Source organism: Lampris incognitus, chromosome 2, assembly GCF_029633865.1.
Source record: "Lampris incognitus isolate fLamInc1 chromosome 2, fLamInc1.hap2, whole genome shotgun sequence".
NCBI classification, from domain to species: Eukaryota; Metazoa; Chordata; class Actinopteri; order Lampriformes; family Lampridae; genus Lampris; species Lampris incognitus.
In genome coordinates this window covers 9,774,159-9,846,247 of record NC_079212.1, presented here as the reverse complement: position 1 = coordinate 9,846,247, position 72,089 = coordinate 9,774,159, and the positions used below count along the sequence as shown (strand labels likewise).

The 72,089-nt window shown below is 44.0% G+C and overlaps 2 protein-coding genes across 3 annotated transcripts in view; both read right to left on the bottom strand.

Annotated features, from left to right (window-relative positions):
• The window catches only part of lrrc38a (leucine rich repeat containing 38a), a 14,619-nt gene extending 646 nt beyond the window's left edge, over positions 1-13,973 (bottom strand). The window contains exon 1 of the mRNA XM_056275379.1: positions 13,346-13,973. Coding sequence (XP_056131354.1) covers positions 13,346-13,973 — 628 coding nt within the window. The remainder of the gene's footprint in view (positions 1-13,345) is intronic.
• A 19,282-nt stretch (positions 13,974-33,255) lies between these two features.
• Positions 33,256-65,101, bottom strand: ephb2a (eph receptor B2a). Of its 2 annotated transcripts, none has more exons than XM_056273927.1 (16): positions 65,029-65,101; positions 56,443-56,507; positions 54,697-55,381; positions 52,415-52,570; positions 50,313-50,648; positions 49,166-49,290; positions 48,647-48,809; positions 47,696-47,804; positions 45,489-45,553; positions 45,190-45,312; positions 44,427-44,674; positions 39,828-40,043; positions 38,996-39,145; positions 34,651-34,844; positions 33,682-33,837; positions 33,256-33,364 (listed from the first exon to the last, which is right to left on the bottom strand). In XM_056273927.1, exons 1-16 carry the CDS (start codon positions 65,069-65,071, stop codon positions 33,256-33,258), a joined length of 2,943 nt encoding a protein of 980 aa, XP_056129902.1. In that variant the 5' UTR covers positions 65,072-65,101. The 2 variants fall into 2 exon arrangements, with proteins under 2 accessions (XP_056129902.1, XP_056129901.1); XM_056273926.1 differs by lacking the exon at positions 65,029-65,101 and adding an exon at positions 48,178-48,197 and having other exon boundaries at positions 47,696-47,793; positions 56,443-56,499.
• Between the last annotated feature and the right edge of the window lie 6,988 nt (positions 65,102-72,089).

Here is a 72,089-nt window from a genome sequence, read left to right as displayed (position 1 = left end):
TATTTTCCTTTCATCCTGGACAAGTGGGGTTAAGCATCTGGACAAGTGTCACAAAATGGGGCATGATTTTTTTATTTGTAATGATGGAAATAGAGGTTATCATTAGGCTGGTCAATGTACTCACAAAACAGATGAATAAAAGATAAACGGGATTACCAAAAGACAAAAAAAGTTTGTCCTGAAACTACTCGACTGGTCCTCCAACACAAAACTCTTTCAGAACAGGTGTCCAGAAACTGAGGAGTCTCTGTTCCTCACCGCTGCCAAACACAAACTGTGTCTGCCATCCTCTTTCCTCCTCCAGGCACTGTTTTAGTCGAGTCACTAAACCTCGAGTCCGAGTCGAGTCTCGAGTCCCCGGTGTTTGAGTCCGAGTCCATATCCGAGCCCCCAAAGAAGAGTCCGAGTCAAGTCCCCGTTACCTGAGTCCGAGTCATCAAGGTTGAGTCTGAGTCGAGTTTGAGTTAGGCATCTTAGCACTAACTGTTACTGAATATGAGGGTATGCACGTGAATCCCCATGTAGGTGGAACACACGTGCCTGCCCTTGCACGAAATCGAATAATGCTACGGTATTAATATAGTTATCAATATCTTACGCCAAATTATTAGGTCCTATTACAAAAAACTAACAAAAACAAAAAAAACCCCAGTCTTTATCAATTAACAAGTCTGAGTCCTCATCTCCAACTTCTGAGTCCGAATGCAGTCAATGCTTGAGTCCAAGTCCGAGTCTGAGTCATCAGTGCTCAAGTCCAAGTCGAGTCACGAGTCCTAAAAATCAGGACTCGAGTCTGAGTCCTGGACTCGAGGACTACAACACCGCCTCCAGGTGATGGCGGTTACTCAGTGGATCAGATGGCAGATAAGAAGTCTGTCAGGTATGGACACCAGATCAGGGCGGCAAGAAGAAAAAAAAACTTTGACAAAGAAGTGTCCATACTCCCTCTATCTTACCTGACTTATTATGCAGACAGTGACACAGATCTGACCACTGATGGACAAGGTCCCATCAGGACTTTATATCAGGGATAAAATAAGGGTGTGATCATTAGAGAGAGACTGCACAGATCAGTTGAGATTAAATGATACTGGTGTCGGTTCAACCACATTATCCCCTGATATGAGGACATTCCCCAACACTTCTCATGCTCAAATCAATACAGGCCAGAAAATAAACTGTGCCCTCGATTGATTGTGCAGCACCTCGCAATGACCATTTCAAAATTTACTGAAAATAAAGATAGTCCTGCTAGGATGAGGTCTTTTTAAAACAACAGACTGGACAGACTAAAATCATTTTTGATCCAGAGAGGCAGATAAAACTGCCTTTTTATCTGCCTCTCTTGTTGCATTGCTGAAACCAACTGTCCAAGCAATGATGTCAGTAAACATTACATCATTTTCAAGTGTGTGTGTGTGTGTGTGTGTCTGTGTGTTTGTGAGAGAGCGAGAGAGAGTCACAGTACAACCAGAAGGGGTTTTCCAAATGAAAAAGGACTTGATGACATCATCACTTTGTGATAACAGTCACGTGGCCTTCCTCATAGCTGTACAGCAGACAGCCAGACACATGCTCACTCAGGCATGCTCTCTCTCTCTCTCTCTCAAACCCCCCCCCCCCCACACACACACATATGGATAATGTTTGTCTAGACAAAAACACGTATGAGAGGTGCATCTTTTAGTCTGTATCTCCATATCACAGTACCCGTAGCCAGTGAGCTGGCTCCCGTTTTCACAAACATTTTCAACCAGTCTTTGAACCTATGCAGAGTCCTCATCTGCTTCAAATCAGCTGTCATTGTCCCGGTTTCTAAAAAGTCCAAAACCTCCTGTCTGAACAACTACAGACCGGTCGCACTCACCTCTGTGGTTTTGAAAACATTCAATCGGTTGGCCCTCTCCTACCTCAAAGCCTTCACTTCACTGAACATCTTATGGAACCCTTGCAGTTTGCATACAGGTCCAATCGCTCAGTAGAGGATGCTGTCGACATGGGGCTCCACTACATCCTGCAGCATCTGGACAAACCAAACACCTATGTCAGAGTCCTGTTTGTGGAATTCAGCTCAGCCTTCAACACCATCATCCCAGCCCTCCTCCATAGCAAACCGACCCAGCTGAGCACTGACTCCTCCATCTGTCAGTGGATTACAAACTTTCTTACCAACAGGAGGCAATATGTCATAATGGGTCCTCAGCTGTCTGATCCTCTCACAGTTAGCATGGGTGCCTCGCAAAGCTGTGTGCTATCCCCCTTGCTCTACTCTCTGTACACCAATGACTGCACCTCTGGTGACCAATCTGTTAAAATCCTCAAATTCGCGGATGACACAACACTAACTTCATCGCTAACAATGACGAATCCAACTACCAGAGGGACACTGACCACTGTATCATGGTGTGCTAGCAACAATCTGGAGCTCAACACCGACAAAACAGTGGAGATGATTATGGACTACTGCAAAAATGCTCCAACCAACTCCCCCTGGGCATTAACGCCCCCATTGTCACCAAGGTGGAATCACTCAAGTTCCTGGGCACTACTATCTCCAACACACTAAAATGGGGCAACAACATCACCATCCTAGCCAAGAAAGCCCAGCAGCAGATGTTCTTCCTACACCAGCTGAAGAGACTCCATGTCAGCCTAAGCATTCTGGTTCAGTTCTACAGTGCCATCATAAAGAATATCCTGACCTCATCTACCACTGTCTGGTATGACTCTGCGTCGCTCGCTCTAAGGCCAAGCTACAGAGTCATACGCTGGGCTCAGAGGATCATTAGTTGCCACCTGCCCTCTGTCAAGGACCTTCACAGCTCCAGAGCCAGGAAACTGTACAGGGAAGATTGTGACTGATTCCTCCAAACCAGCCCACAGCCTGTTCATAAGACTGCCTTCCGGACGGTGGTACAGGTCTAGATTAAAACCACATATCACCAGAATAGCTTCTATTCCAAAGCGGTAGCCCTTCTCAATACGTCAAGTCTTGTCTTGTATGTTGTATTTATATGGTACCACTGTGCCTTCAGAATTAATTACTCATGCTACATTACCACTTACCTATTGTGAATTTTATAGATCATCCATCATTTAGCATTTATTTATGTTTATATTTAATTAATACCACTCAATTTTTTATATATATCTTTTAAATCTATATAATTTTGATATTCTGTTTCAATGTTTTATCCTCTCTCTGTTGTGTGACTAATATCTTTTCTTGTCTCTTCTCCCGTGTATGTGAATGGCGCGATGTGAGTCTTCCCTGTAGTCTGGACAGACATGTAGTCTGTCCTCCTGTCAGGTCTACATGGTGATTGTGGTCGTGTGGCTCAGGTCCTGGGCTGTTCTGGTGGCATTTGGACACTGCTTGGCATCCTCCTCATCACATTCACATCCGTTAGGGGTCACCACAGTGGATCATCCGTTTCCATCTCTTCCTGTCTTCTGCATTTTCCTCTGTCACACCAGCCACCTGCATGTCTTCCCTCACCACGTCCATAAACCTCCTCTTTGGCCTTCCTCTTTTCCTCTTCCCTGGCAGCTCCATATCCAGCATCCTTCTCCCAATATACCCACCATCTCTCCTCCACACATGTCCAAACCATCTCAATCTTGCCTCTCTTGCTTTGTCTCCAAACCATCCAACTTGAGCTGTCCCTCTAATATAATCATTCCTAATCCTGTCCTTCTTCGTCACTCCCAGGGAAAATCTTAGCATCTTCAACTCTGCCACCTCCAGCTCCACCTCCTGTCTTTTCGTCAGTGCCACTGTCTCCAAACCATACAACATAGCTGGTCTCACTACCATCTTGTAAACCTTCCCTTTAACTCTTGTTGGTACCCTTCGGTCACGAATCACTCCTGACACTCTTCCCCACCCACTCCACCTTGCCTGCACTCTCTTCTTCACCTCTTTCCTGCACTCCCCGTTACTTTGGATAGTTGACCCCAAGTATTTAAACTCATATTCCTTCATCACCTCCACTCCTTGCATCCTGACCATTCCACTGTCCTCCCTCTCATTCACGCATATGTATTCCATCTTGCTCCTACTGACTTTCATTCCTCCTCTCTCCAGTGCATACCTCCAACATCATAGTCCATGGAAACTCTTGCCTGATCTTGTTCGTCAACCTGTCCATCACCATTGCAAACAAGAAAGGGTTCAGAGCCGATCCTTGATGTAATCCCACCTCCACCTTGAACCCATCTGTCATTCCAACTGCACACCTCACCACTGTCACACTGCCCTCATACATATCCTGCACCACTCCTACATACACTTCCTCATACAATACCACACCTCCTCTCTCAGCACCCTGTCATATGCTTTCTCTAAATCTACAAAGACACAATGTAACTCCTTGTGGCCTTCTCTATACTTCTCCATCAACAACCTCTTTCAATGTTGTATTCTATAAATTGTGTTTTATTCTGTTCACACAATATCCATTGCACGTTGTCTGTCTTGGGAGAGATCCCTCCTCTGTTGTTCTCCCTGAGGTTTCTTTCTCTGTTAAAGGTTTTTTTAGGGAGTTGTACCTTATCTGATGCGAGGGTCTAAGGACAGGAAGTTGTGCTGCTGTAAAGCCGCCTGAAGTAAATTCGTAATTTGTGATAATGGGATATACAAATAAGATTGACTTGACACTATCCTGGTGCTGTATGTTGTGTTGTATACTGTATTGTACATTATACTGTATTGTATATTGCAGGTTTTGTATTGTGTATTGTATTGTGTATCGCATCTTATCTCCATTGTTGTATTGCACACTGTATTGTATTTAATGGGTACTCTGTTTAGTTATTGTGCTGTGCTGAGCTGCACGAACAACACCAAGTAAAATTCCTAGTGCATGTAATGCACCTTGGCGAATAAAGGAGATTCTGATTCTGAAATGGATGATTAAAAATAGCTTCTGAATTTGGTTTGCTGGCAACAATGGAGGTACAGCAGTAACACCCCCCCCCCACACACACACACACACACCCTCAACTACCACAAACATTTGGGCACGCCACAATAAAAGGCCTACTTGGAGTGGCTTGACCCCTGGACTTACTTTGTGAGGTAAGATTCTACAGCTGGACCTGACAGGACGACACACCTTTTCCATTCTTTTTAACTTGAAACTGAGGTAATGAGTAGTCCCATTACTTTTTTCAGGGAGTAATCCATAAACTATTTCCATTACAATTCAGAGAAACTAATGAGAAATAACCACACTTTCACTGTAACGTTTAACCTTTGTGTTCAGGTTTAGATAACTATTAACCACAAATTGTGTTAACATTATTAAGACTTCTGGTGAAAGTAAGATATATTGGTTTTTGTTTTTAACCTGTGCTGTCGGCAGGCAGGGAATTTGCATGTCAATGTGTCCTAGACGGAGTTAATCTGCAAGTGGAGTTCAGGTGGAGTTTCACTGCCAAGGCAATCTTTAGTCATTATCAAGAATCGCTTATAACAATGCCATCCACTGGATGATCTGTGGGATGACAACTTTTTGTTTTACATTTATAGCCCCCACCAGCCCCCCTCTTTGGCATGATTGATCAGCTGAACAACCAATCAGCATCGCTTCTTCAAGAGGGGGGCAATCACCACAAGTGTAACAAGGAGACTCAGAAACGAAAAAAGACAACATGTATCGGATAAGACATATACATAGAGACAGACACTGACATGTGTCTGACAAAACACCATTAAATCAGTCTTATCAATATCAGTTTAGGATGGCGGTTATAGCGATAAAGGAGAAGACAGGAAAAACGAGAAAAAAAGGAGAAAGGACTAAAGAAGGATGTAATCCATGGAGTGTGTGAGGCAGCGTTGTGTAATTTTAACCAAGTTTACAAACGCAAGTCCAAAGACGGCCTGGGTCAGCGTGACGGGCAAACACTTCATCAATTGCTACTTAGTGAACAGTAGTAGTAGTGGAGCAGTAGTAGTAGTAGGAGTAGGAGTAGGAAGTGGAGTAATTTGATGGCTGCAAGCAGCATCGAATTAACCCCAACCATTAAAACTACTGCACATCAGAACGTAAAACTCTTTCCTTCAGTTGACAGAAAGGATGAGTTTTAACGTTAGACAGGATGGAAAACCGCCCTCTGGGACAGGACTTTCCAGAGGAGGTTTCTTCAGATGGGGCACAGCGTCTGTCTGGTGCGAACGGATAGTCGAGACATTTTTATTTAATGTCGGTGGCGCGGTGCCACCAACATAAACACACTGACGAGCTGGAATAAGCTTGGTCACACATGAACCAACAATGATGCGAACAGGAACTGTGCAGGTCATCTCTGTAACGACTCATAATTATATCAAAATACTGTTGTAAATGAACCATCTCCCATTTCTGTGTTCCGATTTAACACATGCTGAGATCAAAGAAAGCTTGAAACGATGAAAATTAAATAAGACTGCGGGTCAGTGGTGACTGGTGACTCAAGAAATTGGGGAGGACAGAAAGAAAACCAACCCGCGGCGACGTGTTATTTTACACGACTCATCCCTACTTTCTAATGTTACAAGATTTCTTAAAAACAACGTAATTTCGTTTTTATTCGTCTATTTTTTTCTATTTTATTCATATTTATAATTTAAGTTAATTTAAAAAAAAACATGCAAATCTGTAATTATTAAAAACAAAGTGAAAATGAAGTGTGTTATGAGTTCTTCTGCCTGTGGGAGGCTCCCACTCACTTTACACGTTGGGAAAGTATCTTCATATCGGCTGTGAGGCCTGTTGTTGCATCCGGTCTTCCAAGAGCAAGAGAGAAGTGAATCAGAATCAGAATCAACTTTATTGGCCAAGTGTGCTTATGCATACGAGGAATGTGACTCCAGTTTACAGCAGCTTCTAGGACTTCTAGCATGTATCACTCACAAAAACAAAAACTACAACGAAAAACAAACGAAATAAATGCAATAATAAATAGATTACTGGAGGTAAGTATGTACGCACAACAGGTATGTCACTACCATATACAGTTTTGTTATGGCTGAATAATTAATAACTTATTATGCTTACATATTATATTATATCCATCCATCCATTATCCAAGCCGCTTATCCCAATCAGGGTCGCGGGGATGCTGGAGCTTATCCCATCATTGGACGGCAGGCGGGGAGACACCCTGGACAGGTCGCCAGTACATCACAGGGCCAGCCGAGACACACACACACACACACACACACACACACACACACACACACACACACCTAAGGACAATTTAGTACGGCCGATTCACCTGACCTACATGTCTTTGGACTGTGGGAGGAAACCAAAGCACCCGGAGGAAACCCACACAGACACGGGGAGAACATGCAAACTCCACAGAGGACGACCTGAGACGAACCCCAAGGTTGGACAACTCAGGGGTTTGAACCCAGAACCTTCTTGCTGTGAGGCGACCACGCTAACCACTGCGCCACCATGCTGCTATTATATTGCATGCTAATTTAACTTTATAACTTATTATGCTTCTATATTATATGCTAATATTATATTATATACTAAGAATATATACATATATTGATCTAGTATATATTACCGTGATGGCCTGGTGGCCTGTCCAGGGTGCCTCCCCGCCAGCTGCCCAATGACGGCTGGGATAGGCTCCAGCACCCCCGCAACCCCTGAGTAAGGATAAGCGGCTTGGATAATGGATGAATGAATGAATAGTATTATATATATATATTATATAATATTTAAATGATGACATACATCAATATATATTATATAATATATATTATATAATGTTATATAATTATATAATATATTAAATACTTGCGTTATAATCAAACATAAAGATCAGAACAATATTAATTTGTAACCAGTATACAGCAGTTGTATGTGTATCTACAATTGTTTTTTTTGTTTCTCCTCTGGCTTAAAAAGAGGTCGTGCACATCGTAGATATGTAGGTGAGACATCTTGACCAGAGGGGGCTTTTACAAAGGGTCATATTTACATAATAAGTGTTCATTATTGCACCATGCTGTTAAGTGTTCAAGAGAGAGATGGCCTGTGGGGAGAAAAAAAAAACTGTTCCTGCGTCTGGTGGTTTTGGTACACATCGCTCTGTAGTGCTTGCCGGAGGGTAGGAGTTCAGACTGTGTCCTGGGTGTGGGGGGGTCTGTGCTGATTCTGCCTGCCTGTTTCTGAGATCTAGAGGTGTAAAAGTCCTGCAGGGTAACGCCAACGATGTTTTCTGATATCCTTACTGTTCGCTGCAGTCTGTTCCTATCCTGTTTTGTTGCTGCTCTGAACCAGACCGTGATGGATGTGCACAGGACAGACTCAATGACTGTGGTGTAGAACTGGCACAACAGCTCCTGTGGCAGACCAAGTTTCCTCAACTGCCACAGAAAGAACATCCTCTGCTGGGCCTTTTTGAGGATGGACTTGATGTTGGTCTCCCACTTCGGGTCTTTGGAGACAGTAGTTCCCAGAAACTTGAAGGTCTCCACGGTTGAAACAGGACTGTTGGATATTGTGAGAGAGAGCAGCGCTGAGGGGTCTCTCCTAAAGCCCACTGTCATCTCCACAGTCTTGAGCATGTTCTTCTGACACCACCAGAGCACCAGTCACTCAACCTCCCGCCGATACGCAGACTCGTCACCATCCTGGATGAGTCTGATGACCACAGTGTCGTCTGCAAACTTCAGAAGAAGTCTAGTCAGTAAAATATCAACACAAATCAAGCTTTGGCAGTTTAATAGTGACTGAAAAAGCACTGGGGGAAAAACTAAATTGAGCTATGAATACTCACCTTTTCTTTGGATCTTGTAAGGTCACAAGGCAGAGTGGCTGTTGTCAGTGCTCAATAAAAAAGGGAAATGTAAATCTGAAAAAAGGAAATTTGGACTCTGTTGAAAAGGCCTAAATAAAATATAATTTTTTTAGTGATGTGTTTAAAAGTAGTTCGCAATTTGCACATTATAATTTCTTTTCTAATATGCTATTGGTAAATCTACCACTTTATTGCCAGTTCGTCACACTCAATATATCTCATCCACTTTCACCACCTCTACTCCTTGCATCATCACCATTCCACTGTCCTCCCTCTCATTCACGCATATGTATTTTGTCTTGCTCCTACTGACTTTCATTCCTCTTCTCTCCAGTGCATACCTCCACCTCTCCAGGCTCTCCTCAACCTGCTCCCTACTCTCACTACAGATCACAATGTCATCCACGAATATCACAGTCCATGGAGACTCCTGCCTGATCTCAACCGTCAACCTGTCCATCACCATTGCAAACAAGAAAGGGCTCAGAGCCGATCCTTGATGTAATCCCACCTCCACTTTGAACCCATCTGTCATTCCAACCACACACCTCACCACTGTCACACCTCCCTCATACATATCCTGCACCACTCCTACATACTTCTCTATACCTCCCGACTTCCTCATACAATACCACACCTCCTCTCTTGGCACCCTGTCATAAGCTTTCTCTAAATCCACAAAGACACAATCTAACTCCTTCTGGCCTTCTCTATACTTCTCCATCAACATTCTCAAAGCAAACATCACATCTGTGCTGCTCTTTCCTGGCATGAAACCATACTGCTGCTCACTGATCATCACCTCTCCTCCTCTTAACCGAGCTTCTATTACTCTTTCCCAAATCTTCATGCTGTGGCTGATCAACTTTATACCTCTGTAGTTGCTACAGTTCTGCACATCACCCTTGTTCATGAAAATCGGTACCACTATGCTTCTTCTCCACTCCTCAGGCATCCTCTCACTTTCCAAGATTGTGTTAAACAATCTAGTTAGAAACTCCACTGCCATCTCTCCTAAACACCTCCATGCTTCCACAGGTATGTCATCAGGACCAGCTGCCTTTCCACTCTTCATCCTCTTCATAGCTGCCCTCACTGCTTCCTTGCTAATCCACCACACTTCCTGATTCACTATCCCCACATCATCCAACCTTCTCTCTCTCTCATTTTCTTCATTCATCAGCCCCTCAAAGTATACCTTCCACCTTCTCAACACACTCTCCTCGCTTGTCAGCACATTTCCATCTATATCCTTCATCGCCCTAACCTGCTGCACATCCTTCCCAGGTCGGTCCCTCTATCTGGCAAATTGGTACAAGTCCTTTCCTCCTTCCTTAGTGTCTAACCTATCATACAACTCACCATACACAATTTCCTCAGCCTTCACCACCTCTCGCTTCCCTTTTCACTGCATCTCCTTGTACCCCTGTCTACTTCCGTCATCTCTCTTGACTATCCCACTTCTTCTTTGCCAACCTCTTCCACTGTATACTTTGCTGTACTTCCTCATTCCACCACCAAGTTCCTTTGTCTTCCTTCCTCTGTCCTGATGACACACCAAGTACCTTCCTAGCTGTCTCCCTCACTATTTCTGCAGTGGTTGCCCAGCCATTCAGCAACTCTTCACTACCACCCAGTGCCTGTCTTAACTCCTGCCTGAACTCCACACAACAGTCTTCCTTCTTCAACTTCCACCATTTGATCCTTGGCTCTGCCTTCACTCTCTTCCTCTTCTTGATCTGCAAAGTCATCCTACGGACCACCATCTGATGCTGCCTAGCTACGTTCTCACCACCTTGCAGTTGCCAATCTCTTTCAGATCGCACCTCCTGCATTAGATATAGTCCACGTGTGCACTTTCCTCCACTCTTATTTAAGGAAGGCCCTCTTATACGTCATCCTGAAATTCCCTCTCAGTATGTCTTTAATTATTTCGGCAGATAAACAGAGATGTACAACGCTTGTGATACAAGACCACAACATTTATCTGCAAACAGAGATTTGTGGAAGCTGTTTCATGTCAATGGAGAGGAAAAAGCTTTAACATTTATTTTTCAAAGCAGCAAATCCTCAGCGTTTGCATGCGACTGCTATCTGCCACAAAGGGTGCAGGTCACAGTCTTTATTGGTAAGGGATTAACTTGAATAAGAGAGGTCTCTGATCGGCGGCCGTGTTATAGATAAGACACTTTGTGTGGTTCCCACAAGCTTACAAAAAATGTAAAAAAAATTAAAATATAATCCAGATCATCTGCCAAAAGCTGATATTACAGCAATGCCCTCCTGCAGGTTTCCTACTTACAAATTTGTTGACAAACCAAATGAGGATGCTGAATGTTTACACACAAATTATGTTGAATGATTCAATATTTAACATTCAAGTGGTACTTTGAAGGTATGAAGATCTGTACATATTGCTGTAACACCAAGGAGGAGGAATGGTGTCGGTCTCTAAAAAACGGGGACGTGGATTTTGACCTTCATCTCTGACAGCTTATAATCCTTTTTTTTTTCCATTTCTGAATCAATCAGATGACCAGTCTGTAGTTTGGGAGTGTTCTTCTCTTGGTCTCTCTTGGCTTCTCAAAGATTAGCTTACATCTTTTACTTTGTTCCTCATTAGAAATACATTTTTAAAGGAAAAAGTGACTTCATTGGTTAGTACGCGATCCATTTAAAGTGTTTAATTCAATCTTAAGTAAAGTGTGATCCTTTTGGATGACACGTCACATGCAGTCAGGTTTAAAAAAAACCCAAATAAACACTAAACAGTATATAGTAAGACAGACACACACTTCCATCCACATCCCATAAAAGGACGTCACCATTTTCCACATGTATCTTCAAGATATGTGTGTTCAGAATCCAATCTCTTGTCACGACCTGGTCTCAACCTTGTGTACCCTAAAGCATTTCGATGTAGTTAATAAACGGACGCTAGCATACCGGTCGTATCGTCTCAGTGAGGTTTGTTGAAATGTATGAATTTAACGCGACGCTGAATAACAACCAAATGAAAGCAGCGTCACAGAATCCGTGCGTGACTGTTTCTGCCTGACTGCAGATTTTTCTCTTGGTGGATTCAGGAGCCGAAGCAGGATAGAAAAAAAAAAGCAAAACAGAAGAGAGGTCATGGGGTGTTTGAAGGCACCGAGGAAGTTAAAGGCAAATAAATACCAGCAGAAAACACACATTTCCTGCTGTCTGATTGGTTACGATTTAGAAATTAAAACTCAGAATCTCAGTTCACTGTTCTATGAATATGTGAAAATCTTCAGCACACAGAAGAACCTGGATGTTGTGGAATTTCTCACATCCCAAATTTTGATATTAGGGTATTCAAAAATACATATATCACATGTATTTTCATTCATCTATGTACATCCATTTATGTATGACATACATGAAAGTTACATAGGTTTGTTTAATTTGTTTTTTTCCCCTCACCTTTAGAGATTTTGCTCAGCTTGTACCTCTTGATAGTCTAACAGAATTTCCTCTCACTGGTCTCTGGCGTGTTAGACAGGCTGTTTTAGAAGAAAGCTACTGTATTTTTTGTCATTGTAGGTTACAATGAAGTTCGTCCTCTACATTTAACCCATCCTGTTGTATAGGAGCAGTGGGCAGCTGCAGCGCCCAGGGACCAACTCCAGTTCTTCTTTCCATTGCCTTGCTCAGGGGCACAGACAGGAGTATTAACCCCAACATGCATGTCCTTTTTGACGGTGGGAGGAAACCGGAGCACCCGGAGGAAACCCACGCAGACACGGGGAGAACATGCAAAACGCCACACAGAAAGGACCTGGGATGTCCTGGGGTTCGAACTCAGGACCTTCACCCAGGACCGTGCCACAGTGGTTAGCACGAGGTCAAACCTGCGGTTGGTAAAACTCACTAAATCACCTGACATTTCAGACGAAACCAGCCTCGAAAGAGAGTTTGCACAAAATTAAACACAGACATAATTTTGTATTTCGCACAAAATCCCAAAAGAAGAAAATTGTACATGACACGTGGGTCTCTGTTATCACGTAAAACCATGCTACTGTCCCAGAAGTGTCACTGTATCGGAAAAACAGGAAGCAGACATATTCCTGGAGTGAGACTGACACAACGGCCATGAACGCTCAATAAAGTGAAGGATTTTAATATCGTAAAGATTTTGGACGGGCAAAAAAGCAGAAATGCAGACATTTTCCTAAAAGTCTCAAACACAATGGTGGAAGTGGGGACGCAAGCTTCCATTCCATAATTTGTCTACCCAACGAGTTTTGTGACCTCAGGTTTTGGAAGAGATCGACACCAATTGACACCTTAATCACACTATCACCTTAATTCAGTTACCCTTAATCAGATTACTGACTGCATGTAAACACAGTCAGTGACTGCGGGGATACACTGAACACACAACACTCATTGTTACTGCAGACAGAAATAGTCTGACAGCTCATGAATTTGGGATGTAATGTATATTATCATCAAAACACAGATTTCCCAAGTCCCAGCATGGACCATAGACTCTTGTGAAACATCTTACCCGTTGGAAGCTTGCGGCGGTTTTCTGTCAGCCACACAAATAGTTTGGCAAAGTAACAGCTGCAAATCCAGGGGTTTCCTTCCAACCGCAACTTCTGTAAGGAGGGCAACGTCTCCAGCACCGCTACGTCCAGCGATGCCAGACCATTCTCCTCCAACTCCAGCTCCCTGAGTGAGTTCAAGCCTCTGAAGGCGTCCTCCTCCACCATGCTCAAGAATGGATTCTTGCCAAGACGCAGCTTGATGAGGCTCCGTGACTCCCTGAAAGTCCCTGACGGGATCTCGGTGAGGTTGTTGCTCCCCAGGTCCAGGAAGACCAGTTTGGAGGCAGTGCTGAGGGTCCCGGGCTCCAGCTGGGAGAGGGAGTTGTTCCGTAGGTCCAAGTAGACCAGGTCACTGTAGAGGACCAGGAAGTCAGAGGGGATCCGGGGAATCCAGTTATTGGAGAGCAGGAGGCGTCGGACATCCAGGGGAATTAAGTCCGGTAGGTGGGTGAGACCTTGATTAGTGCAGTCCACTGTGTGGTGGTCCGGACACAGACAGCTGGATGGACAGTTGAGGCCCCGCGTGAGCAGTGTGGAGGAGAGCAAGGCGAGGAAAGGCTGAAGCCAGATAATGCATGGTAACATTGTTGGGTGGGTGGGTGGTTTGGCAGGGGGAGGGGGGATGGAGGGTTGGGGGTTGGGGTGTCTCAGGAGGGGAGGTCAGCTTGTTAACGGGGTCACTGTGTGGGATGGACAGATTGAGATCCTTGGAGGAGAGGAGTCAGCATCCTGGTGTTGGATGGATGGAGTCTTTCTTTTGCCTCGGATGCATCGGCTACAAAATGAACGTCCATCGAGCGACCAAAGAGAGCGAGAGAGAGAGAGAGAGAGAGATACACGCTACGTTTGTTTTTCCAGAAGATCATGAAATGAAATGAGTCAACCAGATCAAACAGAATCCCGCTGGCTTTGGAGAAATGAGGGGAGGAGTAACGGAGAGATAGACTGGGGAGGGGGGATTAATACGGAGGTAAATAGGAACTAGCGAACCAGAGGCATGGGGGGTGGGGTACTTGGGGTAAGCCATGAAATGTGTGTTTTTAACGTGTGTGTATGTGTGTGTGTGTGTGTTTGCCTGGACTTAAAGTGACATCCCCTCACGCCTCATTAACCTCATCAAGCCCCAGCGAGATCCAGGAAAAGCCTTCTCTCCATCCAGAATGTGAATGAGGAGTCAGACCGAGCTGAGCGGAGAAGGTCTGGTTCAGGCGAGTCTGTTTAAAGCCGTCAGATTTAAACACTAGCTGCTGCCGAATGACACGACCATCTGGGACTCACGTGCGGTCTGATGTCACGCAGCCCATGTCAGCATCCGACAAGTTATGGCGCTCTGCCAGTGGATTGTCCCCTGGAATCACAGACGTCCCCATTCTCCTCTTCCTCCTCCTCCTCCTCCTCCCGTTCTCTCTGCCTCGCTTTGATGGCGACGCAGCTCTGTTACCATAACGACAGCTGCTAAAAATTTAACTTGGTATGATGCCGCCAACGAGCTAAAATATCCCGAATGCATCACAACGGGGAGGAGCCATCACTCAGCAGCTCCTATGTACGGTGGCCCTGAAGCGCAAATCACAACAAATAGGAAAACACAACAACAAATCAAAAAACACAACGTATATAGGGAATCAAAATGACAGATAGGGAATCACAACAATTCACAAAACACAACGGCAAAAGACAAAACGCATGACAAATTGCAAATCAAATTAACAAGAGAGAAAACACAATGACAAATCACAAAACACAACCACAAATTGGAAAACACGATGACATTAACTCCATTAACTTTTTTGGGGGGGGATTTTTTTCTCCCCAACTGTACTTGGCCAATTACCCCACTCTTCTGGGTCGTCCCGGTCGCTGCTCCACCCCCTCTGCTGATCCAGGGAAGGCTGCAGACTACCCCCGATACATGTGGCGTTGCTGGCCGCTTCATTTCACCTGACAGTAAGGAGCTTCGCGGGGGGGACATAGCACGTGGGAGGATCACGCTATTCCCCCCATGTCCCCCTCCCCCCTGAACAGTTGCCCCGACCAACCAGAGGAGGCGCTAGTGCAGCGACCAGTACACATACCCACACCCAGCTTCCCAACCGCAGACACGGCCAATTGTGTCTGTAGGAACACCCGACCAAGCCGGAGGTAACACGGGACTCCATTAACGTCCAACTCCTACCGGAAAAGGCGGGTGCCTAACGACAAGGCTCATCGCTGATTGGACGGACTGTCTGTCTCTTTAGGGGAAGGAAAGTGTCATGTGGCCACACGAAGGAGAACACCAAAAGAACCAGGGCAGGAATTAAAAATATCAAGATGTATTTACCCTCATTGTGGCAAAAAGAGTGGCATGTTTCACTTCAGCTAGTTGGGAATAGTTCTTTCTTCTCTGCAACCCTGCTTCTTTTAAACGTGTCTTCAGAGTGTGCGTACTCACTGTGATGTTGTGAAAAGTTGACAGCATATCAAGCATCACCTCATATGTGTGCCCTGCATCAAAATAATCTGATAATCACAAATGTTGAATCGTTTGTTAACGCTCATGTTGACATGCAAGGGCAGCAGGTAAACACAGTTCAGGTGTTATACCAAAATCTGTGACCCGTCAGATTATGCGACCCTGACCTTCAAATGCACTATTTCGGCACTCCCGCCAGATTCTAATCCAAATCTTAACCATGCCAAAAATGAACTGTCTCCAACAGAATGCCTAATCTTAACCAAAGAAATAAAGTTGAATCAGTTCATCTGGAAACAACGTGAACTAATTCAACTTTCTTTGATTTCCTTTCCTGGATTATCAGGCATGAAGACCTCATCTTAACCATTTCTAATTTTATGCCAAAATTTAACCGCATTGATCTGACTACCGTATCCTGTCTGAAATGGTGTGTTTTAGTTTTTTTTTTCCAATTGCTAACATACTAAAATGACACAAAGCACAATTACTGAAACTGACACTCGGAGGCAAAACCTCAGCTCAAGTCTCCCAAACTCTTAACACATTTTCTGCTTTGCAACTTATTTGCTATTCAACACGACTGTTTGCAACACGCTGCACATGGTTCTCTACATAAGACGCAGAAATCTTACATAGTCATTTATTTTCCATTTCAAAACACGACCATCCAAAATGCCACACCGATGGACCAGTTAGCCAGTAGACGTGCCACCTGGCCAAATACCTCATGCTTAACTGTCGACTCATCAGTCAGGATGTAAGCAATATAAAAGGACCACAGGTGAGTACCTTACTACAGCAACAACGGAAGCCAACATAGCAGCGAGAGGAAGAGGCAGGAGTCGAGCTGGAGGGGGAGAGGAAGGACGGCGACGACAAGGAAGCGGACAAGGAAGAAGACAACTTTCTGGTGAAATCCGGGCAACGTTGGTTGACCATCAAAGAAGGTTGAATCGGTTCATTTGGATACAACGTTTATTGAGAGAAATGTTTCATCACTCATCTAAGTGACCTCTTCAGTCTAAACTGACTGCAAGTATCCATCCATTATCTGAACTGCTTATCCTGCTCTCAGGGTCGCAGGGATGCTGGAGCTTATTCCAGCAGTCACTGGACGGCAGGTGGGGAGACACCCTGGACAGGCCGTCAGGCCATCACCCCCCCCTTATAAACAATACAGTGGCATAATGACCAAAAACAACAGTCAGTTTCATATGCAAATATGAGCGGGACCTTCTTTGATTTTCTTACCTGGATCATTGAGCATGCATAAATAGGGGTGTAAGAAAAATATCGATACACTCGAGTATCACGATATTATCTTTTGTGATACTGTATCAATTCTCAAAACCACTATATCGATTTTTACTGTTGACATGTAAAGGTTCGTGACAAACATTCTGTGTTGTGTGTAACCCCACAACTGCTAGATAACAGTGTTGTAATCTATCTTCAGCCATTTGACTCTTACACTCCAACACAACAACGTAAACTGAGACAGGAAGTAGCATAAGCACAAAGAACACAGGCCTATGAAATCACAATATATCACCTTTCTCACAGTGTCGCAATATATCACGATATACTGAATTGAATTGAATACATTGAACCCCTGTATCGTGATACGCATTGTATCGCCAGATTCTCACCAATACACAGCCCTATGCATAAAGACGTTAGTTGACCATGTTAACCATGGGTTGACAATGAGAGAGACTGGACAATGTCCAGCCCAACTTGAGGCGATTTATTGTTGCCTCTGTCATCTGGACTTTTACACTTGAGCACAGGTATGTAACCATATTTTCATTCACTCTACATAATTCAGGATTCCATAAACCATACTGTATACATCAGCTGTGTGACATGGCTGCCATGTCATACACTAACTGTACAAGAATCTTATACAATGTACTGTGGAAACAAACTTTTGGTTTTTCTGAAGGACAGACAGACAAAGACGAAATGGTGGAAAGGTTTAAATGTTCAGTGAGTCACAGGATGCAGCAATAATCAACTTGGTTTTGAAAGATAATGCAATTTGACTCTAACAGACCCAAAGTCACATAAGGGACAACATAATTTTCACCAACATCTGGCAAGTCAGCCTGTCCACATTGGTCCACATGCACACAAAACGGCTTTACAGGGTGCCTTTTGCAAGAAATTCTGAAAAGTATCAAAGATCTGAGACATGAATATGGACGTAAGTACAAGATCGACTACAGTACACTACAGAGTACAGCATTTTTTTTCTGAGTGTATTGGACTACACCATATTGACATTTAGGTCTTTTGTTTCACCTGCAATGAGAGAAGAACTCGCTTTTCTTAACTTCCCTTATGTCTTCACGTACCATATCTGACAGGCACTCCAAGATGTCATTTTGAATGGTTTTACTGGTATATTTTGCATTTCCTGTCGCTTTCTCTTTTTTTTTTTGCAATCAGTGGACTGTGTTTAGAAATCAATTCCATTATATCTAAAAAGTTCCTTTGTTTCGCGATGCATCTGTCTTAAGGTGTCCCCTTTGTGAAATGTTTTGCATGGCTGTAAGAAGCAGCACTTCAGCAACAGTTTTAATGTAGGTGCGATTTTCTTCTTTTTGTATGCTTTGTCTAAGGCATCTAGCACAGACGAATCAGTCAGAATGTTCTTCTTAGGTTCACTCCAGGCGAACATAACATTGACATTAGGGGTGGGGGGAAAACAAAAATCGATTCACGTAAGAATCGTGATTCTTATCTTCTACGATTCTGAATAGATTCACAAATTCCAAAAATCATAAGTAGCCTCCTTGCTGCTGCCAATGTCGACTTGCCGCGCACCTGTTCCGGTTTCCGGAAAACATGACAGTCGCTGCTAATGTTAGCTCTTGGTAGCTTTTCTAAAAATGGAGCAGCAACAAATTAAGCCAGTCCCATCATCATTGAAGGCAAGCGTATGGGCACATTTTGGATTTTACAATCTCCCAGGGAAGAAGGAGCTTAACATGACTCATTCAATATGCAAGATTTGCAAAACGAAAGTTAATTATTTCAGGAATATAACAGATGTTAGGTCTCACATCATATGCCATCACCCAGAGTTGAAAGAAGTGGAACAACGACCTCCTGCAACATTAACAAACAACTAACGCACACGGCACCACTTGACCAAACACCCAGCCAATTCTGAGCGGGCAAAACAAATAACTAGATCCATCGCCTGTTTCATTTCAAAAGACCTGGGCCCCTACAGCGTAGTCGACAATGAAGGCTTTAGATTTATGGTCCAGACAACTGAGCCGAAGTACAACATACCATCACATTGTTTTTTTAATGAGAAAGGTTTGTGTGTTCCCATTATTGCAATCAGCTGATATAACTTATTCAAATAAAAAAACTACATAATCTTATACACACTTTAGTCTGCTTTCATGCCATAATTTGCCACACCGCCTTTCCTAGCGCACAGCAGACTGGAGTAGATCCTGAAATTAGCACCCCATGTACCAAATCTAGAATTGATTTTGAATCAGGAATCCTTTTGAATCGAATCGTGACCCCAAGAACTGAATCATGAGATTCTGAAAGATTCCCACCCCTAACTGACATGACCTTCAGATTTCTCATGCCCCTCAGACACCCCCCCCCCATCTTTAAACATTGCCGTCTTCCAACTGGAGTATCCTCCTTGTGATGTGAATGAAGTTTCAGGAGCAGAGGATAGTGATGACTGCTGCTCCTTTCTTCCATCCCTGACATGCCTGTCTGCTTACTGCAGCTACTTTTTTTCTTCACAATGAAGAAACTCTCAATACTTTGAGACCTTTTCATTGGTCCTATTGTTCTTTCCCTACGTGTCTACTGTCTACCCCTAAAGAAACAATAATGCATATTTTTCAGTTAGTCTAGTCACAAAATAATATTTTCCCTCAAGCGGAAACTTGGCTATATGCCTATCATCTTTACATAGATAACGGTTATTACACTTTGTTGTATTAACAACAACAACAATGTATTAAATGGTGACAGGCATGGATGGAAGTCCATGAATACTGGGATGGCATCCAGCGCTTTACCTGTGCCCCCGTCCATAGGGTTAGTGGTTGTGTCAGGAAGGGCATCCGACGTTAAGTTTTGCCAAATCATCAAGTGGATTGACAAGACCGCCATCGGTGCTGTGCCCTCACAGGATACCAATGGAAACTATCAAATCGGCTGTGGAAATCCCTGGGGAACAGGGAGCAAGCCGGAAGGGGACATTTCATTGTATTAAACATTATACATTTACAGTACAAATCTTAAAAAATAAACTGGCATGTAGCGTTAGTATGGTAGTACGTAAGGGCACATGTGGGTATCCGTCACTTCATGTGACTAGAGTGACAAGCAATTGTGGCAAGTAGCACAAGGCCATATAATCAGGACAGAACGTTAGTAGAAGATAAACTTGTTTATGCCCAAAAGTAGGATAGGTGACATTCCATCATGTAAGTGTAACCATTATTACGCAGAAAACAGTAGTTAGCAGCATATCAAGACAACCATTAGACTGTCAAAGGGCGATGACTGAAGACACCCTAACGTCATCCTTGCGTCGACAGAGAGGCTCCTGCTCCGCCAACATGTCCTGACCAACGAGGTCCCTGATTAACAGCAGGGCCTTGACTGACGCCAGTAGATTGTTCACTAGATTTGTAAATGGTATAAAGACAGGGAGGCTTTTGTCTGATTTTCAGTCACTCTGCACACCTGACTCAGACTTTGTTGATACGTCAATAAAAGTCTTATTTTGAAGGATCCTCGTCTCATTGACTCTTTTTTTGCAATTTCTCGGCATCACTGGCCACCGCATTAGCCAAGTCAGCCATTGGCAGGACAATGCTCTACTTGATTGACGAGTTTGGCCAGGGCTTTTCCAATTGATTGCGTTAACTTTACAGTATATGTAACGGACTATAGACTTTCTTGAAATACACAGAACTTTCACTTTAACGTAATGTTCCCCGCCAGCTCATTAAGGAAAACCTCCTTTGGAACATTGTTTTCTCAACGAGCCAGCCTGGCTTGGCGCCGCTAACGTTCCCCTTTTAACGTAACTGCTAGCGGTAGCTTCTTTTTTAACTCAGCTGCTAGCGTTAGCTTCTTTTTTTCTAACTTAGCTGCTAGCGTTAGCTTTCTTTTTTAACTCAGCTGCTAGCGTTAGCTTCTTTTTTTAAACTTAGCTGCTAGCGTTAGCTATTTTTTAACTTACCTGCTAGCGTTAGCTCCTTTTTTTAACTTAGCTGCTAGCGTTAGCTTCTTTATTTTTTAACTTAGCTGCTAGCGATATCTTCTTTTTTCCTAACTCGGCTGCTAGCGTTAGCTTCTTTTTTTCTAACTTAGCTGCTAGCGTTAGCTTCTTTTTTTAACTTAGCAGCTAGCGTTAGCTTCTTTCGCTGCCCCAGGCCTGTCTCCTCCCGAGCAATGTAAGAGAGTTACCGTGCGGCTAACATTCCGCATTAAACGCGACACATACCAAATTTCCGTTTACTTACCCGAACCAAAAATAAAATTGGGCGAAGGCATCTCGGTCCGTCCACCGTCTTGCTAACGTTGGGTGCGCTCCCCTATTTACTCCGGTAACAACATGTCGCTGGTACATTGGTTCCTCCCGGGTGAGGGGTATGACGTCAGGCGCTCCATAACGACGACGCTCAGAGGGATGAATGAAGGATGTGCGTGTATAAAATTAAAATATGAATATTTTGACCAACATCAAAGCAGTGTAAAATGTTAGCTTTGGTTAAGAAAACTATGTCCTACTCATGGACAACTAATACTGACAAGCCCAATGACCTATCACATTCCGAGACTGGCGGGGGTGGCACCTGGGGTGGCCACTTAGATTCGAGGGGTGGCACGGCCACCCCGTTGGCCACGCCCCTGCACATGGCTCCTTCGATACATGTGTATTCGCCAGCCACTTCTTTTCACCTGACAGTGAGGAGTTTCGCCGGTGGTGGTGGGGGGGGTCACGTATTTACCCCAGTTCCCCCTCCCTCCTGAACAGGCGCCCCGACCGACCAGAGGAGGCGTTAGTTGCAGCGACCAGGACGGTTCTGTGAATTGTGTTTAGAGAAAACGAGCCCAGTTTTCAAAAGCTTGTGTTAGCCGTTGGGGAAAAAAAACAAAAACAAAACCCCGTAAAGGCAGGGTCCCACAATGATCACGCGTCAAAGGGTCACAGATTCCGGCGTGACACCGGAATAACTTCTTATTTCGAGCGCAAAATACACCCAATCAGCGACGAGCCTTGTCAATCGGCACCCGCCTTTTTCGGTAGGGGTTACCGTTTTCCGATTTGTGGTTGCGTTCTCTGTCTTGTTGTTGTGGTTTCGGGTTTGTGGTTTGTTTTGCCGTTGTGATTTCCCATCCTGTTTTTGATTTGCCGTATGTCAAATAAGTGTAAACTACTAATAAGACACGTTAGCCCCCTAGCTAACGGGTCTGACCCTTTAGCCGAGCGGTTAGCGATGTCGCCTTGTGGTGCGGTACACTTCATATCGAATCCCGCACCGGGCAAGAAAATAACCGGTTACATAAGGTTGAATCAGTTCATCTGGACACAGCCGTTATTGTTCTGTCCTCTCTAAGTGTTGTCCCCATGGAAGTATACTCAGCGATACAGACAGCTAAATACTCTCCTAATCAAGCTCCAAGGATCAGACAGGTGTGTAGAATGTGGCAGTTTAACCAGGATAAATGTGAAAAGATGATGCCATGTACAAACTATGAAGTAGAGCAGTGTTTCTCAACCGGGGGTCCGTGGTGTAATTGCAAGGGGTCCGTGAAAATAAAATATCTTTAAAAAAAGATCCTATGACATTTATAGAAATAGGATTATTTTACTCAAATGTGACTGAGACCTTTATCTACCTAAACTATAAAGGGTAACAGGGCTTTTTCTCTAATTACATCTGTTTCACAAGTGTAATTTATTGTATTTTAATAAGAGATCTCGCTCCCGTTTGCATTGTTAAAAGTTACTGCATAAAAATTCTGTTGTTACATATATCTGAAAGTTACTGAATACATATTCTGTTTTGTTACATATATCTGAAAGTTACTGCATAAGAATTCTGTTTTGTTAACTATATCTAAGTTACAACTGAGAGCTCTTATTTTTGCCCCAAAGAGTGAATAAATGCTATAATGCAATTTAAAATGCAGTTTCTACTGTTTCTACCAAATTGCAACCCCCCTCCCCCAAGATCAGGTGGAGGGGTCCTCAGGGTAGATCACAAATACGCAGGGGGTCCAGGACCCCAAAAAGGTTGAGAACCACTGAAGTAGAGGATTGCGTTGGATTGTATCCAGCAATATGCGGCCGAATCTGGCACTTCCTGTTTCCGGGGTTAACAAAAGGAAGTACTCAGAACAACCACCAGAGGGTAGCAAATACAATACAAAACAAATCTGGTTCCGTCGCGCTCGCCACCTGGCGTCTTTAGGATGTCAAACTGAAAGGGAACAAATCTGGTTCCATCACATTTACTGACAGATACGTTTCATCGCTCATCTAAGTGACGTTTTCAGTCTCAACTGACTGCAGGTACCCCCACCCTTATAAACAGTGGCATAACGACTGAAACCAACGATCAGTTTCATATGCAAACACGGGCATGACCGGTGTACAATGTTCCTACTCTCAGGCCCAGCTCCTTTAATGACCATTAACCAGACTTTCAATGGCCATGTAATAGTACACATGAATAGTACTACTATTCACAGAGGATTGGGGAAATATTTGCAATCACAGCATTGTAAGATGGTGACAGGTGTACTCTTAATTTAATGCTGTTTTCATACTTGGACTTGATTTTTTTTTAATCTCTTTAAGTCTCTTTAGATTTGGCAGTATTAGCTCTAGCACAGGTCATGTGAAGATAATGAAGCTATTTGATGGTTTCTACTTCCCTCTTGTGCTCAGTGTTTGCTTTACAATTTAGGAAAGAGAAAACATTGTTGCATCGCGGCCCATGTAATGGTTTAATTATAATTCAATATTACTGTACGAGTGGAAAATTGGAAACCAGAGAATTCCTTGCAAAGTTTTCGTATGAGAAGGTTGCAGCATATTATATTTCACCTATATAAGCTAATTTATGTATAGGACAAGTCTCTGAGGATGCAATTCATCAACAGATAGGTTTTTGACTACATATTAATGTCACAGCAGATTCTCGTTTAATAAATATCTCAGAATGACTTTTCAGTACTGTAGGCCCGATCTTTATTTTTCTTTCTTGTGTCAGGGGTTGAGATCATGGCATCCTTGGAAAAAATGCATTTCCCTCAACTGTCCAATTTCCTGAATTTGTCATTTTCAGATTTATCACAAAAATCAGAAAATTGAAACCGGTTGGGCAGCATTGTGGCCCAGTGGTTAGCCCTGTTGCCTCACAGCAAGAGGGTCCAGGGTTCGAACCCCAGGCCGTCCCAGGTCTTTTCTGTGTGGAGTTTGTGTGTTCTCCCTGTGTCTGCGTGGGTTTCCTCCAGGTGCTCCGGTTTCCTCCCACCGTCAAAAAGACATGCATGTTAGGGTTAATACTCCGGTTACGAAAGCTAAATGCTAAATACTAATACTAAAGCTCAGCTTGGACAGTTTGGAGACAAAGCAAGAGAGGCAAGATTGAGATGGCTTGGGCATGTGTGGAGGAGAGATGGTGGGTATATTGGGAGAAGGATGCTGAATATGGAGCTGCCAGGCAAGGGGAAAAGAGGAAGGCCTAAGAGGAGGTTTATGGATGTGGTGAGGGAGGACATGCAGGTGGCTGGTGTGACAGAGGAAGATGCAGAGGACAGGAAAAGATGGAAATGGATGATCCACTGTGATGCCCCCTAACGGGAGTAGCTGAAAGTAGTAGTAGTAGTAGTAGCAGTAGTAGTTAGGGTTAATACTCCTGTCTGTGCCCCTGAGCAAGGCAATGGAAAGAACTGGAGTTGGTCCCCGGATGCTTCAGCTGCCCACTGCTCCTGTACAATAGGATGGGTTAAGTGCAGAGAACAAATTCATTGTAAACCTGTGCAATGACAAAATAAAGCAGCTTTCTTTCTTTTTCAATCTCGAATATGCATTTGAGTGGTAAAATAAAATCGACATCTTAAAACCTTGCACAAACTTTTCAGAATGTTCCAATCTAATGAGAATATTGAACTAACAACTGTTAATTGGATATGTGGATTCTTGTCAATTTTTGACCACGTGAAGGATGAGGCTAAATAATCATCAGCTAGCTACAGATGAAAATAAAATTACAATATTAATTCAAATGTCTTTTGGCCTGTATGAAAATCTGAAATATGGAAAACCGCATCACACAAACATACAAAGCAAAAAGATGTGCTGTATTATTTGGTTAAGCTACAAATAATGTGAATATGTCTTGAGTAATTACTACTGCGTTACCATATTTGTGTAATTTTTTAAAACATTTTGGTAAAGTTCTTTGCAACTCCAATTCTGAAAAGTGCTTCATAAATAGGGTTTATTATTATAATGATAATCATATAAGCAGTCATAGGGTCTCTTTGCATGGCAGAGAAATAGACGCTGCTGGGACTCAAACTGTGCCGTTCTTTTTTTTTTATTGAAGACAGTTGCTACAAAACTCTGTTTGTTGGGTTTTTTTTTTCATTTTTTACAAAATAGACAAATCACGGTATTACAAATAACTGAAATCAATGCGTCATTCACAGGGATACAGTCAAATATACATTTATACAAAAAGACTGTGAAAAGAGGTTACAGTGCAAAGGGCAGGGGACGGAGGTGTGTGTGAGCCTGAGCGACCTTTTCCTTTTTATGTCGACCCCCTTCATCCCCATGTGCATTGGACGGAAAAAGGTCCATGAAATATCAGCCTGGTCGGGGTCTGCTCAGGTAGTTAAGTGTGGGACTAACCCTCCGTTCCATCTCTGCAGCCTGGTATAAATGTTTTGAGGGTTACGGCAGGTGGGCCCAAGGTGTGGAAAAGGTTCTGATGAGGAAGAGTGGTACAGTGCAGTTTAAACAGTGGACCAGTGTATGAAAAGATGCACAATGCACACTGTATGACTTTTTTTTTTTTACACATCAAAACAGTCACAAAAGATATAATGTACTTAATAATCTGTACACAAAGCGGGCACAGTAAATGACACTCAGGTCACAGTAGGAGCTTCTTCCCTTTTGGTTGGCTGTGGTTTTAAATGGCACGGAGAGGATCCAGAGAGACCAGACGGCTTCTGCCCAATGCGGACTCAGTGGAAAAGCACAAAGGATGATTTGTGTGATTTGGATATACAGTCTCTCAAATTTAGTTGCAAGTACATGTGTGTCTCTATGCATGCTCAATAAGCCAGGTAAGGAAATCACAGAAAGTTGAATCAGTTCATCTGGAGTGCGAAACGAAGAGAGAGGAAAAAAAAAAGACATTTCATTTAAGTGGAAGAATAAAAACACTTGTTGGTGAATATGCCATTACGTTGCGACGGATTCTGCTCCTCCTCCATCTGATCTCAGTCATTCAGAGAAGCAATCGGACCTGAATACCGCTGCCGGGTGACGAGTACGCAGCACAGAAATAACTCTTTCTAGACACGCCATGATATGTTTTAAGTGAACAATTTCCCAGTTTAGTTATTTGGCATTTGAAGTAGATATGACGGTTATAATAGTTTACATTGCATTTAATACCGGGAATTATTGCTAAACTTATTCAAAACTCTGCTGAAAAAAGAAATTCTTCACTGAACAAAAGAAAAAAAAAGCTCATCAAGCTTTTGTATCTTGTTTTAAGTCTCATAATGCTTATTTCCAGATATTACTAGTGACGTTTTCTTACCCAGCTCATGGTTATTATGGCTTATTTCAAGAATGTGTACTTGTTTCATGATAATGGGATTTGTTTCAAAAGAAAGATTATCTTATATCTAATTTCTTGTTTTAAGATTTCTCCTGTTTAGTCAAAATTCATTTGTAAGCCTTATAATAATGAAACAAGTGCAATTTATTGAAACCAGCAATAATATCTGACTCGCAATATCTTGAAATAAGCAATATGAGACTCAAAACAAGAGAATTCCTTGATAAGCTTGTCTTCTTTGCAGTGTCCAATTAGACACATTTCTTCTGCAATAGATAAAATACATTTTGGAATGAAACCCTTCCCTTTGATCAATAGCGTTTAAACCACAGTAGTAGCAGGCCTTCAACCAGGCTAAAATCAGAAATGACAACAAAATATGTCATGACACCACTGGCTGCTGTTGGTTAGACTTGGACCATAACTGAAATGCTTCATTTTTACCTGCTACATGCTAATGCTAATGTCACCACTGGAGTTGGATGCGGCAGGCGAACAGGTCTATGCAAGGTCTACCACCCCATGTGATGACCAAGTCATACACGTTCACATTATTCTACTTCATCCAACTGCCAGTGCCTCTTTAGAGCCAGCGGAGACCTTTCTGAATCCGAGACTTAAGCGATTCATAACTTTTAAGTGGGTTTCTTGCTCTTCAGGCAGCTGACAGTTAGAATAAGTTTGGAGAGAATAGAAAACAGCATTATGAGGTTGTTTCAGTTGTTAGCCAGCACCCATGAACTCCATTTATAGAGTCAGTATGGAGGCAAACATAGCCGAAAGCCTTATAGGAGTTTTGCAAAGCGTCTGAGTTGTACTGGACACAAGTGTGCTTGTTGGGGCCTGTTGTTTCATTACAGCATACAAGACGGAAGTCTGTTGTGACACGTGCCCAGCTTCGTCAGGGAAAACCGTTGAGTTTGACAGCAACACGTGTCTTCCTTCCAGACATGCATTTCAAGGGATGCATGTGTAAATAAAGGTTAGAATAGCGATGGAAGAGATCTTTACATATTGAGTCTTCCAAGTCCTTAAGTACCATTATGTACACCACTATCTATTTACACAGCAGAAACCATAAACTGCATCTGCGCTAGCTTACATAGTTCCTGTTTTACAGGAAATCTGCTTAAGAAGATATTTCAGATTCATATCAAACATGAACTGAAAAGTTACAAAACCTTGACAGAACTGGAATACTTTATGCAATGCTGTCAAGTGCTTTGTGAACAACTGGAAGCATGTTTAAAGCTGTTTGGATGATATGCTATTGGTGTCTTAAGAAGGTTTAACGATCCAGTCTAATGAAAACCATGTCCTCCAATCTCATATGTTTTAATAGAAGCGTTGTTATTGTAAAGTTAACCAAATATCAGAACTGCTGTTTTAGTGAAACTGTGACTAAAGCCCCCTTGTGAAACTCTCCTCCTGGTTGCCAACATAATTAAACGTTCAGAAAACCAATCAGCTTCTGGTAATAAATGACATAATCTAATACTCTGATCTGATTGGACGGTCAATGAATCTCATTATCAGTCTGTTAGTTGGTCTGTTTTTGAATAGTTGCCTAGCAACATCATGCTAGTTAGCAAGCTTTTATTAAAGAGTCTTGTGAACTCAACCACGTGAGAATTGTCATTGTTCAGAGAGGGGGCGCTAACACAATTATAACAAATCAAATGATACTTCTGAAGCTGAAAAAATTACTCCTACCAATATTACACAAAAGACATTTCTGACTGAATTAAAATCACTGGACTGGATCTTTTAAGGGATTGTCAGTTAAGGAGCTGGTTCGTGTTAAGTTTGACAAATCTATTACAACCTGCCAGTTCATCCAGCTTTTCCTTTTTCACAGACAGGTCATTTTGCTGTTTCTTCAAATACGATTCGCAGAGTTACAGTAAACAAAAAAGTAGACTTCCCTCTCGGGTAATTCAGGGTAACATATCTCTCCTTGTCCATCTGGGTCAGGTGGACACAAAGTCGTGGGATTTCTTGGCAATATTTCAGATTTGAAGACTAAATAAACCCTAGACCATTCCAGTGAATTTGTTGATATCCACAGGTTAAAAACCCTCTAAAGCTTAAGAGCATGCCAGACTGTTTAGTTACTGCCCCCCCCCCTTTTCTCCCCAATTGTACTTTTTGGCCAATTGCCTCATTCTTCTGAGCCGTCCCGGCTGCTGCTCCACCCCCTCTGCTGACCTGGGGAGGGCTGCAGACTACCACATGCCTCCTCTGATACATGTGGAGTCGCCAGCCGCTTCTTTTCACCTGACAGTGAGGAGTTTCACCAGGGGGATGTAGCATGTGGGAGGATCACACTACTCTCCCCAGTTCCCCCTCCCCCCTGAACAGGTGCCCCGGCCAAAGAGAGGAGGCGCTAGTGCAGCGACCAGGACACATACCCACATCCGGCTTCCCACCCGCAGACACGGCCAGTTGTGGCTGTGGGGACGCCCGACTAAGCTGGAGGCAACATGGGGATTCGAACTGAAGAGCCTCGTGTTGGTAGGCAATGGAATAGACCACTACATTACCCGGACGCCTCATGTTTAGTTACTCTTTACCGACAGTGGCTTGGAGGCAGAGCGGGTTGTCTGGCAACTGGAGCGTTGCTGGTTTAATCCTGGGCTCCTCCTTGCAAAAATGCCGAGGCATCCTTGAGCAAGACAACTAAACCCTAACTGCTCCTGATGAGCTGGTTGTTACCTTGCATGACTGGCATCCCCATTGGTGTGTGTGTGTGTGTGTGTGTGTGTGCGTGGGTGAATGTGAGGCATCCCTTGATTGTAAAGCGCTTTGAGTGGCTGCTGTAGCTAAGAAAGCGCTATAACTACAATGCATTTACCATTTATGTGTAAAAGCAATGCGCTGTGGTCTGACGCTAATGTGCAAATCCGCAATTCCCTCGTACTCAAAACATCACGTGGTGCATTGCTGGTATGCTTTGGACCATCAGGGTAGAAATACACAATGTCAATGATATTACCAGGGACCATGTTAAAGTAAGGCTGTGTAAAGTTAGGACGGCTTCAGGTCAGACGAGCAGTTCAGATGTGGCCTATCCAACATCTAGACTGGAGACTGTGGGTGTTCCTTCACTTCGACACAGATTTACCGAAAACCTATTCTCCCATAGTGTCAATAAACTCATGTGCCTTTAGATTTAGTTTTGCTCTACAACACTTAACAAAATCTGAGATTGTTTCAGCTATTTTGCATTTTTTTATGTAAACAACTAAGACTTTTTCTATAAAAATAAGTTTTCTATCTTTTAAAACGCTAACTAATTTCTACTCAATTCATTGACAAGTCTCCCTGCAGGCTCAGTTGGTTTGGCAGTGTAACCCTTCATGCGTGCTTCCTCTCAGGTCTTTGTTAAATTGCCAACTGAATGTTCATGAAATCTTCTCTTGTCCTGTTTCTAGTTTTATGTTACATGTGCTCTGCGCCCCTGTGGTTATATGCTTAAACGTGATGGCACCTCTGACATCTGGGGGACATACGTATATGTAGACATAATAATTCACAGTGCATATTTCCAACAGTTGTTGAGGGGTATTTTACAGTTAATCTCACAGTGCTTTTACAGATGGACACATAAATCTCTTTCGCTATTAGACAGGAAATGATTACAGTCCATTTTGACCACCATAAAAAATTCTCACAAGTGAAGCAAAAACATCAAAAATACAAAAAAAATCATCAAAATCATTTAATAAAACCAAATGAATCACTAAAGAAATGCATGTCATTGGGTTGTTACCAGTGGCGGCTGGTGCTAAAAAATTTGGGGGGGGGGCGCAATTTACCTTGGTGCGGCACACCTGACAGCTGCTTTAATGTCCACACAGCCACAGAGTTATTAAGAAGGACAATGTAGCCTATAGATTTTATCAGGGTTCGTAGATGGTGGATGATTGACGGTCGAGACGAGGCGTGGTGGTGGGTGTGAACATGATTGACATCCACGAGAATTGTCCAATCACATTAGCTCAAAAAAACATTAAAACAATACCAATTCGCTGCCAATAAAAGTGGGAGTGTCGGGGGCATACAGAACTGCGCCCCATGGAAAATCTGAAGAAACCAATCAGACAGCAGCCTCAGGTCACCTGCTTGCCAGATGTTTGAGGGCTTATGCAAGGTATCGCTTGGCCGGCGCCCCTCACCCAGGAAGTATATGTATTCAGACAGAAATCAACCAAACACCATTTGGAATCAATATTTAATGGCTGCTGACAGGCGCCCGCAGACTAAAAAAACACTTTTATTTCATTATTATTTGCATTATACAGCTAAATTATATTTAACATGTTTAAGTAGATTTTCATCTCTTGATATTTGAAGGGGCGGTGCCCCAGCGCCCTCTACTGGCCAGCCGCCACTGGTTGTTACTCTGAATGTGTGTAAATGGCGTTGGCCTTTTAGCAAGAACAAACTCAAAAGCATCTGATATATACAAGTCAATGTCTTTTTTTTTTGCACAGAGGATGGATTTAGATATTACAGGAACCAGTTGAGTCATTTTAGCACCAGATGTTCAGTATTATGATCTCTGAAATAAAATGGATAGCACTCAATGTCGGCTGGTATATTTCCAGCACGATTCCCAGCGATGATCCCTACACAACTTCTGTAAATGGAAGCTTTAAAACCCAGCAGCTGATATGAGTAGTACATATAGATAGTCCTGGAGGGGGCGTAAGTGTGCTTAGAGGTTACAAAATCTTTTTCTAAAGGAATCAGGAATGTGCAAGAAATGAAAATATTGACCGGTTTGCTTCCGAAATGTCAAGTTTTTACACATGGTCGCTCATTTCTACCGGGAGTTGATGATTATCAAAACGGGACCATCTTATGGCACATAAGCATGTTCAACTTTCCCAGTATTTATCATACAGGCCATTCATGAAGCCTGTCCAACTACAGCCGATTCCTCCACTTGTCACAAATGTGTCCATTCACAAAGCCAAGATTCTTTCTCTGACCAAACAGGAATTCAAGTCTGTGACGGGATTTAAACACGAAGGTGAAACTCGAACTTGAAGTGCTGGAAGACATCCTCTCATCTCCTATCTTTAAAATGTCCTCTATTAAGGACTGAGACCTTCATTTCCCTGCAGTCTGGAAGACGTCTTCTGTCGTGAAAAGAAAATTCAACACAAATGATGTCTGAAGAGCCTCGAGACGGCAGCCATCACAGCCATCCAGCTAAATGAGACAGAGCCGAGCGTGTGTCTGAATACCGGAGGTGAAGATAAAACACCAACCGAATGACTTAGTCATTTTATTTTTCCCTCATCTGGTTCAATGCCAAGTAAAGAGAATGGTACCTAGCCAGCTATAGTTGGCATTCCCCATTGAAACAAACAGGTAGATAAGTATGCAAACTAGTGCAGGTCAAAAATCCTGTTGGTTTCAATAACAGATTCTGTTATCAGTCGGTCGAAATGAAAATTACGGAAATGTTTCCCTGCATTTTACACACTGCACCTCATGAGGAAATGAAATAGACTCATTGGACCTTTATGAAACTTTAATTACAAAAAAACTTCCTTTACTTCCAAAACTGCCACTCCCTTCTCAGGTATTCAACTTGGTGACCTATTCCTGACTTGTGGTTGAGCTGCCGCAATGACAGGATGGTTTAGGTTCGGAATTACGGCAAATCTTACAGCAAAGATCAATATTTAACTGCAACTTGTTTGTTCTTTTTGTGAACAATAAATGTTGTGGCCAAGAAAATCTTGTACACCTTAAACTTGAATTTATAGTACATTTACTTTATGCGATTTTGCCAATGATTACTTATTTTCAGCTTTCTGTGCACAATATGAGTCAATTACTCTCATGTTCCTTTTGTTTATAACAGCATAATATGTAATTTTTTATAGTGTAAAAGTAATTTCCAAGGTTGATATGCATATCGACTTCTTCTTCTTCTTTCGGCTTGTTCCCTCTTTTTCAGGGGTCGCCACAGCGGCTTTTATAGTTTCCGTCAGTACCCTGTGAGGGTACAGCACCAATGGCGGCAGTTGTTAACCCGGACGATCCGGTGTGGTCTTGTTAATCCGCATACTGATTTGGCAAAATTTCATGTTGGATGCCCTGTCTGACACAACTGCTAACCCTGTGGATTATGATGTACATATGGATTTAATGGGTTAAAATCCAAAATAATCCCTTCAAGGTCTATGGACTGAAAGTGGGTGTAACCTGAGTGAACGGGAGGTTTGGAGTGTGTAGGTTTTGGTTTTGGTCCGACTGCTGTTTTAAATCGGGAGGACGGCTCTTACCTCGAGGAGGCTCTCCAGCCAAAAGGCTAAAACTAGACCCTGTGCCCACAGACTGGTGCAACCTTTTGGACAAAAAGGAAGAGGAGGAGGAAGAGGAGAAGGACAAAGGGGTGAGGTGTAGTCGGTGTTTTGGTCCGTAAGAGGTTCCGGGAGACGCAGAAGGGTCAGGTGGTCGTGGGTCAACAGGAACCAGGTGGAGTTTAGAGAGACCAGAGCCCTGGCCTGTGAGGTCAGACCTCCACTGAGGTAATCTGGTTCATCTGGGCCCTCATGGACTGAACGCTGTTGAAGATCTTCTTCTGGTGTCCCGCGAGCACGACACCGACTCTTAGGATGTCTCTGAGGAGGGACACCAGTCAAATACACATTCACCTCACTGTATGTGACTCACTAAAATCATATCCTTTTTAATCATGAAAGCTAGAATCCTAAATATTGTTCTATTAGTTGAACTGTGTCTCTCCTGTGTAGATGCGGGGGGAAGGGGCTGACAACAGCACTGGTGACTGATTAATTTTGAATGGAGCTCAAACAACAGCAACATCTATACAGGACACACAGTTCATATAAATATACTGGTCATGAGTGTTGTGATCATGAAAGCACAATGGCATAAATAGTATAACTGTGCGAGTATCAGAAATGGGCAGACTTACTCCATAGTCATTTGAGACACAACATCGAAGCTGGTGAATCCTTCACTGGTGAAGTTCTCCTTGTACTGGCCCATCTTGATGGCCTCCAGCCACTCGTCCACCGTGCTGAAGGTGGAGAAGTCTGGTGTGCTGCGGTCCAGCAAAGGTAAATGAACACTGGAGGAACCAAAACACAAAATTTACACATTTATATCAACATCCCAATCACAACTCGACAATCAAGTCAATTTATTGCTTCATCAGATCTTTCTCCTAAACTTTTGACAGGCTTCTCTCATCTGCATAAAAATCTTTGGCTTACCAGTATGGATATGGACATCATCCCAAATTTACTTGTTTCAAGTTTCATCCTATTTGAATTTATGTTGTAAATAAGATGATTTGCAGCCCCCCCCCCAGCTCTCAGCTTGTTGTTCTAGATTGGCACATTAAAGGAAAATTCAATTTTTTTTCCCCAGCCTGGATCTTGTTTTCGAGTTATTTTCATCATTACTATTGACTGTTGTTGTATTTTATATACCTGCCTCATTGTGAATCTTTTTGGAGATGAGCCCAGACAGACGCTTTGCTTCACAACGGCATCAGCAGGACACACTAACATACAGGTTCAATTTACCTCAGACAAGTCCGGTTTATCCAAACCTCTTATTTGCAAGTCAAAATGAAGGTGAAATTTTTATTTTATTAGCTGAAATAAAAAGTAATTTTACTAAATAATACAAGCTACAAAAAAAAAAGCTACCATACTTAAGCTTTTATATATATGCCTATTATAAAATTTGGATTTTCCATGACTCACCGATGTAGGCTTAACAAATTTGTATGCGAACAGAATAGGTTAAATACGGTATCTCCAGATGCTCAATGGCCTGTGGTTGAAAACCACAGATGAAGAGTGATTTGTGAGTGAAGTAGAAGATAGGAGGTAGGAGATAGGAGTGTGTTGTCATAGAAGGTGTATTGCTGTACCTCGATGAGAGCGGAGTCATGGCTTTGAGGCTGTTGGGATTTCGGATCATCTTGTCCAGGGTGTTGACGATCTGACTGAACTTTGGCCGATTGTTGCGGTCTTTCTGCCAGCAGTCCAGCATCAGCTGATGCAGTGCGCTGGGACAGTCCATGGGAGGAGGTAACCTGTAGTCCTGCTCTATGGCGTTGATGACCTGAGAGCAAAATGACATCAGAGTCCATACACTTTTCCACTGATGGTTTTCAGTGACTTTTCTGTGTAATTTCCATGACCAAAACGACATCCTAGAGTTGCCACTGAATAGGTGTGACCATTAAGGTCTGCAGATGGAGCCCTGCTGGTTGTTCCCAGGTCACGGTTTGACACAAAGGGTGATTGGGCTTTTGCTGTTAGAGCCCCCACACTATGGACCTCTCTTCCTGTTGAGCTGAGACAAACCAAGTCTCTAATTCTTTTAAATCTCGTCTTAAAACTTTTTATTTGTGAAAGCTTTTACACATGTTTGATATTTGTTTTTATTTATTTATACTGTTTTTATTTTTACCCTTACTTATTCGGTCTTATTCTTATTTTTGCCTTTTGTTTCTTTGTAAAGCACTTTGTAACACTGCTTTAGAAAAGTGCTATATAAATAGTTATTATTATTTTAACACAATATTTGATGTGAAAGTGAACCTATATTTCAAATACTATATATGAGACACCCTATTCTCAACAACTTTTTTAACTTGTCCATTTGAAGACACAGACTGTTGAAACTCCACTAGCCTGGTAAACTGTCAGTAAAATACCTAGCTAATTGATAGGAAAGCTTATGAGGGGAGGTTCATGTTAGCATACTGAGACACAACACACATTTTAAAGCCTCACCAAAAAGTCTCCACTCGCCTTTATTTATCTATTTTTATCTAACTGATCACCCAATCTTTAACAGAGTTGTCGCTGCTTTAGTAAAATTTCAAAATTTCCAACATTTTTTCCCTGTTAAAGGTTTTTTTAAGGAGTTGTACCTTATCTGAATCCCACAGCTTCTCCCTGAATATAAGCAAAACAAAGGAGATGGTGATTGACTTCAGGTGGGCCGGCAGGCACCATCATACGCCGCTGACCATCGATGGCACCACTGTAGAGAGGGTCAGTAACATCATGTTTCTGGGAGTGCCCCTGGCGGACGACCTGACCTCAACCATTAACACCTTGGCCATCGTTAAAAAGGCCCAACAGCGGCTCCATCCACTCCGGAGACTTAAAAGGGCAAGCCTCCCCATTCCGGCCTACACCACCTTCTACAGGGGCATCACTGAAAGCATTCTAACCTATGGTTTCACTCCCTGGTTCGGTAACTTCCTAGTTCGGTAATTAGTGAAGACAGCTAGCAAGATCATTTGTGCCCCTCTCCCCTTCCTGATGGAGATTTACCATCAACACTGTGTTCACAGAACCTCCAGGATCATTAAGGATCTCCACCATCCTTCTCACAACCTGTTCTCCCTCCTGCCGTCTGGAAGAGGTACAGGAGCATCTGTGCTAAATAGCTTCTATCCACAAGCAGTCAGGATTATTAACGTCCCCCCTATGGCCATGCCCATCCACCTACCCTCTAACCCCCCCACCCCCACCAGTGCTGGTTACTTGTTAACAGACCACAGCTGTCAACATTTAAACTGAAATGGCACGTTAATGGACTGTGTTGGACTTGAATGGACTGTGTTGTTAATTGTGCTTTTTTGTTTTGATCTCTCTGTTTTTGCTTTTAGTGGTGTCGTTTTTAGGGAATTTTTGGATGCGTATTTTTGTCTTCTCTGTTGCACTGCTGTGGGCTGGGAGAAACGGCATTTCGTTTTTATTTATGTGTGCAGGTACATAGTGAAAGTGACAATAAACTAAATCTTGAATCTTGAATCTGATGCGAGGGTCTAAGGACAGGATGTTGTGTTGCTGTAAAGCCCCCTGAGGCAAATTTGTAATTTGTGATATTTGGCTATGCAGATAAAACTGACTGGACTTAACTTTAAAAGAATTAGGATTTTCCATTTTATGCGGGCCTGGAAATTGTACTAATTATCAGACTTTTCCAGTTTTTCATGACCTTATGGACCCTGTAACAAGGACTGATGCCGTGTCTCTTGGAAGAGAGGAAATGAGCATCATGACTTTTTTTCTAATAGCACAACTAGTGACCAACATACAAGTGATAACACATTAAAAAAGACAGATGAGGACTAACTGTAAAAAAAAATGCATTAGTGACATATAAAAAAATGCATTAGTGACATTACTGTATGTTTGAGGACAGACTATTTTCATGTAAATAGCATGTTACATGTAACAGCATAACTTCAAGTATAATGGTTTCATACACAGTTATGCTACATGGCCAAAAGTATAGGGACACACATGTGTCATGGTCACTGCACCAGCGCCACTTCTGGTCAGTCGCGGCACCTGTTCAGGGGGGAGGGAGAACTGGAGGGAATGGCGTGATCCTCCCACGCGATACGTCCCCCTGGTGAAATTCCTCACTGTCAGGAGAAAAGCGGCTGGTGACTCGACATGTATCAGAGGAAGCATGTGGTAGTCTGCAGCCCTCCCCAGCTTGGCAGAGGGGGTGGAGCAGCAACCAGGTCGGCTTGGAAGAGTGGGATAATTGGCTGGATACAATTGGGGAGAAAATACAACCAAAAAAAAAAAGTATGAGGACACCTGAACATTACACACACATGTGCTTGTTTAAAATCTCATTCCAAAACCATGGGCATTAATATGGAGTTGGTCCGCTTTGCTGTTATAATAGCCTCCATGCTTCTGGGAAGGCGTTCCACTAGATTTTGGAACATAGCTGTTGGGATTCGCTCTCATTCAGCCTCAAGAGTATTAATGCGGTCGGGTACTGATGTTGGGGAGAAGGCCAGGCTCACAGTAGGTGTTCCAATTCATCCCAAAGGTGTTGGATGGGGTTGAGGTCAGGGCTCTATGCAGGCGAGTCAAGTTCTTCCACACCAAACTCAGTAAACCATGCCTTTATGGACCTCGCTTTGTACATGGGGGCATTGTCCTGCTGAAAAAGGAAAAGGTCTTCCCCAAACTGTTGACACGAAATTGGAAGCACACAATTCTCTACAATGACATTGTATACTGTAGCATTTCCATTCACTGGAATTAAGGGGCCTAGCCCAAACCATGAAAAACAGCCCCAGACCATTATACCTCCTCCACCAAACTTTACAGTTGGCACTATGCATTTGAGAAGGATTCTCCTGGCAGCCGCCAAACTCAGATTTTTCCATCAGACTTCCAGATAGTGAAGCGTGATTCATCACAATTTGAAATATAACAGGGAGCCAAGCACAGGAGTGATATGGTCATGCCTCTTTGTCTCGGTAATGAGCCGAGCAGTGGCTTTTGTACCAGCTGCAGACAGTGGAGGGGGCCCTTGCTGATACCAGAATGAAGTGGATGGATGGATGGATGGATTTGCATTACAATACTCAACTTGAGAATAGATAAAAGCATGTACAACTTTTTGCAGATCGGCAATTGATAAAAATGACTTAATTTTGGAGATTAGCTTGAGCTGGAGAAAGCATGACTGAACAACATGTTTGATTTGATGACCAAAACTGAGGTTAGCATCGAATATTACCCCAAGATTCCTAGCAGCCTGCTTAAGACTACCTGACAGACCACCAAGATTAGTAACAAAAGGGCTGATGGAACTTCTGAGACCGAAGAGAATGACCTCAGACTTATCGTCATTAAATTTGAGAAAGTTTTCAGACATCCAGGATTTAATGTCAGAGAGGCAAGTTGTTAGATTTGCTAGGGCGCTAGGATCTGTGGGTTTTAGTGGTATGTATAACTGAGTGTCGTCAGCATAAAAATGGTAAAGCACATCATGCTTTAGAATGACCAGGCCAAGGGGCAACATGTACATGGAAAAGAGAAGGGGGCCGAGAACTGAGCCTTGAGGGACACCACAACTCAACTGAACCATCAAGGAAGTAGAGTTACCCAGAACAACAGAAAAAGTTTTGCTGGTAAGAGTGTAATAAGCTAAGAGCTGAGCCCTTGATGCCAACCCAAGTCTCTAAGCAATGTAAGAGGATGTTGTGATCGACTGTGTCAAACGCAGCACTTAAGTTTAAAAGAACTAAAATCGAGCAGTCACCTCTATCTGCAGTCAGCAGTGGGTCATTAGTGACCTACCATTAGGTACATTACAGTTATACATGAACATTGTGTTATCTCTGTTATAAACCAGTCATGACAAATCAGGTTTCTATCAAAGTCTTGTGAATGGCACTAAAATGCGTAGCCTGGTTGTGTCTAATAGGCCCAACTCACATCTTGGTTGCTCATGTCCCAGTAGGGTCTCTCTCCATATGACATCACTTCCCACATGACGATCCCATAACTCCAGCTATCACTGGAGGAGGTGAATTTCCGGTACTGAATAGCTTCTGGAGCTGTCCATCGGATTGGAATCTTCCCTCCCTGGTTAAAGAGATCCATAGACAAACAGTCACACACCACAAACCTAAAAGTACACACACAAATACATTTGTAGCATATTAGTTTTATGTTAAAGCATTCTGTAAATTGAGTTTTAGTGTGCTTGTAACAAAAGTGCACTTGCTTTAAAAATGCATATAAAGACTTGCTTCAACAGTAGCACCCTCGTAACTGCAGTTTTATACTGCAGTCACATTTATGATGACATGAGACAACGAACAAGCATGCATGGTGGCTCAACACAAACGAGCCACATGGTAATAATTACCAAACAAATTAGCATTAGCGTCCACCAGGCCTCTGGTGTCTACTAACGGTAATGGGTAAGGATATGCGTTATGTGCAACGCATCACTTCCTGTGCAATATTAACATTTCCCACCAGTGTGCTTATAGCACACTTATAGTTAAGGGTCTTAAGATGAATGTGTTGCATCTTAACAGTCTGATTAAACCATTAATAACAATTTAAAGTTTACCATAAAAAAGTTGTCACACGGAGCTCTAAAGATTGGCAAACATTTCTCAAAACTTTAGAGTTTTGAAAGATCCCAATTCTGAAATTAGACTGTAACCCCACAAAACAGACAGATTAAACTCTGACAGCAGAGTAAAGAACAGATTTATGCTCCTCCATTTTTCAAACACACATGACAGTCTCTCACCAAGGCGCTGGTGTAAGTCGGGTCAGATGTGTCGTCTTCCAGGAAGCGAGACAGGCCGAAGTCAGACACCTTACACACCAGGTTACTGTTGACCAGGATGTTTCGTGCCGCCAGGTCTCGATGGACATAGTTCATGTCGCATAGGTACTTCATACCGGCCGCGATGCCTCGCAGCATCCCCACCAGCTGGATCACCGTGAACTGCCCATCATTTTGCTTCAAAAGAGCAAAATATAGTGTTTTTACTTTGTGATGGAGTTATTCAAATGTATATGTAGATTGATTTCATTCATCCAGATGGTAAGATCATATACAAAAAGAAATGAACTGTACTGGACTGGACTTCTATCATAGGATTTGAAATATGTCAGGCTACAAAGGGCTTTAACAGTGGGATATTTTTACTCTAACGTGAGCAGGATCTGACAGGCTGTCAAAAACATGGTCACAGAATGAAAAACTAAATTTAATATATAAAAGTAAGTGTGTGTGCGTGTGTGTGTGTGTAAATATATATATATATATATATATATATATATATATAAACTTAGCACAAAAAGTAAGAAATTTGTGTTTGGTAGATTATTTCTTGTTGTAACAATGCTTCTTGGCAATAAATCTTATATCAGGCACCTGATTGTCAGCACCTGGGCTACCAGAAGCTCAAAACATGAGTCAATAGCAACAGCAAAATAAGCTGTTTGGTATTGGCAGAGAAGATTTGGCAAATTTTTCATGGGCGCAACCCACATACTCAACTCTGCTGCTCATCCCACAAATGCATGTTCCTTACAAATGTGGCACCATTTAAAAGGGAAATAAACAGGCTTTCCAACGGTGTAAAATTTATTGCCAAGAAGCATTGTTACAACAAAGAAATAATCTACCAAACACAAATGTCCTTACTTTTTGTGCTAAGTATATATATATATATATATATATATATATATATATATATATATACACTACCGTTCAAAAGTTTGGGATCACCCAAACAATTTTGTGTTTTCCATGAAAAGTCACACTTATTCACCACCATATGTTGTGAAATGAATAGAAAATAGAGTCAAGACATTGACAAGGTTAGAAATAATGATTTGTATTTGAAATAAGATTTTTTTTACATCAAACTTTGCTTTCGTCAAAGAATCCTCCATTTGCAGCAATTACAGCATTGCAGAACTTTGGCATTCTAGCTGTTAATTTGTTGAGGTAATCTGGAGAAATTGCACCCCACGCTTCCAGAAGCAGCTCCCACAAGTTGGATTGGTTGGATGGGCACTTCTTTGAGCAGATTGAGTTTCTGGAGCATCACATTTGTGGGGTCAATTAAACGCTCAAAATGGCCAGAAAAAGAGAACTTTCATCTGAAACTCGACAGTCTATTCTTGTTCTTAGAAATGAAGGCTATTCCATGCGAGAAATTGCTAAGAAATTGAAGATTTCCTACACCGGTGTGTACTACTCCCTTCAGAGGACAGCACAAACAGGCTCTAACCAGAGTAGAAAAAGAAGTGGGAGGCCGCGTTGCACAACTGAGCAAGAAGATAAGTACATTAGAGTCTCTAGTTTGAGAAACAGACGCCTCACAGGTCCCCAACTGGCATCTTCATTAAATAGTACCTGTTAGAGCCTGTTTGTGCTGTCCTCTGAAGGGAGTAGTACACACCGGTGTAGGAAATCTTCAATTTCTTAGCAATTTCTCGCATGGAATAGCCTTCATTTCTAAGAACAAGAATAGACTGTCGAGTTTCAGATGAAAGTTCTGTTTTTCTGGCCATTTTGAGCGTTTAATTGACCCCACAAATGTGATGCTCCAGAAACTCAATCTGCTCAAAGAAGTGCCCATCCAACCAATCCAACTTGTGGGAGCTGCTTCTGAAAGCGTGGGGTGCAATTTCTCCAGATTACCTCAACAAATTAACAGCTAGAATGCCAAAGGTCTGCAATGCTGTAATTGCTGCAAATGGAGGATTCTTTGACGAAAGCAAAGTTTGATGTAAAAAAAATCTTATTTCAAATACAAATCATTATTTCTAACCTTGTCAATGTCTTGACTCTATTTTCTATTCATTTCACAACATATGGTGGTGAATAAGTGTGACTTTTCATGGAAAACACGAAATTGTTTGGGTGATCCCAAACTTTTGAACGGTAGTGTATATATATATATATACATAAATTATTGACAGCTGATGATTGCTTATGGCATGAAACAGGCTTGTACTGTCTCATAAAGAATTTACTTGACTCACTGGATTATATATACTACTACTACTTTCGGCTGCTCCCGTTAGGGGTCACCACAGCAGATCCATTTCTTCCTGTCCTCTGCATCTTCCTCTGTCACACCAGCCACTGGCATGTCCTCTCTCACCACATCCATAAACCTCCTCCTTGGCTTTCCTCTTTTCCTCTTCCCTGGCAGCTCCATATTCAGCATCCTTCTCCCAATATACCCAGCATCTCTCCTCCACACATGTCCAAACATCTCAATCTTGCCTCTCTTGCTTTGTCTCCAAACCTGAGTTGTCCCTCTAATATAATCATTCCTAATCCTGTCCTTCTTCATCACTCCCAATGAAAATCTTAGTATCGTCAACTCTGCCACCTTCAGCTCCGCCTCCTGTCTTTTCATCAGTGCCACTGTCTCCAAACCATATAACATAGCTGGTCTCACAACCATCTTGTAAACCTTTCCTTTAACTCTTGCTGGTACCCCTCTGTCACAAATCACTCCTGAAACTCTTCTCCACCAACTCCACCCTGCCTGCACTCTCTTGTTCACCTCTCTTCTGCACTCCCCGTTACTTTGAACGGCTGACCCCAAGTATTTAAACTCATACGCCTCCGTCATCTCTACTCCTTGCATCCTCACCATTCCACTGTCCTCCCTCTCATTCACGCATATGTACTCCGTCTTGCTCCTACTGACTTCCATTCCTCTTCTGTGCATATCTCCACCTCTCCAGGCACCCCTCAACCTGCTCCCTACTCTTGCTCCAGATCACAATGTCATCCACAAACATCACAGTCGATTCAGAGCCGATCCTTTATGTAAGCCCACCTCCACCTTGAACCCATCTGTCATTCCAATTGCACATCCCACCACAGTCAAGCTTGCCTCATACATATCCTGCACTCATACATATTTCATATATGTTGAATTTAACCATACATGAAAATCATACATGAAAATGCATTGTCCTTCAGATGGGATCTCCAGTAAAAAAAAAAAAGTCTAATTTTGGACCGCTAACTATGAGGTAACCAAGCACGGTCAGTCATTTAATGCCCTATATAGGCAGCTGACACCTGGAGATACCATTACACCACTAAGAGCAAAACGGGTAAAGTAGACATCCATCCATCCATTTTCCGAACCGCTTATCCTGCTCTCAGGGTCACGGGGATGCTGGAGCCTATCCCAGCTGTCATTGGGTGGCAGGCGGGAGACACCCTGGACAGGCCGCCAGACTATCACACAGGGCCAACATACTCACACACACACATACCCAGACACATTCATACCTAGGGACAATTTAGTACGGCCGATTCACCTGACCTACATGTTTTTGGACTGTGGGAGGAAACCGGAGCCCCCGGAGGAAACCTACGCAGACACAGGGAGAACATGCAAACTCCACACAGGATGACCCGGGACAACCCCCAAGGTTGGACTACCCGGGGCTCGAACCCAGGACTTCCTGACTGTGAGGCGACCACGCTAACCACCGCGCCACCGTGCTGCCCGTTAAGTTGACATATGAGACAATTTTTTTTGCTGTAGCTGGTTCGGATGTTGATATATGCTCCATCTGATTTTAATTTCAGTTTAGTATTTAGTTTTGAAAAGAAGGTTTTAGTTTTGTTTTTTTTTCTCGAATAACAAATTGGATTTTTTTTTTTTCAGTCCCGGTGTTCTTTAATTATGAAGACCATGGTCTATCTTTCTTTTTGGAGAAAGAGTATTTCAATATAAAACAGTGTTGCAGTTGGGAATGGTCAGAAGTCATGCATGCGGTTGAGAGTGGGAGCAGGATGGAGCAAAGTCTTATCAGGACATCACCAGCATCTGGATTTAATGGGTTCAATGAATAAGAACTGTAGAAAGAATTCTATCTATCTATCCATCCATCCATCTGCCCTGTGATGGCCTGGTGGCCTGTCCAGGGTGTCTCCCCGCCTGCCGCCCAATGACTGCTGGAATAGGCTCCAGCATCCCCACGACCCTGAGAGCAGGATAAGCGGTTAAGATAATGGATGGACGGATGGATATCCATCCATCCATCCATTTGTCTTTCTGACCGTCTGTCTATCTATCCATCCATCCATCTATCTGTTTGTCTTTCTGACCATCTGTCTGTCTGTCTATCTATCTGTAGCGTTATTCCCCGTGTGTACCTGTCCTTCCTGACTGCACTGTGAGAACAACTAGGATGAAAATGTAGTCATCAGCATAAGACCGACTCCAGAGTTTCATCATCTCGAAACGTACTGATAAGAGAATCTCAACATCTGACTAAAACAGCAGATGACACATCTCAAAACCAGAATCAGCCTTTTGAAATTGGAGTCAGTGTTTTCTATTGGTGTTACCCGGAGGAAGGAGTCCAGAGACCCGTTCTCCATGAACTCTGTGATGATCATGACCGGGCTGCTCTTAGTAACAACTCCCTCTAGATGGATGATGTTCGGATGGTCAAACTGGCCCATGATGGATGCCTCGCTCAGGAAGTCTCTTCTCTGGCGCTCGGTGTAGCCGGCCTTTAGTGTCTTGATAGCCACTAGCATCTCTCTTTTCCCGGGCAGCCGCAGGTTTCCGCTGCAAACCTCCCCAAACTCGCCTGTTCAGGAGAACGAGACGGAAAAATGAGTCAGGTGCCTGAAGGGTGAATAATGAGCTGAATATTAATAAGATCAGTAAAGATGTATAGATTTATTTATTCATCACAGTGAAAGGGTTGAGCTTAAAATCCTACTTTCTGCTAAAAATGTACTTCAACTTTATTATTTATAAGGTAATATACTCAATCATACTGTGAGGTAATGCAGTATTAACCCCAGTAAAGTAATGCAAAAGACAATCAGTTTTGTCTGAGTCCAACATTACTGGTGTATAATTTATTTCATGAAAAAGAAAACTAAACTAAAAACTAAATTTATCCACAGAATCTACCTTCTCACAGAGAGGGTAGATCTTAAAATCATCATCATATCAAATCATGAGTTCTCTACCCACTTCTATCTTTACTGTACATCATTTTCCATTCCTTTTTCTTGAAGTGGATGCTGTACGTTTAGTTATAAACTCAGTACTGAATGTCTGACAAAGGAGCGGACATGTTTGGTTGTCATGTACCTGCACCGATGACTTGTTCAATCTTCACACAGGAGATGTCAATCTCCTTTGCAAACTCTCTGACTGCTTCATTGGGGTCTTCATACATGAAGGGGTCAATGTAGATCTTCATTCCTGGGGACACTAAGTACAGGAGAGAGGGAATGGACCAGTCACTCTGTATGGACCGAGGACCAGGTAGTGGTCTAGGCACTTATTTATTCTGGTGCTGTTATACTGTTATAAGTATTTTTCCAGAATGTTTTTTATACATATAAACATGTTGTGGCATCCTCCTTATGAGACCTGCTGTTACTCACTGTGACCGCTGGTGTAATGCTGCAGTTTGTCTGTGTATTCAGATTCGGGTCTCTCTGATCTCCGCCTGTTGGGACAAAGCACAAAATCACATTTTTATTCTCATTTTATTTTACATCTTCTCACACAAGTACATATTGGTTGCTGTTCAATCTGTTTTTCCTCAATCTCAAGAAAAAATTCATCAAGGATGGACCCAAATCACTGCCAAGAGTCTTAAAACAGCATTACTGTTATTATGTACAACAGTATGTTTTTCCACTTTAGTTTTTGTTGGTATTTTCATTATTTTACAACAAACAAACCCTAGAATGAAACACAAAAAAAGTGAAAAGTACAAATGAATTGTGTGGGAGTTACAATCTCAGTAGTCCCACCTATTCTTACAGTTGCCATATCTAGACCAGTTGACCTTTCTGTAGTCTGCATCGCTATTCTGGTTTCTGAATAATGTCCATTTCAGCCACTTTTCTTTTAGTTGTGCTTCTTTTAATTTCAAACGATGTGTCAGTTTTTCCATTATATATAGACTTCCTCTACTGTCTCGAACCACTGACCCTGGGTTGGGAGATCAGCTTTACCCCATTTCCTTGTAATAACCTTTTTACTAGCTATTAAACAGTATTTTGAGCAGATATCTGTACATTTCCTTCAGTAAAAGATAAAGCACCATGTAGCTCATAGGGATATCGATCTTAGTATCTTTTGTAAAGTTTTGTGTACCATTTTCCAAAACATTGATATTTTGTGGCATTTCCAAAATATATATGTGAGTGGTCTGTGTCTAATATTCCACATTCCCTCCAGCATGGTAGGTTTGTGTTGACTTTGGGCATGATAAAAAAAACGGATCAAATTTTTCCAAGAGAATTCCCTCCATATAAGTACAAGTGTTGAGGGGTTGGTGGGACGCTCGTCTTTGTGGAGTAAATGGCTTGAGATTCTACCGGGACGCTGGTGTGAATATCTGATTTCTATGGATTGAAACAATTTAAAGATGTATATGTGACACAAGAGCATTACAACTACTGCTAGAATAGATAAATAAAGCAGTTTTCTAAACAGGGTTTCGGTCCCGTTAATGGCATTTGTCAGCCACAAAGTAAGATGAATTTAATTAAAATTTTTGCTCGACTAGAAATGAAACCTGGATAGATGGACAGTTTTTGTAAGTCATGGAAATACAAATTAATTTTTTTTCGTGGCTTTCCCCCCTCTTTTTCCTCCCCAATTGTATCCGGCCAATTAGCCCACTCTTCCGAGCCGTCCCAGTCGCTGCTCCATCCCCTCTGCCGATCCGGGGAGGGCTGCAGACTACCACATGCCTCCTCTGACACATGTGGAGTCGCCAGCCGCGTCTTTTCACCTGACAGTGAGGAGTTTCACCAGGGGGACGTAGCACGTAGGAGGATCACGCTATTCCCCCCAAGTTCCCCCTCCCCCCTGAACAGGTGCCCCGGCCAAAGAGAAGAGGCGCTAGTGCAGCTACCAGGACACATAGTCACATCCGGCTTCCCACCCACAGACACAGCACATTGTGTCTGTAGGGACGCCCGACCGAGCTGGAGGTCACACGGAGATTCAAACTGGCAATCTAGACTGCTACGCTACCCAGATGCTCAAAATAAGGGGGAAGAGTGGCAAAAAATGGTAGTGCTGGTATAGTTGTGTTACTTGTATGATGTCGTTTATACTGAGGATGGATTATAAATGAGAAGAACATGAGGGAGGAATGTGTTTTGTAACAGCCGCTGTTGAATGGCGACCAAGACCGCCCTGAAACTCATCCACTGGGCTGTATTTGATAAATAACCGTTAACTTGATGTATAACTTACGCAGGACAGTGTGTGTATCTGATAATGACAATATGAGTTTGGGAAAACAATGGTGAGACGTCAGATGTCGGACAGGAAGAGCATGCAAAATCATCCACATCAGAGAGGTGACGAATTTCCTGGCAGGAGGAAATGCTGCCAGTTTGTAATTGATTTTATAACTTCTTCTATGGTCCACAAATTAAAAAAAAACTGTTTTGGGATGTGATGAGAGTGGCCACTGTGTTGTTGAGCAAGGGCATGACTGACAGTGTTTAAAACCAGCCATCTTCAAGTTAAACATTCAGAGACGATGAATATGGCGTTTGACCCGAGAAAGCCAAACCCGTGCCATTCACGTCATCTTCACATGGACTATACCCAGTCGGCTCACCGGTGGCAGACAATGATGAAGACAGCGATGGCAATGATGAAGACTATGCCTGAGGCGGCTGAACCAATGATGAGGGGAAGCTTCTCCTGGATACTGGACTTATACTCCTCTGAAAGTGAAAACACAGGAAGCCAAAATGGCATTAACCTCTGTTGGATATATATGGAATTAATATGATCCATCCATCCCATCATCCCAACCGCTTATCCTGCTCTCAGGGTCGCAGGGATGCTGGAGCCTATCCCAGCAGTCATTGGGCGGCAGGTGGGGAGACACCCTGGACAGGTCACCAGGCCATCACACAGGGCCAACACGCGCGCACAAACACACACACACACACACACACACACACACACACTCATACCTAGGGACAATTTAGTACAGCCAATTCACCTGACCTACATGTCTTTGGACTGTGGGAGGAAACCGGAGCCCCCGGAGGAAACCCACACAGACACGGGGAGAACATAAAAACTCCACACAGAGGACGACCCGGGACGACCTCCAAGGTTGGACTACCCCGCGGGCTTGAACCCAGGACCTTCTTGCTGTGAGGTGACCGCGTTAACCACTGCGCCACCGTGCTGCCCAAATTAATTAATATTATTTCTGTCCAAATCTCCTGATCGGGCGTAATGTCTACAGAAAGCTGTGAGATGCAGGTTTTGTGTCCATGTCCAGCACAGAGAGGTTTAGAGTAACACATTTTAAAAAGGCAGATGGAGGAATCAGGGCCGTGTTGACTCATGTTATCCTATTAAACTATCCTGCAAAAAGGGATGCATGTTGAATAGCGAAGCAATGCAAGCACCTCAGAGAGTCTACAGAATCATGTTTAAATCGAGGATGACATGGAGGTGACGTTTCACTTTTCCCATGCTTTTCAAAGGGGGAATTAAGTTCTCACGTATGTAAAAAAAAAAGATCTCGGCAAACAGATTATTTGCTTACCTTCCGTCATAGTTTGGAAGTACATTTTGCCACTGTAGCGTCCAAATCCAGCAACGGTTCGAGCCCGGACCTGGAAGACGTAGATGGTTCCGGTCTTCAGACCTGGAATGACTGCTGTGTTGGTCTGACTCCGCACCACCGTTGAGTTCCAGTCTGGATGACTCTGAAAAACAAAACGCAAAGAATACGACTGACGCCCATCCCACCAAAACTGTACACACTATATGCTCTGTAATAACTCATCCAGGGCAAATCCCAAAGTCACATTTCAAAAAAATACTGCAATTAATACCGGTTTTGTAGTACATGAAAAACTTTCTGTATACCCTACCATCAGTCATGGAGGATAAGAAACCTGAAATGGATGACCATTAACACCAATCATCTCACGGTCACATTTGATATTTAGCAAATTTTCTATGCGAAGTATCACGAACCTCATCATAGTGATTTGAGTTGTCAGAATATCACAGCAAATCTACAACACAGATGAAAAGGGAATACTTATGTCTGTAGTACCTTCTCATAGTACTGCAGCTCATAGTCCAGGATGAGTCCATTGGGCTGATCTGGTTGAGACCAGGACAAAGTGATGCTATTGGGCGTTCTGCTGACCTGGTGAATGATTGACACCACTGACGGTGCTGAGAACAAAAAAAAATGAAGGTTAGCACGGAGCTTAATAGAAGGGAAGGTGTCGGGCGATGCAAACAGACAGCCGGAACAGAACGTAAGCGAGTTAGTATGACACCTTCTGGCCAGCAGAGCTGAAATGAATTATTTTGGCTCAAGCAAATGCAATGCAAAAACACCAATGTTCCTCTCATATCCATCCAACAGTTGTGTGACAATTCAGCGAGAATATTTTTATGTATAAGAGAGTTTTGAGAGTATATCATTTACTTTACTCAGAGGATCAGCAGCCTTATTCAGAAGAATATTGAAATCACCAAGAATTAGAATCTCACCAGAATGAGTAACAAGACCTGAGACACAACTGCTATTTCCGACTGCTCCTGTTAGGGGTCGCCACAGCGGATCATCCGTTCAAATTCTCCAAATTCTTTCAAGAAATGGTGAGTAAGAGCCAGGAGGTCGATAAGAGTATCGCAATCTGAACTGAGCCGAGTCTATTCATGGCTGAGGGAGATGGACTTAGAATAAGAGCCTCAAAAGATTGGACTTTAGATTCAAGTTTTCGCCACTTGGACGCTGCCTGCCATTCCTCTCCTCACATTTTTTCTTTTTTTTTTTTACATGATGTTAAGCCCACTGAGGCAAATTTGTAATTTGTGATATTGGGCTATACAAATAAAATTGATTTGATTTGATTTAGAAGTCAGATTGAAACTGGACTATCAAATAGAATAGAATAAAAGGATAGCCTTGGCATCCAATCAAAATGTAATACTTAACAGTCAATGAGTACGAAACATGTGGAAGTGTCTTCACATGCAGACAACTCACCCTCTTTATGTGTCAGTGTCAAGTCAACACAAGGTGCCCTTCTATGTTTTAAACTACTCATATGCACCACCAGTGATTGTAGACATTCCCAGTCAAACTCATTCATTCAATCATTTCATCATTCATGTTCATCCATTAGTTCATCCATTTATTCATTCATTCATTCATGCTTCCAATGATGGCGATAGGATCCTCCTACCAGCTTGGTTGGTGGTGATGTTGACGGCGGTGAATTGCGGCGAGTAGGGGCTTTGTTCAGACACACCATTGACGGCCTGAATCTCAAAGGTGTACTGGGTGTGAGCCAGTAGGTCGCTGATGTGGACCCGCGTGTCCATCAGTCCGAGCTGGCGGGGTATGAACTGCACGTTATCGCCGCAGCGCGTGCAGCCCCCCCGCCCCCCGCCGCAGCTTTTGCAGATGATATTGTACACCATGTCCTCACGCCCGCCGGTGTCTTGCGGCGCGCTCCACTCCAACTTCAGAGACGTCTCGTTCACTGTGGAGATGACGTTCTGCGGCCCTGACGGAATCGCTGCAAAGTCAATGAGAAGACTTTAAACCGTGAGCTGCAGGTCAGCGAGGAGGAAGTGACACATAATAATTAACACTGAGGGTCACAGGTGCTAGAAAGAGAGTTAAGTTACATCTTACAACAATTCTATTAGACTGTTGTGTTTGAAAATAGAATATCTCCATCTGGGACCCATTTGGCCGCATCCAAGCAATGCACAAAATTGCCAATGCCAAAATCAACCAGACTTTCTGCAGGTATTAACAAAGCTATTAATGTGTTTATCTGTAATTTTTCATGTTAAAAATACCATATTTGATACCTTTTACACTGATCTTTTGTGTGTGAAAAGTTTCCCCCTTTTCCTCCTCAACTGTATCCGGGCAATTACCCCACTCTTCCGAGCTATCCTGGTCGCTGCTGCCCCCCCCTACCGATCCGGGGAGGGCTGCAGACTACCACATGTCTCCTCTGATACATGTGGAGTCATCAGCCGCTTCTTTTCACCTGACAGTGAGGAGTTTCACCAGGGGGATGTAGCGCGTGGGAGGATCACGCTATTCCCCCCAGTTCCCCCTCTCCCCGAACAGGCGCCCCGACCGACCAGAGGAGACGCTAGTGCAGCGACCAGGACACATACCCACATCCGGCTTTCCACCCGCAAACAAGGCCAATTGTGTCTGTCGGGATGCCTGACCAAGCCGGAGGTAACACAGGGATTCAAACCGGTGATCCCCGTGTTGGTAGGCAACAGAACAGACCGCTATGCCAACCGGACATCCCTTATTTTTGACTTTTAACAGACTAAATGATTAAAAATAATTGAGAGATTAATCGAAGTGGATGGCTGCTCCATCTGCCCATCCCCAGAAGTCCGCAACCTTGGTGTCATTCTGGACTCGACCCTCTTATTCCAGTCTCATTCCAGTGACACATCAAATCTGTCACCAAATCTGCTTTCTTTCACCTCAAAAACATCTCCAGACTCCGGCTATTACTCTCAGACTCCGTGGCAGAGACCCTCATCCATGCCTTCATCACCTCCCGTCTGGATTATTGAAACAGAGTCCTGTCTGGGGTACCTAGCAAAGCCCTCAACAGGCTTCAGTATGTGCAGAATTCAGCTGCCAGGGTGCTCACCAGCATCAAACCCTGGCAACACATCACTCCCTCCCTTGTTCACCTTCACTGGCTCCCAGTCAAATCCTGTATTTCCCATAAAATCCTCCTCCTCACCTATAAATCCCTCCATGCTCATACCCCCAGTGCCTATCAGACCTCCTCAACTCCTATATTCCGTCCTGGAATCTGCGGTCCGCAGACACGGGCTTGCTTTCCATCCCCCACACCAGCATGCAGACTTCTGGGGATGGAGCCTTTAGTGTGGCAGCCTCCACCCTGTGGATCTCTATTCCAGCAGAGCTCCACAACGCTGCTTCTTCGGACAATTTTAAAAGTCTACTGTAAACCTACCTTTTTACTAAAGCCTATGGTCTGTAGTCTTTTGGTTTTTGTTTTAATGGGTTTTTTTTCCTTATGTAGTGTAAAGCATCCTTGGGTTCCTTGAAAGGCGCTATACAAAACTAAGTTGTTGTTGATTATGAAAGTAATTGTTAGTTACAGCCCTGTTGTTAAGCTGTTCAGTTTAATTGGAGATGCTCCACCCAACTTTAGCCCTGTTCTTTGTATGGACTCTGGTCTGTGGATCCCCGTGTATGGGAGAAGACATCTCCAGTTGTCTGAACCATTATCCATTATCTGCACTGGTGTGGCGGTCGGGTACATACTTGTGCAGGGCATCTGTGGCGGGTCGGTGTCGGTGCGGTAGTAACTGTTGCGACACACACAGCTGGTGGCTCCTTCACTGACTGTACGGCTGTTGATGGGACACTGAAGACACTTGTGGTCCCCTTGAGCAGCCTTGAAGAACCCCAACATGCAGGCTGCAAAAGAGGAAAGAAAAGATAGAGGAGATAACCATCATCATCACTATCATCATCATAAGCGGCTCATGTTGCAGTAAATTGATGGAAATGTGTTAGCTTTGGTGTGTTATGACTAGTAAGTGTGGGTACCAGTCAGGGAATACATGCACTGCTTTACTTTCTTCATTGAATTGTTGTCCGCTCCACTGCCTTGCATACAATGTCCTCGTGTACAAGGACATATGCATTCGGAAGTAGAGAGCAGGGTGACAGCTCAGGTTTTGGTTTTGCATAAAGGGTCTTGGGTATTCGTGCATAAAAGACGTCTTCATCTGCGAAAACACATCAGCCAGCAGGTCTGAGATGAAGTCTGTAGGTCTCCGATCTTTTCAGGGATCAGGAACCGTTTCGTTTCACCCAGCCCACAGCAGTGCGACCCAAAAGATGAAAACACACATCCAAAACGTCCAAAAACGACACCACCAAAAACATATAAAAACAGAGAGAACAAAGCAAAAAAACAACACAAACAGCTAACAACACAGTCCACTCAGTGCAAACAGTCCACACAAAATAACCACTGTCCAGAGAGCGAACGCCAGCCAGGATGACTGTCGGAGCTGCCGGCCTGCATGGGCTAGCAGTTAGCTTAGCCTGCCCGGCTGTCGAGGGCGCACCGCCCGCCCTCGGTGCTTCCTCTTCGGGCGCAGCTTCAGGCAGGGCCGTGGTCCCTGGGCCCACCCGATACAGTAGACCAGGCTCCCTCAGCCAGACACCTTCGACACACCTCCCCGCACTCCACACGACGACACTAAAACACAGCCAACGCTAGGCGAGGCCGCCGCCCTCGGTGTTATCGGAGCTGCCGGTCTGCAATGGGCTAGCAGTTAGCTTAGCCTGCCCTGCTGTCGAGGGGCGCACCGCCCGCCCTCGGTGCTTCCTCTTCGGGCGCAGCTCCAGGCAGGGCCGTGGTCCCTGGGCCCACCCGATACAGTAGACCAGGCTCCCTCAGCCGATCCAACGCCAGCTCTCCCAGCCAGACACCTTCGACACACGCTAGGCGAGGCCGCCGCCCTCGGTGTTATCGGAGCTGCCGGTCTGCAATGGGCTAGCAGTTAGCTTAGCCTGCCCTGCTTCCGCGTCCCGCCAGACCGCCCTCGGCGCTTCCCTTTTGGGCGCAGCTCCAGGCAAGGCCGTGGTCCTTGGGCCCATCGGATGAGGCAGACCAAGCTCTCCCAGCCGAACCAACGCCAGCTCTCCCGGCCATTAAACGAAGAAAAAAAATCTAAGATCAAAATAAAAACTTCACTAACGACGTATCCACGGCCAAAGACACTTGCATAGTCGGTGCTGGGTGAAGCTTCAAGCCGCCATCTTCCCACTCCCTTTTTTTATCCCTTTGGTGTAAATGCATATGAGCCTAGCGTGTCGTATAAAGCGCTACCAGGGCCAGGGCCAGGGCCCAGAAGGGAGGGGGGGCCCACAAGAAGCCTGGAATTAAAAGTTAGTGCAAATTCTTATATCTAACTAATTAGTGTCATAACTTCAGTTAAAATTGGCTCAATACATCGGTTGAGGGACTTAAAGAAAAGAATGGAGGATCTCCGAGGCCCCTCTCGCCCCTCTCTGCGGCCCCCCCACCCCTTACAAAAGGTGCAAAATGGTTTAGTCCGCCCCCCACGAGCGTCTCTCAGTGCAGCTCACCTAGTCCTGTCTCGAGTGACTGCTGATACAAGCACAAGCACAGAATCATTTCTTTCAATCACTGCAAGGGAGTTAAGTTAGGTTAAGTTAGGTTAAAATAGATTAATGTACTGTGATTATAAATAATATACAGTATGCTAGAACTCAAAAAAGTGATGCGTGAGAGACAAAAGAGGAAAGGGGCCCACAGAGACTGCTTATGTATAGGGCCCAGAATTTTGTGCTACACCCCTGCCCCTAACCCCTAATAAAGGGTTTCTGTGACAAGGATATGATGTGTACATGCACAGACACATAAACAGGATGCTCCAAAAACCTAATCATAACTGGGATACGGTGCATGAAAGTATACTGATGAAGACCATACCGGGGAAGGAGACACAGTCTTCATAACAAAACAAAAAAAAACCCAACCAAGGAAACTGGGCATTGTTCCTCACCTCTGCAAACCGTTTTGTTCTCCACCGCCTCGTATCCGGCTTTACACATGCACCGGCCGATCGGCACCATCCATTCCCCATCACCATTACAGTACAACTTGATGGGCACGTCCACCTCCTCCCCGTTGGGCACACAAACACCTCTGGCTGCCACCAGGGAGGTGCTCTCCGCCCCGGATAGCGTCTCAGGGAACGTGGCTCCGTTTAGGATCACACTTGGGCACTTCCTGTAGAAAACGCGCACAGCGATGAGCGACATGCATGCACCGTAGTCCTGGAAGGCAAGGTAGAAGCCGTTCCGCGAGACGGGTCCGAAACTCCTGACTTCACTGTTGATCTTCATAATGCGGCCGCCCAGGTCCACCTGAGAGAAGCTCTCATCGGCGGCGATGGTGTCCACTTTGATCCAGGGGTTCTCCATCCAGGCCGGGGACGTCTTGGTGACCATGTCCGAGTCGGACTCATAGTAGTACAGGTTGAAGGTCTCCTTGCAGGAGCCGGGTACGCTGGGTATGGAGCTGCAGTCACGGACGGAGAACTTCATCTGGACGTGGATGCGCTGGGCACCGCGCCGCCGGATGTACTTGGTGCGGAGCCAGTTGTTCTGGTTGCTGTCGAAGACGTTGCAGACCTGATAAGTCCGGATGGTGCTCATGTTCTCATCGTAGCCGCTCACCTCCTCCCACTGAGAGAGACCACACAGAGAGGCCAAGGAGTCACTTCACTGGGATTCTACTTATTTTCTACTTAAAACCTTGGTCTTTACTGTTAGAAACCAGTGGCTATTCCTGGATTAAACTTAACGGAGGACAAGAATGGGCTGAAGGAGATTTATAAAAATAAAGGAAGCATATCCATTTGTGATTTTAGAATAAAGAAAGGGTAAAGAGGACAGTAAGTGGAGAGGAAACCACTCGTCCTTACTGGAGAAGTCTTGAAAATATCAAATGTAACCACTGGTACATCTTTACCCATATATGTTCCATAATACACTGCCCTAATTCACCTCATGACGGCCAAGGGTGACGACCTAAAGAACTTAAATGAGTTTGTGGATACGTAGTTGCCCATAGGAAAGTCCATCCATCCATCTGTCCATCCATCCATCCATCCATCCATCCATCCATCCATCCATTATCCAAACCGCTTATCCTGATCTCTCAGGGTCGCGGGGATGCTGGAGCCTATCCCAGCAGTCATTGGGCGGCAGACGGGGAGACACCCTGGACAGGCCGCCGGGCCATCACAGGGCTCACACACACACACACATTCATACCTAGGGACAATGTAGTACGGCCGAGTCACCTGACCTACATGTCTTTGGGCTGTGGGAGGAAACCGGAGCCCCCGGAGGAAACCCACACAGACACGGAGAGAACATGCAAACTCCACACAGAGGACGACCCGGGACGACCCCCAAGGTTGGACTACCCCAGGGCTCGAACCCAGGACCTTCTTGCTGTGAGGCGACCACGCTAATCACTGTGCCCCCCCCCTCTCATAGGAAAGTCCTGTTTGCAATTCCCAATCATGTGTCTGATCGACGAATGTCAAGAATCATTTTAAATGTTTGTCATCTGCATTCAAAAAGTGTGGCGCTGCTTCAATGACTTCTGACTCTGGCCGACACCACATCTTTACATCTCGCTCGGCTTAAAACGTTCAGCCCTTTCTACAGCGCTGTAAGACGATTAAAGATAAAAACGTAAACCCCCGAAACGGTTTGAAGTGGTGTGTGTTACTCACGCCCTGTGACGGGTGGATGGTCCAGCCCAGTTCGGCTGTCGCCGTTGTTGAATCCATCAGTACTTCTACACAATGGAAAGAAAAAAAGGATAAATGTCGCCGGTGTTTTCTGTTCATATTCATGAAACCTGCACATTTTGGTTTAAAAAAAGAAACCACCACAGTACAGCTGTTTGGCTGTTTTACTGTGTGAACACAACATCCGTTGCACGTTGTCTGTCTTGGGAGAGAGATCCCTCCTCTGTTGCTCTCCCTGAGGTTTCCTCCTATTTTTTTCTCCCTGTTAAAGAGGTGTTTTTTTTTTAGGGAGTTGTTCCTTACCCGATGGGAGGGTGGGTCTAAGGACAGGATGTTGTGTTGCTGTAAAGCCCCCTGAGGCACATTTGTAATTTGTCATATTGGGCTATACAAATAAAATCGACTTGACTGTTGAAGAGGAGGTGTGGTATTGTATGAGGAAGTCGGGAGTTGCAGAGAAGTATGTAGGAGTGGTGCAGGGTATGTATGAGGGCAGTGTGACAGTGGTGAGGTGTGCAGTTGGAATGATGGGTGGGTTCAAGGTGGAGGTGGGATTACATCAAGGATCGGCTCTGAGCCCTTTCTTGTTTGTCATGGTGATGGACAGGTTGACGGACGAGATCAGGCAGGAGTCTCCGTGGACTATGATGTTTGCGGATGACATTGTGATCTGTAGCGAGAGTAGGGTGCAGGTGGAGGAGAGCCTGGAGAGGTGGAGGTATGCACTGGAGAGAAGAGGAATGAAAGTCAGTAGGAGCAAGACGGAATATCTATGTATGAATGAGAGGGAGGACAGTGGAATGGTGAGGATGCAAGGAGTGGAGGTGACGAAGGTGGATGAGTTTAAATACTTTAGGTCAACTGTCCAAAGTAACGGGGAGTGCAGTAGAGAGGTGAAGAAGAGAGTGCAGGAATAGTGGAGTGGGTGGAGAAGAGTGTCAGGAGTGATGTGTGACAGAAGGGTACCAGCAAGAGTTAAAGGGAAGGTTTACAAGGTGGTAGTGAGACCAGCTGTGTTATATGGTTTGGAGACAGTGGCACTGATGAAAAGACAGGAAGTGGAGCTGGAGGTGGCAGAGTTGAAGGTGCTAAGATTTTCATTGGAAGTGATGAAGAAGGACAGGATTAGGGAGGAGTATATTAGAGGGCCAGCTCAGGTTGGACGGTTTGGAGACAAAGCAAGAGAGGCAAGATGGAGATGGTTTGGACATGTGTGGAGGAGAGATGCTGGGTATACTGGGAGAAGGATGCTGAATATGGAGCTGCCAGGGAAGAGGAAAAGAGGAAGGTCAAAGAGGAGGTTTATGGATGTGGTGAGGGAGGACATGCAGGTGGCTGGTGTGACAGAGGAAGATGCAGAGGACAGGAAGAGATGGAAACAGATGATCCACTGTAGCTTAGTAGGAGTTATGTATCACCATACGACATCTGGATTTGATCTTGATGCAGTACTATTAACAGACAATAAGCGAAAAAATTGAATCATTGTCCCGCTCTCTCTCATGCAGACTCTATACAGTTTTCTTTCTTTCTTTTTTTTGGAAACTGTATGGATCCTTTTCCATTATACCAAATCCCAGGTCACTATGTGGGATATGTGGGTATTCAGAACAAAACCATCAGGTTTGACTGTGTGGTTCAGTTTTGTAGGTTTTCAGTATAAGAGAAGCGAACTTGCGGATTCATTATTCAGGCAATTTACCACTCCGTGAAAACATCTGCTGTTCCGGCATGTGACAGGAATGGATCCCAGCTTCTGCAGGATTTTTCAGTTTTGCTATTTTCGCCGTAACCCCCGGGACAGTGTTCATATTGAAGAGACAGATTCGTGGCCTCTCTCAACACGGGGACAAAATGACACATCATACGCCTGAATGTTTTTTTTATGGACCACCGTTCAGCCTTCCCCTGCCATCATTCCTTTTAAGCCGTGCTTAAAACGGAGGGATCTGGGCCTTACGCTGCTCCATCTGCAACTGGAAATACTTAACCACCCAGCCCGCAGACCAGTTGGTGGAAACAGGCATCGACCCCCATCACACTCATGTTAAACATGGACCCTTTGTCTCAGTCCTCGAACTCATTGTATTCATCCGTGACGTGTGTCCGACAAACAATCCCAGCATAAAGTCCACACACAACATCACAGTAGGAATGGGCAGTAAGAACTAAAATTCATATCAGCATATTTTCCTGTCTAGACGATAATGTGGTATCGCCACGCACAAGAGAAAGATTCAGAATCACGTTTTAAGAGCGTTTTTAAGGCGACAAAAGATGTATTTTAACTTCAAATAACCAGAGAACACAGTACGCTGGACATTATAGCAATCTGACGTGGATATAACACGTACTATGTGTGGTGATGTGAGACTAGATGTGGGTTGTGGGGTTGTGGTTGTGGTAAAATGGTAACTTATAACTGAAATGTCGTCATTCCCTGGTCTTAAAGGCTGCAGTACGGTAAAGTGAGACCGTTTTCTGAACTTGTGCCTCTGTTTTAGTGACATGAACAATGGATGTCTCTACATTTTATTATCAAGGTATTCAGTCAAAAATATTGTGATGTTTGATTTTGTCGATGTTCAGGACCCCGTTCACCCACAACACAACCTGTCTTCTCCACTTCCACTTGTGAGAACTGGGTCACCGCATGAACATGAGACCAGGTTCAAACAAGGGTTTTTTCCCCCCCACAGACGATTCACTAACAGTAAACCCTCACTGACAAGCAAATGCTGCCACCTTTCTATTTCATTTTTAATGATCAACTTTTACTTTGTTATGCTACTGAAATTTAAAATTGTACTCTGCTGTTATATTCTATATTGTTTTAAATCATGACCCAGTAGCAAACACATTACTGCAGTAAATAAAACCTGCATTCACATCCATCTATCTATCTATCTATCTATCTATCTATCTATCTATCTATCTATCTATCTATCTATCTATCTATCTATCTATCTATCTATCTATCTATCTATCTATCTATCTATCTATCTATCTATCTATCTATCTATCTATCGGAAAGTCTCAGTTTTACCCTTTGAGAAAACCACTTGTTGCGTCCATCAGAGTTAATCTGTGGAGATGCTGTATGGTCCTGGTCATTGTCTGTCTCCTCTTTATTCTTCATCTTTAAATGTGATATAATCCACATCAGGACAGAGTCGTACTTTGTATTTATAGTTGAAGGGGATTGGGTTTGAGGTAACACCAGGATGGGATTTACAATCTTCTACTGTGGTTGTCACGCACTTTACTCATTTAAATGAAATGAACATTGCAAAGGCTGAATCACATCTTTTTGTTCAACACGTGCTAAACTAGCGGATTTCTACTGTGTGTACGGTAGTAAAGCAGTTTGGTTTTAAGTGAGGGGCCAGAAACACCGATAGATCTTCCTGTCTGCCTCGTAAAGCTACAGTTCCACTGTTACATAATCCTGTCAGAAATCTCTCTCACAGAGAGGGGGAGAGAGAGAGGGGGGGGGGGGAGAGGGAGAGAGAGAGAGAGAGAGAGAGAGAGAGAGAGAGAGAGAGAGAGAGAGAGAGAGAGAAGAGAGAAGAGAGAGAGAGAGAGAGAGGGAGATGAGAGGAGAGAGAGGAGGGAGAGGGGGGGAGAGGGAGAGAGAGAGGGATGAGAGAGAGAGAGAGAGAGAGAGAGAGAGAGAGAGAGAGAGAGAGAGAGAGAGGGAGAGAAGAGGGAGAGGAAGAGAGAGAGAGAGAGAGAGAGGGAGAGAGAGAGAGAGGGGGGGAGAGGGAGAGAGGGGGGAGAGAGAGAGGGGGGGGAGAGAGAGAGAGAGAGAGAGGGAGAGAAGAGAGAGAGAGAGAGTGAGAGAGAGAGAGAGAGAGGGAGAGGGAGAGAGGGGGGGAGAGAGAGAGGGAGAGAGGGGGGGGGGAGAGAGAGAGAGAGAGGGAGGGAGAAAGAGAGGGGGAGAGAAGAGACCTTTGACCTTTAACCAAGCCTTTAATGTTCCAATTCTTCAGTCACATCAAGATAACATCAACACAAAAACTCATATACATAGTGGAAAAACACACAATCGCCATACACAGTAAAAACAAAGGATACACCTTCCCCCTATTTCCCCTTTTTTCAAAGATAAGAATAAGCACTTGGTCTTCCACTGTGCACAGCACATCCCCATGTCCCCACATAGAAATAAATCCTTCTAGGTTTGAACTAAGGTTGAAGAACATGAACTCTATTTTCAGCCGAGCAGCCACTAGACCCTGAACATGAGCATGGCGTCTGTGACCCTGTGCCTTTCATCTTGTTCCTTCTGCTAAGCCAAATGCTCATTTTCGCCTGTCCTATCAAAAAATTAACCAAGGTGATACGTCTGCACTGTGCTGCCGTGTACCTCGGACCAAAGACAAACAGGCTGTCCGCAAGAACCTCTCCTAAACCTCCTGAGCCACCGCTGCAGTACAGAGAAAAGAGGCCCAACCTGGGACATCTAAGCCATAAGTGCTGTAGGGTTTCCTCATCATTGCAGAAAGAGCATTGACTCCCTACCCTAGGATCAAAGTGTGCCGACATGTCTGTTCGTAGCCACAGCCCCATGTGCCACCCTCCACTGTAGAGGGAGAGGAGAGAGAGAGAGAGAGAGAGAGGGAGAGGGAGAGAGAGGGGGGGAGAGAGAGGGAGAGAAGAGAGAGAGAGAGAGAGAGAGAGAGAGAGAGAGAGAGAGAGAGAGAGAGAGAGAGAGAGAGAGAGAGAGAGAGTTGGCCCTTAATCCAGATGACAACAACATCCAGAGAGCAGAACAACAAAGGAAAGCGCTGTGAAACTTTTTTCATGTGGACTCGTCCTGACAGCCAACAAACATCCTCTCCTTACAGCTGGGTAGGTCGCTTTTATGGCATCGCTGGGAGAAAACTCCGTCATAACCTTCCAGCATGTCTGTATTTCGAGTGGTCTGAGAGAAAACTAGCCTTCTGCACCTCCTCTTGGCTCTGTATTCAGGCTTTAGAAAATCTAAACCGGGACGAAAGATTTTAGCCAATCACGGGTCAGTTCAGGAGGAGGGCGCTCCTATTGGCTGTTCTACAAACGCAGATACGAACGTGCCTCGTCATTTGGTGGGCGGGGCTTAGCGGAGCGATACGAGGCAGCAGAGAGGCGGAAGTATTTGTATTGGGATTTTCAGCGTTACCTACTGCAGCTTTAAACTATTAAACTCTTAAATTTGAACTTTGCGGTCATTCCAGTGATACTGCATTTATCACATGCAAAAGCACACACATCTTATATAGCTTAGAATATCCAGATTGAAATATGTTTTACATACACACAAAAAAAACCGTTTTAAGAGTGTTTGGCATGAACATAAGTATGACATTTGCAATCACTGCATGGCTGGACAATACTACACATTGCGTTGAGTTAACCCTTCATATCTGTAGGTAATGGACGTAGACCCCATTCTTGGTCCCGTCAGAAAAGATAATCAGTGAAAACAGAAAAACAAACGTGGGGCTTTTTGGCTTTATAGATATCCCTGTCTTAATGGTCGGGGTTGTACTGCGCTCCCGTAAGGCTTGATGATGTTTATTAAAGTGTAACTTCTCCCCCGGGTCTGACCCCAACTCCAACCACTGCATCATTTTGGGAAAATACTAAAAAGTGGGCCAAGGGGCTGAGAAGGGGCTGGGGTGGGGTGGGGAGGGTGTGTGTGTGGATAGGTCAGGCAGGAGTAGCTGGGAGATCCACGAGAAGGGCCCAGTGCATGTCAAGAGTCTCCACTGCACACTGCCCTGGTCCCCTCCACCAGCCCGCCTTCCAGAAGGTCGTCGGGACACCGCCCTGCGAAGATGCCTCGACCGCTGTGACGCGGATACCAGGTCTACATGGTGATGGTGGTCGCACGCCTTGGCTGTTCTGGTGGCATCCGGCCACTGCTTGGCATCCTCCTCATCATATTCTTCATATATATATCTTATAATTCTATTATATCATGCTGTCCTCTTTCAATGTTGTATTCTGTAAATTGTGTGAACACAACATCCATTGCACGTCTGTCTTGGGAGGGAGAGCCTCCTCTGTTGCTCCCCCTGATGCATGGAAATGCCTGTCTTCATTCAAATGAGGCATATGCACAACAAGAGAAGCATATTTCTCAGCTTGCAAAGCAAAATCCTGACAACAAAAGATCACCAGAGCAGGGAGACTGAAGAGCAGAACATGGAAATCATTGTTGGCAGCGAAAAACTTGAGGGAGTCACGTCTTTCAAATATCCCGGATCTGTGATTAACGAAGGCGGAAGATCAGAAAAAGAAATTAGGAGCAGAACCACCATCGCAACAAGCGCCGTGACCAAACTCACACACGATCTGGAAAGATAAAAACCTTGGAACGAAGTCAAAAATGCAACTGCTCCGCACCATCACAATAGCAGCTCTCGTATACGATGCAGAATCCTGGACCCTGACAAAGCTATGGAGAAAAAAACACAAGCCGTTGGACTCAGGGCATACAGAAGAATGCTGCAAAGCCCATACGCAGCACACATCGCCAACACTGAAGTGCTGAACACAGTTAAGGAAGCCATTGGTCACCACGACCGTTTACTGACAATGGTTGAAAAAAAAAAAAGGAAATTAAACTGGTTTGGGCACATTGCCGAACGGAAAGGACACTTGCAAAGGACACCCTGCAAGGCCTGGTAGAAGGGACTAGGAAGAGAGGGAGACTGGGTAAACAGCATGGGAGAATGGCTACAGATGAGCGTAGTGGAGGCGGGGAGAGCTGCGATGGATGGGGAACGGTGGAAGAGACTTGTTGAGGCATCAGCCGTGCTCCTACGACCTCCATAGGTTACAGAACTGATGATGATGATGATGATGATGATGATGACTCTCAGTGTATTTAAAGGACATACTGACCATCTTCTCTTTCCTATCTTAAGGTGGTGATTGAGAATGTCCAATGTCCTACATTCCCCCTCGGTAGACATTTTTAAATACCCAGTCAGTGGCTTTGACCACCCCCCCCCTTGTGGATTAGCCATTTAAACTCCACAAGGCCCCAAAATGGGTGTGCGGTGTGTAAGCAAATGAGTTGTGAAAGGTCACGCAGTGACATTTGCTCCTGCGTAGCTTGTATAGGGTAAGTAACAGTACACACTCTGAGCCTGGTGTACTGGACACATCACTTCCTCTGGCTTTGAAGCCAACAGGCATTTCAACCTGCAGGGATGACAGGGATGGAGGGAACCTGCAGGGGATGACAGGGATGGAGGGAACCTGCAGGGATGACAGGGATGTTCTCCATAGACCGCCAGTATAATCTAACGCTGTGAAACTTAGTGATCACAGTGTTTTTGGTGTCACTCGCATTTAAATGTAAGATAAATAATAACAGATTTTATTATTAAAAAGCAACATTTCATTTGTTGCCTAGAAACACCCCAAATAATTTTAAAAAATCCATATTACCCATGATACCTTGCATGAAGGAACAGTGTTATGAATGAATTTCATGGTAAACGACCCCCACATCTCCATGTGTAGCGGTGCCTTATGTGACGTATTGTATGAGCATAGTTGTGTCCGTCTGTCCACACGTTCTCCTCATATCAGGTTTACAGTAGCTGACCAGCATTCTGCAGACAGATCCAGAAGCGGTGCCGGTTTTGAAATCAGCGGTGCAGCACTTTCTGACCAGCAGTAATAGGTCGCTAGTGATTTGTGATGGCGTCAGCATTAATGAGCAGCATCAGCATCTAGCTAGCATTGAGCTAACTTCACTTGCAGCTCAAACAAGGTGAAAATGGAGAGGGAAAATTCAACAGAAATAAGATGTAATCTGAGTCTTTATCCATCAAAGGTGCACATGCAACTCAAAAAACCAGCAACCGGTGATCTGACTTGCTGGAGGAACTACAGCAGCCTGGCGGCGCTCCACCATTAAGGCGGAAATACAATCTCGTTGCATTGTTTCTAGTAGTCCCATTTTTACTCCTGCAGTCACAACTGTTTTCCCAGAATCTACTGAAGTTTCCATGAAATAAATGACTGATCGCTATCTTGGATTCAGCAAAAAAAAAAAAATCTGCCTAAATGCATGGCAATAGAAATCATTTGGGTCGCGTGCCTCGAGGTTCTATTATGATTTGTCTGGGTATATCAGGAACATCGATATGTGTCATTTCATTGCGAAACGAACATGGTTTTCCCAGTCCACAGCAGTGCAACACAAAGGCAAAAACACACATCCAAACTACAAGAACACATCTATCCAAGCTACAAAAAACCAAACTAAAGCACATATCCAACATCCCATCCATCATCCATCCATCCATCCATTATCCAAACTGCTTGTCCTGCTCTCAGGGTCGCGGGGATGCTGGAGCCTATCCTAGCAGTCATTGGGCAGCAGGCAGGGTGACACCCCGGACAGGCCACCCAGGCCATCACAGGGCCGACATTTAACATATCAAATAAATAAATAAATAGCTGTGCAAGACAGCAAACGCCAGGATGACTGTTGGGACTGTCGGTCTGCATGGGCTAGCAGTTAGCCTAGCCTGCCCCGCCCTCCGCGTCCTGTCAGAACGCCTTCGGTGTTTCCTCCTCGGGCGCAGAGCCAGGCAAGGGCCATGGTCCCCAGGCCCACCGGAGGCACCAGACCAGGCTCCCCCCCAGCTGATCCAACGCCAGCTCTCCCAGCCAGACAGAAACAGCAGACGAGAGTCTTTCACAAGTACGAATGCAGTTGGTGCATTTAAACGAGGCCTTATTTCCAGCTGTTTGCCTCCTATTAAGAGTCAGCCAGCGATCGATGAGGAGCTGATGGAGCGGTGAGGCAGGAGTCCGAGCAGCCATATCCCAGAGATTCAGCCAAGAGCTTCGTATAACTTTAAAACTAAGAATAAATAGTAAAATGTATGAGGTAGGGCTGGGCAATAATTCCACGTTACCATGTATCATAGTTCAGTGTTATTGTATCAGGATTAAATTCCCATACGGCCTCATCATGAGCACATAAACAATGATGATGTGATCAACAATTCTGTCGTCTAAACGAATGAGAATGAGAGCGTATTCCCCAAAACGTCTCACAAAATGAAATAGCTAAGGAGGTGTTATTGGAAAACTAGTTTCGGTTTGCTATTATACTTTACATTACCAAACCTGACCGTTCAGCAGGATCCTTAAACATGTGTTTTTGCACATGTAAGTAGATTATCATTTGAATAATATGAAATATGATTATCAGGATAATATCGTTTTCCGTTATCGCCCAGCACTGATCTGCTGTAAATTAATCTGTGCAGTTAACGAGAAGCCTTTCGTTATTTTTCATGTCGACAAGACTTTGGAAAGTGCTGGTTTGATATCAACAAAGCAACCCTTCTTGTTCCAGAAGGAAAATATAACCAAGTATAAACACTGAGGCTCAGCATACCAACACCTGAATCTGCCCTTTCCTACCAGTAGGTAGGTATGAATGTATTTTTTCACTCAGAAAACAAGACGTTATAATTTGTCGTGCAGTTTTTAATTGCAAGTTTTACGAACACCCTGCAATTACTATGTAAAAGCCATACACGTGCTGTGTAAAATGTCCAGTTATTATTGTGAAGAAGATATTTTCCATATCACCCGGCGCCGCTCAGTACTGATAGTTTATAGTTTTGTATGAGTTAAGAACTACTGGTGGATAAATGATAAAGATACCCTCGGCAAACAATGGGCGTAAAGACGACGTTAGGTGTAGCGTGAATTGAAGGAAATGATAATTATGTAATTTCTGTGGGGCACGTTGTGCGGCTCGTGAAGGTGGGCCTTTACATTGTGCAGGACAAAGGCTGCAGTCCAGCGGGGGAAAGGAGGCCAGGCCGGGGATGCATTAGTGTGACTCGCCCTCCTTTCAAGGCAAGACGTTAATCTTTTTCCGCCGCATGAGCATGGCCAGCTGAGTCTCGACATGCTCCCACCGCGGCAGACGGCCGAACACCAGCGTGGGACAGCTTATTAACGCTATAACCTATACCCGGCAGCACACGATGGACAACGAATGACTGGAACCAAACAGATATTTTCAGATGTGCTATGTATTGTAACAGCTATACATCAATACCACTATCCCACTGCCGATACCAGTGAACCTTTACCTATCGGCTGAACTGAGTACCGAGCCAATACATTACTTTTACCCAACAGTGCAGGTTTAGACCATTAGTTTGGGGTCAGACAGTGCAGGTTTAGACCATTAGTTTGGGGTCAGTGGGGAGAAATACCTGAGACAGAATCACCTTTTCCACCATTTAAGAGATCCAGGCTTTGCCAAAATGTCGTAAAATCGAGACATAGACATTTATAAAGATATAAATGTATACTGCTGGGATAGCTCCAGCATCCCCGCGACCCTGAGAGCAGCATAAGTGGTTTGGATAATGGATGTGTATGTATGTATGTATGTATGTATGTATGTATGTATGTATGTATGTATGTATGTATGTATGTATGTATGTATGTATGTGTGTGTGTATGTGTGTATGTGTGTATGTGTGTGTATATATATAAATATATATATATATGTGTGTGTGTATATATATGTATGTGTATATGTATGTATGTATATATATATGTGTGTGTGTGTGTATATATATATATATATGTGTGTGTGTGTATACATATGTATGTGTATATGTATGTATATATAATATATATATATGTGTATATATATATATATATATATGTGTGTGTGTGTGTGTGTATGTGTATATGTATGTATATATATATATATATATATGTGTGTGTGTATATATATATATATATATATATATATTGCTTTAAATATGCTATATATATAAATGCAATTATTATTATTATTGTTGTTGTTATTGTGATTATTACATTTGCTTTCATTCATGTTACTCATGGCTTTTAGTACTGGATTTCAGTCTTGGGTAACACCTCTTGTGCCGATCTCCATTCCAGCCTGGTATCACCGTGATATCTGACAACCAGTATCAATACTAATGCTCCCCTATATTATAATCTATACCTATGATTGATGGCAGGGACATGGATTGATAATAATTAATACGCATTATGATTTTTACACAGTTGTTTATCCTCTGTTCGTGAGTCACAGTAATTAGGGTAGTATTCTGGTCTCTCTCCTCATTCTCTCCATCTCTTTCTCTCCGTGTTTCTGTGTCTCTCTCTCTTTTTCTCATTAATTGCCCCTCATTGACCCCCACCCACCCACCACCCCCCCCCCACCCCACCCCCCCGCCCCCCCTCCCTGGTCCGGCTCCATCTGTCCCTTCATTCCCTGTCATGTTCTCCCTTTTCTCTTGCGCGCGACAAAGGAAAGTAGGGCAAAGAGGAGGAGCGGCGGGCCCACCGAGTATACGGCACACATAATCCTCAGGAGGGGGCGCCGCGTGTACAACCGTACCCGCCCCCCACCCCCCCCACCCCCCCCCCACCCCCACACACACACACATTAACAGCCAGGGGGAGGTGTGGATACATGGAAACGTAACGAAACTTCTGAACCTTTCAGTTTTTTTCGCTGAATGTAAGCGTCAGTTTCTCCGTGGACCCTCCGCTATAGGTCCAAAACCGGGAGACGAGCGTTTCCCCCAACTATTACAGGGGAACAACAAATGGGAAACGGGCCGGCGCTGTAGTGCTGATGTGTATCATGCTGCTGCTCAAGGGAATTCCAGTTTTTGAAAGTATCGGTGTACTTCCTACAACCGGAAGTTGTAAATCCTGAGTTGAGATTAAAGAAAGGTGAACCGGTTCATCTGGACCAGATGAACCGGTTCACCTTTCTTGGATTTTTCTCACCTGGGTTATTGAGCATGCATAAAGACACTGAGTTGAGAGTACACGGAGGGGTTTAAGTGGATGGGAGACACGTTTATGTGATCCTACCCCCCCCCCCCTTTTCTACCCAATTATATCTGGCCAACTACCCCACTCTTCCGAGCCATCCCGGCTGCTGCTCCACCCCCCCCTGCCGATCCGGGGAGGGCTGCAGACTACCACATGCCTCCTCCAATACGTGCGGAGTGGCCAGCCGCTTCTTTTCGCCTGACAGTGAGGAGTTTCACCCGGGGGACGTAGCGTGGGGGAGGATCACGCTATTCCTCCCAGGTCCCCCCCTCCCCGAACAGGCACCCCGACTGACCGGAGGAGGCGCTAGTGCAGCAACCAGGGCACATACCCAACATCCAGTTTCCTACCCTCAGATACGGCCAATTGTGTCTGTAGGGACGCCCGACCAAGCTGGAGGTAACACGGGATTCGAACCGGTGATCCCCATGTTGATAGGCAATGGAACAGACCACTGTGCTACCCAGATGCAAGTGATCATATTTTAAATATCTAATTGTTAAATGGCTGAAAATTAATTTTGACCATATTTGACAGCGTGCCCCACTTGGTGACTGTACCATATGGGTACAGTCAGCTATGTCAAGTCAAGTCAATTTTATTTGTATAGCCCAATATAACCATATGGGTATGGTCACATAGCTGAAGTCCAGGAGCTCTCGGTAACAGGTGGTCCCATGTCTGTAGCCCCTTCTGTTACTGAATGGCAAGCCTCCCAACATGCACTGAGGTAAGGTTCAGAGGTCAATATTTCAAAGCAGGAGCCATTTACAATCTTCAGACTGACATAATGTTGCTCTACATGCCAAGATCTGTCCAATGATGCACTTGGTTTAGTCCTACGACAAAGTTCTAATGTTCACATTTCATGGACAGCCTTGGCCCAGGTTTACTTTCAGAGAGCCCTTTGGAGGCCCAACACACAAAATGAGCGGCCTTTAGTTTTTTTTTTTTGTCTGTTTTTTATGGAAATAGTGACAGGCATCAATTAAGGAAACTATTTTTAACTAATTTACGGGTCTTCTTCTGTTTTTGTTCCCCTATTTCTAGATAGGCAGGAAAAATCTTGCTCCCTGATTTTGGTTTCCTCATTTCAAAATGAAAATCCGCTGGCCACCAAGTACACGGACGGTTATAGTCCATATACATATGACATCTAGTGCTGCTCGCCCCACAAAACCTCTCTTCAACGCATTACCAGTCATCATGTGTACATTTTTATTAATAAAGATGAAATATTCATTTTAATGCACCGATTCGGCATCCCACGTGTACGTAGGTAGGCTACATAAGCTCAATATGATGTTACAGAAATGTCGCTGACCAACGATCTACCGTTCTTTTTGAGGGGCAAGTAGTGGACATCCTAGTTTGACAGAGCAGTCCGTTCAATCTAGTTCAGTTTAACCTGCCGTCTGCCTCGACTTGAGTCCCATTATATCAGTCCTTGCTCGTTCATTCAGCGCCGTCGCTGTACTACATAACATTACTGCATAATAACAAAATGAGCAGCAGGAAGAGGAGTGCAATTTGGATCGATCGATCGATCTATCTATCTATCTATCTATCTATCTATCTATCTATCTATCTATCTATCTATCTATCTATCTATCTATCTATCTATCTATCTATCTATCTATCTATCTATCTATCTATCTATCTATCTATCTATCTATCTATCTATCTATCTATCTATCTATCTATCTATCTATCTATAAGTTCAGAAAATGGTCTCAATTTACTGTAATGCAACCTTTAAGACCAGGGAATGACCACGTATAAATTATATCACCAGATTACCACAACCACAATCCCACAACACATTAGTCTCACATCAAAATATTACTGTTGATATGGGACTATCATATCAATGTCCAGATATTATCCATGCTTAAGGCGTCACAGAAAAAGAGATGTAATGGATACTTGATCATGTTGGACAGGCTGATTACAGCAAAGTAGCTTATATTAATGAAATGTCCTGATAAGTAGTATTTCTTTCTTTGCGCTCTTGCCCTTAACCATATAAAACCAGTCATATGCACAGAGGGTATAAAAGGTCTACACAACGAAAACAAGATAAAGCATGTCAGAACTTTTTCAAACTTTTCTGAAACTGTAAAATAAAGTGAAAAACAATCAGGAACATTTTAGGAAAACAAAGAAAAGTACAAAACGTACAATAACCTGGTTGCATAAGTGTGCACACGCTTTTATAATTGGGGCTGTGCCTGTGTTCAGAATTAGGAATCAGGAATTTCTGGCAACTCTTGGTAGCTCCCTGCATGAGACAACAATCTACCATATTCTTCGTTAGTCTGGGCTATGGGGTAAGGTGGCAAGACGGAGGCCTTTTCAAACGAAAAAAAAAGAAAAAGAAACACCCAAGCCCGGCTAAATTTTGCAAAAAGATACACCCAGTCTTCCAAAACCACGTGGAAAAATGTGTTACAGTCTGATGAGACCAAGGTTGAACTTTTTGGCCATGATTCCAATAGGTATGTTTGGCACAAAAACAAAACAGCACATCACTAAACGAACAGCAGATCCACGGTGAAGCATGGTGGAGGCAGCATCAGGCTTTAGGGCTGCTTTAGTCAAGGTGGAGGGAATCATGAATAGCTCCAAATACCAGTCAACTTTGGTGCAAAACCTTCAGGCGTCTGCTAGAAAGCTGAAGATGAAGAGGAATTTCACCTTTCAGCACGACTATGACCCAAAGCACGACTGCAAATCAACAAAAGAATGGCTTCACTCAAAGAAGATTGTTTCGGAAGGGGCCCAGCTGAAAATCTGTGGGATGACATGAAGAGGGCTTGGCACAGGTGATGGATGCCCTTGCAATTTGACGTATCTAGAACATTTTTTCAAGGGAGAGTGGGGAAAATATTGTCAAGTCAAGATGTCTCAAGCTGATAGACTCTTTATGGGAGACAGTGGCTCGGGGGTGGAGCAGGTCGTCTGGTAACTGGACGGTTGCCGATGCAGCACCAGACCGCCCACCCAGCCAGTTCGAGGTGTCCTTGAGCAAGACACCTAACCTCTAACTCTTACCAATGAGCTGGTTGGTGCCTTGCATGGCTGACACCACCATTGGTGAATGAGTGTGTGGGCATGGGTGAATGTGAATGTGTGTCTTCTCCTGAATCACCACCTTGCCGTGGTGGAGAAGCTTGCGTGTACCAATGATCCCAAGAGCTACGCCAGCGGTGGCTAACCATGTGCCATAGAGAGCCATGTGTATGCAGGTTTTCATTCCAACCCAACTCCACACAAGGTGATTTCACTGATACTGATACTGCTCTCCATGGCACATGGTGAACCACCCCTGAGCTATGCCATCCAGAGCTTAGCCCCTGGCAGGGATGGATGAAAGAACACCACCTTCAGCTTAACCTATCTAAGACTGAGCTCCTTGTCATCCCAGCCAGTCCATCCTTACAGCAGCAGATCAATATCCAGCTCGGCTCAACCCATCTCATGCCCACAACGTCTGCCCGAAACCTGGGTCTCATGATTGATGACCAACTAACCTTTAAGAGTCATGTGGCCTTGATTGCTCGGACGTGCTGATTTGCATTGTACAACATCAGGAAAATTAGACCCTACCTGTCTGAACATGCAGCACAACTCCTGGTACAGGCTCTTGTTATATATCATGTGTTGACTACTGCAACTGGAAGGTCTCCCTGCATGCACTTTCAAACCTCTGCAAATGATCCACAATGCGGTGGCACATCTGGTCTTCAACCACCCCCAAA

Bases quoted from the DNA above. Each gene is read 5' to 3' on its own strand.
- ephb2a (XM_056273927.1), bottom strand. From the start codon at position 65,071: ATGGCCCTTGCCTGGCTCTGCGCCCGAGGAGGAAACACCGAAG. The intron at 45,554-47,695 runs GTGAGCCGACTG...TTGTCCCAACAG, and splicing joins TTCATCATTGTCTGCCACCG to GCGGAGATCAGAGAGACCCG. The intron at 34,845-38,995 runs GTGAGTTGGGCC...TTTTGCTCTCAG, and splicing joins GGGACATGAGCAACCAAGAT to GTCATCAACGCCATAGAGCA.